Source organism: Zingiber officinale, chromosome 7A (assembly GCF_018446385.1).
Source record: "Zingiber officinale cultivar Zhangliang chromosome 7A, Zo_v1.1, whole genome shotgun sequence".
NCBI classification, from domain to species: domain Eukaryota; kingdom Viridiplantae; phylum Streptophyta; class Magnoliopsida; order Zingiberales; family Zingiberaceae; genus Zingiber; species Zingiber officinale.
In genome coordinates, this window is record NC_055998.1 from 134026612 (window position 1) to 134085158 (window position 58547).

Genomic DNA, 58547 nt, shown 5'->3' on the forward strand with positions numbered 1-58547 from the left:
CCTAATATAATAACAAGCACATATATTTAGTATTTATTTCTTTTGACTTATGGTGAGATTTAGCTCGATAAATCAATATGCCCGATAAGTTGGGAAATGATATTACTTATAGTGTGTGTTGTTGATTATAGAAGGAAACTGTGTCCTAGAAATCTAGGTTGATAATGCCCCTAAGAGGAGCTCATAAGGATTGTCATGTTAAACCCTGCAGGTGGACTTAGTCCGACACGACAATAAGGTTGAGTCTCTTGGACTTAAATATTAATTAAAATGAGTTGTCAGTAACTCAATTAATTAGTAAACATCCGACATCTTAAACACAGGGAGATTAACACACTCGTAATAAGAAGGAGCCCAAAATATAATTTGGGATTGGTGCGGTAGTTCAATAATAATTCTTTAGTGGTATGAATTATTATTGATGAAATTAAGTTGGGTGATGGAAACGTGGTGGTATTTCTTGTACTATACGTAGATGACATTTTTGATAGTTGGAAACAATATCAAAGTGTTGTCCGAAGTAAGGGTATGGTTGTCCAAGCAATTCGATATGAAGAACTTGGGAGAACGTGCACATATTTTAGGGATCAAGGGATCACAAGAAAAGAATATTGTGTTTATCCCGAGCTTCATACAATTCTAGCTCATTTTAGTATGCAAGACTCCAAGAAAGGTTTTATACTTTTTAGACATGAAGTAGCTTGATCTAAAGAGATGTCTCTAAAGACATCAAAGGAGATAAAGGACACTTATGCTTCGACTGTCGGAAGCCTAATGTATGTTATGTCATGAACGAGACCAAATATCTGCTTTGCCGTGGGCATGACAGCAAATATCAAAGTAATCCAGGACAGGACATTAAACTGTTGTAAATCATATATTGAAGTACCTTAGAGGGACTAGAGAATATATCCTAGTTTACAAGATAGATGATTTGATCCCTATGGGTTATACGGATTTTGACTTCCAATCAGATAGGGACAATAGTAAGATGACCTCGGGGTTTTGTGTTTACTTTAGGAGGTGAAGCCATAACCATGGAGGAGTGTTAAGCATAGGTGCTTTTCCGGACTCCACCATAGAAGCTGAGTATGTGGCAGCCTCTGAGGCAGCCATATAAGTTATATGGCTCAGAGATTTCATGATGGGCTTAGACATGATTTCTGGTTTGTCCAAATATTATTATAATTTTTGTAATAATAGTGGTGCAGTAGCAAACTTGAACGAACCATAAGTCCATAAGGCAAGTAAACACAATAGAGCGCAAGTACTACCCAATACGAGACATCGTATAACGAGGAGAAGTTGTTGCCGCCTAGATTGCATCAGATGATAGCTTGAGAGATCATTTCACTAATGCCCTTAAGGCAAGAGCTTTTGATGGTCATGATGAAGGGTTGAGAATCAGATGTATGACAATAGATATGACAGCTTAGTCTTTTAGTATAAATGGGAGATTATTAGAGTGTATATTAAAAGTCTAACTTTTTGTAAACAATTATATTTGAAATAAAAGAATCACATTGGTCAATATCTATATTTATATGCTAAGTGTAGTTGTTCAATTGATTTATATTGTAGATAACATGATGTATGGTGTCACACATAGAAGATCATATTATCAGTTCTTTATAAATTATAAACAATTGCTCACGACTAAGATGGAAAGGAACAAACCGTTGGAATAGTCATAGTATAATTAAGTATTAGTTTATCTTGACTAATAAATTACACTAGTACACTCTGAGTGTATTGAGTAGAAATATTTAAGGTAAGTTCTTTTTATATTGACTTAATAAAATAACTAGACTTTAGTTATTATGGAAGTGTGTGCTCTTAATCATAATATAATAACAAGCACATATATTTAGGTTAGTTGGAGAGAATCTAGTATCCGGGAAGAATAAGAAGCAATCTAAGGTTCACAATAACAACTAGTGAGATTATCTGTATAGAGGTTCAAGTTGATTGTCACTTCATTCATCATAAAGTTTAAGATAAAATCATAGTCGCCCCTCATGGCAAGAGTCATGAGCAACTCAATCATGTTTTTACCAAAAGGAACTACGGCTAGTCACATGCAAGACATTCTTGTTAAGTTAGGCTCCATAGACATCTACTCGCAGGGAGAGTGTTGAAGACTAATGGTTAGAAGGAACAAGACCGGCAGTTTCAATGGCTAGCTAGCTAATCTAAGTCATTGGGTTTCAAGAGCCAGCTAGTAAATGCAAATCGTTGGATTCCGACAGTTTTAGTCCCATATCTAAAAGTTACAAACAGGAAACCTATTGGAGCCATATAAAATAAGGTTTTCATTCTCCCATTTGCTTGCAACAATAAAAAAATTGTCGTCTTCTCCTCCAGCAAGAGAAACAATCATTTGCTTTCTTTGGCACAAGGTTAAAGACAGATCTAGCCTCCTTTTGTAAAGCCCTCTTTCTAATGTTTCATTCCTAAATATAAGTGAATCCCTTTTTGAACAGTCACTGGTTCCTCTTTTGTTTGTTTTGCGAATAGTTCGTCTTTATATGCGGATAAAGATTCCCCCAATTAGTATGACAACCAGAAGCTGCTAATTAATTTGCCTCGTGCAGTTTGAATTTGAGGCTCATCTGAAAAACATCCCTCGAACCAACAACCAATACTCTCCAGATATCAGAGGATACTTACTGATCGTGGACATGTTTAGAGGTCATTATTACAGATGCTTAATTAAAACACATTTGATTAACTAACTAAAGTAGTAACTAACAATATATAATTTCATCAGGAATCAAGCTATGGAGAACCTTCTCCTCCTCCTCGGCTTCGCCATCATCTCCATACCAATTACCTCTCTGTTCTCGATGCTGGAAGTATCTTTCGAACCAACTTGCTTAAAGGGATTGAGCTTTCCGAGAGTTCGTGAAACCGAGGAGAAGAATGAGTTCTTGCTCTCCATTTTCAGGCCGCTCATCCCTTGTTGCTGAATCTGCGAAACGTATATCTTCATCCTCGCAAGCTCCAACCGCAGATTCTCATTCTCTCTGATCAGTGACATGTCGTCGGCCGTCAGCCCTTGGTCTCGTCCCCACGCCGGCATCCTTGCCTCCTCCCCACCCTGAAGCTGCAGTTGGTCGTAGTACAACGCGTGGAGCACAATTTGAAGGGGTAGTCGCCTGTTCTGAGATGCATGTAGTCGGGCTTCGTATGACAACTTCAGTGGATCCATCACGCTGCACACTTTCTCCCTCTCGATCTCATCCAGAGAAGGATGGGCCTGCATTTGTGTTAAGGACGAGTTCGATCGTTCTACTGAGGCACATATATGGTTGATTTGAAAGCCATGGAGTTGGGAATCTGAACCTTGAGATAGATGTCGACGGCGCGGTATAGGTCGTCGTCGAAGCGTCGCGCCGACTTGGGGAGAGCCCCGGCGATGCCAGCGAACTTGGATACCGACAGCTCCTTGTCCGTGGCTATCTCCCCCAGGAAGCTGTCCACCGTTCGCGCCGCCTTATGCACCGCCGGCGAGGAGCATACGCCTTTGAAACCAGAACCATAGAGAACGCCGCCCCCGGCGGAGGCGCTCGCCTCTCTCTCCGCGAAACTGGCCACGATCCTCCTAGCGCTGTCGAGATCCACGACGCGCTCGCCGGAGTAGTCCAGACTGATCGTGAGGAGGTTGGCTACGGCCGCCTGGTCGAGGGAGGCAGAGGCTCGCCGCTCGAGCTCCCGCCGGCATGCCTCAGAAGCACCGAGGAATACCGCCGCCCGGAGCAGGCGGTAGATGAAGCCGACCGGGAGGGGGGCGTCACGGTCCGGTGGGAGGATGGAGACGAGGGAATCAAGGAGGCAGCGCTGGCGGGCGCGGGCAGCGTCGCTGCCGGTGACGAACGGCCGGGCGGCGCCTTCGGAAAGCAGGAGGTTGGGTAGGGATTTCTCAGCGTACGTCACGATGGCGACGGCGAGGGACTTGGGAGCGGCTCCGCGGGATTTCATACCGGTGAGTATCTTCTTGAACGAGGTGGGAAAGAGCAACGCGAGCTCAGCGGCCCACCAGTCCGCCGGCGAGCGTGTTGGAAAGTTAGCCTCGTTGCACGCCTTCAAGCTGATAACATCCACGGAGCGCTGCACGATCCGAACGTGTTCGCCGGGGCGAAGGAGATCAGGGGCGTCGTCGCAGGAGCGCAGCAAGGCAACGGCGCCGGGCAGCGTCTTGAGCGCGATTTGGTTGATGAACTCCTCCGTCCTCTGCACCAAGTTGCCGCGGCAGTAGTCTTCCGTCATCTGCAAGTACTCGGCGGCGCACCGCACCGCCGCCACGCTGTTGACAGATATCTCGAAGCTGACCCCGTAGCAAAACATTGCAGCCTTCTCAAACGCCGCCGCGCCGCCAGGCACCTCGGACAGATCTATGCGGCGGCCGAGGTCTGCCCTCTTCGATTCAATCACCTTCCGCCGGATCAAACCGCTCTTCGCCACCAGCATGAACTGAATCCAATATTATCACACATGCCAAGCTCATCAATACACAAATTCTGGAAAAAAAAAAAAAGACAGAGAAATCGTCGCAAAATACCTTGTGGAGCTGAAAGTCAACCTTTCCGACCTGAACGACGATGTCGCTTGGAAGATCTTGGGAAAAGATCCTGGATTTCAATATGATTAACAGAAGTAAACGTGCAGGATTAATTGAAAATAGTAGTTAATACCATTGGCTCGTTCTTTCCATGAGTGCAGAGAGACGAGAACGGGGCGTGGAAGAAGACGCCATTGCCGTGGGAAATACAGAGCCGAGCTCGCCGATGATCGTCTCCACTGGTGTTTATTATTCATAGTTACTTTTTTTTATTTTTCCCATCATAATTCACAATATCACATGTTGCCCCTACGTCAAGATTTGTGCGGGAGATTTTTTATTTTTGCCAACAAAATGTAAACTTTTTTAAATATCGGGCAAAATGGGGGAAAAAACAGTTTTTGTGTGTTTAATAGATATGAATAAAGCTTAAGGTAGTTTTTGACTATATTTGATAAATTGGCATTTATTTTAACACAGTGATCTTTTTCATATCTGACAAGATATGTCAGATATTAATTACTCTCAAAATCTATTAAAACAACCCTACGTACCCACTGCTCCAAACTCCGTGGGGCACTTAGCTTCTTCCTTCGAATTTGGATTACGTCGCTTTGTAGCTTTCTGATCTTGTCGGATTTGCTATAATTGAATTGAGGGCGGGGGACAGGGGACCACTGGACCTGGCAGTCTGCCGTTCACTCGCTCACGCTAGATTTGGTAATTAATATCTATCAATGAAGTGACGAGCTGGGAGAATGTTCCTCCGCCAAGAAACCGAATCTCCTGGTAGGCGGCATGCCACGTCCTTGGCCAAGCTAGCAATGGATAACGCGGCGGGGCCCGAGTCAATCAGGGTGGTACCCACCCGCCTCAGCGTTCCACGTCACAATCGTATGTAAAGAGATATACAAACAAATTGGGGCCATGAATTTATGAGATAACAAAAAATGATAATTCAATTTCAAATCACTATCCAAACAATTTCACTTGGATGAATTTTGTCCCGATCAATTCAGTATTTGACATGCATAAGTTGTACCCGCACACGCTAAGTACCTATGCGTAAGAAAAAGCTTCTCCCATGCATTTATTCACATTTTCAATACATATGAATCAATATAAACCAACTAATAAATCTTGAAACTCTCAATATAGAACTAAAATTTCATTAACAATGGAGTTTCTCTCTTTTTCACTTCTTCTCTATTCACATATTTAACATCTATCACTCTCTAATCAACTCATCACCACATGGAGACTTGATTCTAAATCTAAACTCATAATGAGGATGATATCAAAGTTGATGCATATAATATCCTCTAATTTGGTAGTGAAGGGGAAAAAAAATAAAAACATCCAAAGTATAAGTCTTATGACAGATAATAGCCATCACAAATACGCAATGAGTTTGTGACATCATGAATATAATGACAATCCATGCGACACAAATCTCTCATCTCATTCAAAATTATTGACGAGATTTTCTTTTCTGATAGAGCCGAACCTGCATATATTAACATGCATTAAAGACTCGCTGGGAGTTGTCTTAGCGAGGCATCTTCGATGCTTAAGTTGCCAAAATACTAAAATGAAAGGAGAGAATGTCTCAACAATGAGAGATTGACGGAACTCTTTCCCCAAAGCATTTACTTGAATATTTATAAACATGAGAGAATAGAAAAATCAATGGAGATCATGGAAAAGTAGGGAGCAGAACATGAGAAAGTGATCCATATCTACTTGTAGCTTGTTAAGCTCGACTAGATGGGTGGGCTCGGTCAACAGTGACTTCGGTTCAGATCAGTGGCAACTCAGACTAACTCGGCAGCTCGGACTGGCTTGGCTAGATTGGGATGGGATCACATAAGCGTGTCCATGTAGAGTGGGACTAATATCAACGGAAACAACGTAATAACAATAATTGATAATTCAATGGCAATATAATTTTATGACAAAACTATTTCTTTTCCACCATAAATATTTTTAGTGGAATATTATGACAAAATTATTTGTCGCAAGCCTTTGTGACATATTGTGATGTTATTGTACAATTGCAAACAGTAGAAGTCTATCTTTGTAAATAGTACAACTATTATCACAATAGTTGAAGTTATTTTTATTTTTTTAATATAGGATATAATTTTATGATTGAATCACAGACATCACAACTTGCTTTGCCATTCACTATAAGATGATATAATTTTCAGATAAAAGTACTGCTCTTACCTCTTATAGTAACTTTATTAATTCCTATCACTTGTTTGAATCTAAGCTAAGCTTTCGTCGTGATTATGTCTAAGTGCCGGGGTTTTGAACACTAACAACTTATTCGAGAATTTGTTTCTTAATGATTTTCTCAATTAGTTATAAGGGTTCTAGTAGATAAGAATGCACCATATGGTCCATTTTCAAATTTTTTTAAGAATGAAAGCCAATAATTGTGAAAGCATTTGCAAAGAGAATATTTCAATAGATTAGAAGATAACTTCTACTGTGTAGGTAAAAAACAAATAATTTAAACTATTTTTGGCATTATAATATAGAGAACTTTATAATGTCTGTAGATATTATTATTGGATTATGAAGGCTTAGTCAGACAGGGGAAGAATAGATGGCAAGCCTAAATTGGATTTCTTGTAAACAAAAAAATTGTAGCAGGAGTGCTCTGTGTATTTAATTAATTATGTTTAGAGTATATATAAAATGGGAATAAAATGAATACAACACTAACATAAGATATAACTATAAGATCAAAAGATTTTAGATACTCTGACTCGTGCTTCTTCCGGTGGTTAGTCCAATGAAGAATGATCTTATTTTGATATTAATTGTAAAACTAAAAGATTTTAGATACTTCCACAATAACATGATATTATCCACTTTGGACCTAAGCACTCATGGATTTGTTCTTGGGCTATATCCAAAAGACTTTATGTCAATGTAGATATCTTTATCTTATAAATTCATAATCTTTTTCATGTATTTCTAATATAGGATTTGTTGGACCCCGTGGTTATTTTGATGTGACCAACTAAGTTAGGTTAGGTCCTGCTTGTTATTTGATCTATGTGTCTAAGTGTGCAGGAGCTTAGAAGCACAGGAAGTCGAGCGGAAGACGCAGCTAGCGAGAAGGATGACGCGGAGAGAGCGCTGATGAGCTCGGTGTGTCTGAGGGACGAGGTGACCGCGGAAGAGTACACCGGTAGACGAGAAGAACGTACGCGACGTTCGAGGGATGAGAACCCAGGAAGGAAGCTGCTCGAGGAGAAGACCAGAAGTTGGGTTCGGGTGAGCCCTATTCCGGATAGCAGAGATCACCCAAGCAAACGGAGCCGGAGCAGAAGAGACCCGGACCTAGCCGAGTTGAAATGGAGCAGAAGGCCCGGACGAAAAGTCAACCTAGTCGACTTCATAGTCCGGGTGCCCGGAACCATTTCGAGCGCCCAGGATGCCTTCTTATCTTGATCGCGGTCAAACCACGATCTACTCGTTGGGGGATAAAATTTTATCCCCCCAGGGCGCTTGGAATCCTTCAGGACGCCCCGACCAAGGCTATAAATATAGCCTTGGTCCAGATCTAATTAGTCAATTAAGAAAATAACTTTGTATTCCTTTCTTGCAATAGTTTCGAGCTTCTACTGTGTAAAAGGCTTCTCCGCCTTCAGAGAAGGAGATTCTTCAGAGCTTTTTCTATTGCCTTGGATTAACAACCTTCTTGATTGTAACCAAGTAAATAGCTGAGTCTTTCTTTTTTCTTTATGTTAGTTTACTTTTATTACTATTGCATATTTTGGAGTTGAAAGAATCGTGGAGGGTGTACTTTTATTTTTAGTAGGCAATTCACCCCTCTCTTGTCGGCCCCAGCTGCGCCAACAATTGGTATCAGAGTCCGACAGCCTCAGAAGGACTAACCGCCGACTGAAACACAAAGATCAGGACGATGGCCAGCACGAACATTCATCCCCCGAATTTCGATGGAGACTTCGTTACTTGGAAGCGAAAAATGGAGGTATTTTTTAAAACTGAATTTCATATTCTTTTAATAATGAAGTATGGATATGCAGCGGCAAAAGATAAAGAAGAGTGCAACTGGACGAAGAAGGAGCAGGCCGATTGCGTGGCCAACGGAAAGACCGAATTTCACTTGCTCAGTGTGCTGCCGCCCCATGAGGTAAGTCGGATCGGAAGCTACGACTCCACCAAAGACCTCTGGGATAAATTCCTGGAGCTCCACAAGGTCACCTCAGAAGCAAAGCTAGCAAGGCGCTATGTCCTCCGGACACAACTAACAAATCTTCGGATGAATAACGGTGAGAAAGTTGCGCAACTCCAAGGAAGGATCAAGGAGCTGATAACACAACTGACCAATCTCGGTGAAACGGTAACAAATCGAGATTCCATTCGGTATGCACTTAACGCCTTCTTTAGAACTCCGGAATGGGCCTCCTTAGTAGATGCGTATACATCTCTAAGGACCTTGAGGTAAGTACTTTAGAAAACTTATTCTCTGTTGGTTGCTACTCGGAAAACCTAATGGTTCCACTGTACAAAAATTTTATACAAAGGTCTGAACCTTTTCCTAGCTACCATGTGTTCTTTTAAATTAATCTCGGATCGCCTGCGGAACTCAACACGTTTGATCCTAAGTTTAATTTATTTGTTCTTTTAGGTTTAGACTTGGATCTCCTGCGGAACTTAACACATTCGATCCAAATCACCTAGGTTATTAATTCCATTAAATATTAATTTCCAAAATTGGCTTCCAGGACTGCATGACGAGGCACATGGCCTTCTTGGATATGGGAACAACCACCACCGCCTAGACAAAGCCTTTTAAGGAAAGCTAATATTTAATTTCCTTAAATAACTTTAGGTCAACCAAAAGGAACAATCAAATCACAAGGAAAAGAAAAACAAAAGAACACAACATCGAAAACTAATTCGAAATACTAGAATTGCATGCCTCTTGTATTTGGTATTTTTACAAAGAAATAAAACTAGTATGATGCGGAAATTAAATACTAGTGTACCTTTTCTTTTGCAAGCAAAAAAAAACCTCTAGGTCTTCTACTGTATTCCTCTTCTAACCTCGAACGTTGTGTGGGCAACGATCTTCCGAGATGAGAAACCACCAAAGCACCTTCTTCTCCTCCTTGCAAGGTTCGGCCACAACAAGAGCACCTCCAAGGATGAAGAGATTCAACCACCACCAATGCTCCAAGGGATGCTAGAAAAGAGACTTCTTTTCTCTCCTTCTTAGATCTGGCCACCAAAGCTATCTCCACCAAGAGAAGGTTTCGACCACACAAAGGAGAGGAGAGGAAAAGGAGAGGCCGACCACACCCAAGGAGAAAAGAGAGGAAAAATAGAATAGAGTCGTTCACCCATGAAGGCACCTCTACCCCCTCTTTTATAATCCTTGGTCTTGGCAAATAAGGAAATTTTAATAAAAACTTCCTTAATTCTTTTGCCATGAAAAGGAAAATTTAATTAATTAAAAATCAATTTTCTTTTCTCAATTCATATGGCCGGCCACCACAAGCTATAAACAAGGAGAATTTTAATTAATTAAAACTTCCTAATTTGTCTCCAGAAATTTATAAAAATTTCTCCAATAATTTTAATCCCTTCATGGTTAGTAAAAAGAAAATTTTATAAATTGAAATCTTTCTTTTAAACATGTGGATAAAAAGAAAATTATTTCTAAAAATTAAAATCTCTTTTAATCTACAAATAAGGAAAGATATCAAATCTTTTCTTAATCTCTTGTAGAAACTTATAAAAGAGAATATTTAATTTTTAAACTCTCTTTTAAATCATGAACATGGTTAAAAAGGAAAGTTTTCTTAAAATTTAAAATCCACCTTTTAATCAACAAATAAGGAAAGATTTCAAATTTTAAACTCTCTTTTAAACATGTAGATGATTTACAAATAAGGAAAGTTTTAACCAAAAATTAAAACCATCCTTTTAATCTACAAATAAGGAAAGAGATTAATCTCTTCTCTTAATCTTTTGTAGAAAGCTATAAAAGGAAATTTTTAATTTTTAAACTCTCTTTTAAAACCATGATATCCAAAATAATTTTAATAAAAATCCTTTTTAATATTCTAGTGGTCGGCCACCTAAGCTTGGGACCCAAGCTTTGGCCGGCCACCAACTTGGCTCATCCACTTGGTCTTGGCTAGCCCTAACTTGGGTTCCAAGCTAGCTTGGCCGGCCCCATTGGATGGGTAAAAAGGTGGGTATGTGGTGGGTATAAATCTCTATATACAAAAGGCTACGATAGGGACTGAGAGGAGGAATTGGTTTTGGTCTCCCGATGAAATTAAGCTTCCCGTGTTCGCCCCGAACACACAACTTAATTTCAGCAATAATAATTCATTCTACTAAAGAACTATTATTGAACTACCGCACCAACCCCAAATTATATTTTGGGCTCCTTCTTATTATGAGTGTGTCAGTCTCCCTGTGTTTAAGATGTCGAATGTCCACTAATTAAATGAATTACGACAACTCACTTAATTAATATCTTAGTCCAAGAGTAGTACCACTCAACCTCATCGTTATGTCGGACTAAGTCCACCTGCAGGGTTTAACATAACAATCTTTATGAGCTTCTCTTAGGGACATTATCAACCTAGATTACTAGGACACAGTTTTTTTCTATAATCAACAACACACACTATAAGTGATATCATTTTTCAACTTATCGGGCTTATTGATTTATCGAACTAAATCTCACCGATTGATAAATTAAAGAAATAAATATCAAATATATGTGCTTGTTATTATATTAGGATTAAAAGCACGCACTTCCATAATAATTGAGGTCTTTGTCCCTTTATAAAGTCAGTATAAAAGAGACGACCTCTAATGGTCCTACTCAATACACTCTAAGTGTATTAGTGTAATTATATAGTTAAGACAAACTAATACCTAATTACATTACGATCTTCCAATGGTTTGTTCCTTTCCATCTTGATCGTGAGCTACTGTTTATCATTTATAAGGTACTGATAACATGATCTTCTGTGTGTGACACCACACACCATGTTATCTACAATATAAATTAATTGAACAACTACATTTGTCATAAATGTAGATATTTAACCAATGTGATTCTTATTTCTAGATAAATGTTTATACCAAAAGCTTAGGCTTTTAGTATACATCCTAACATTCTCTACATTTGAACTTCACGAGTCTCGAATCACAGAGCCTAAGCAAATGGAGAAGATGAACCTCAATATTGCCCTACAAGCCGAAAAGGACGATCCCGATTCTGAAGCATCAATCGATGAAACTGAAGCGGTGCTACTGGTAAGTTAAATAAATTTGTTAATACTAATAAATTTAAATCGCAGTCAAGGAAGCATCAACGCAACAGAAGGACGGTCCGATGCTACAACTGCAATGAGGAAGGGCACATCAAGGATGATTGCCCCAAGTTGAAGAAAAAACACAAGGAGAAGCCTCAGAGACTGACGTCCTCTACACACAAGAGTCTGAAGGCTACATGGAACGACTCTTCATCCTCCGAGTCAGAAGTCGAAGCCTTCTCAGGAATAGCACTGATGGCCAACCATCTCTTTGAAGATAACTATGACTCAGAGATGAGCATAGATGAAGGGGAAGGATCCTCAGAAGAAGAAGAAAGCTGCGACAAAGGGGGAGCGTCACCAAGTAAGGTATGTAAGGTACGTGATCTTACCCCTACTCAATCCTTTAATTTTATCAAATGCTTACGAAGGATCTAGCAATCTTAGAAAAAGAAAATACTAAATTGAAATTGAACTTAGCAAAAGCATACCCACTAGAAATGTATGATAATTTAAAATTAGAAAATAAAAAATTAAAAATTGAAATTGAGAATTTAAAAGATAATCATGCATGTTTGAATAAATTTCCAAAATCAAAACTAAGGATTGATAGAAAATTAAACTGGTATATTAGAAAACATCAGGGATAACTTAGGAAAGTTCCTAGAAACTATATACCCCCTAAGTTTCTGATTAATCAAGTAGGAAGGAATCTTTACTGGATTCCAAAATCATTGCTAGATTAAATTTAAAAGTAAAGACTTTCAGAGAAGAAAATTAAACAGTAAATTTTCTTATGAAGCTTTGACTAGAAAGTGATTGTTGCTCCAATAACCAAGAAGGCCTAGTGCCTCGCCACTGCCTGGAAGCCAAATATAGAAATGAAATATTTAATTAAACTTTCTTGAAAAGAAGAATTAAATAATGCTTGTAAAAGTTCTTCAAAATTTTTTTAGCTTAGAAAAATATTTCTAGCATAAAATTTTCACTTAGAAAAATTTTCAGAAGATATTTTTGTTTAAGTTAATTTTTTTTTTTTGAGAAGTTCTCTTGCAAAATTCTTTTAAAATTTTTTTAAGGTTAGATTTTTTTAGAATTCTTGCAAAATCACCTCTTAAATTCGATATTTTAATGTTTAACTTCGAAATTTTTTAAACCCCATTGTTTTTACTATGATCAAAGGGGGAGAGAGGTACAAGTTAAGGGGGAGTTAGATTTTAAAGTTTTTTTTGGTATTGCAACTCATTATTGCAATCTTTTATGCTTAAACTATTAGTGAGTAATTTTTTTAAAATTACTATTTGTCAGTTAGTAATTTTTTACTATTTATTTTTATACCCTAACTTGAACTTGAGTTGATGCATATCAAAAAGGGGAAGATTGTTGGACTCCGTGGTTGTTTTGATGTGATCAACCAAGTTAGGTTAGGTCCTGCTTGTTACTTGATCCTTGTGTTTAAGTGTGCAGGAGCTTAGGAGCGCAAGAAGTCGAGCGGAAGACGCGGCTAGCGAGAAGACGATACGGAGAGAGAGCTGACAAGCTCGGTGCGTCTGAGGGACGAGGTGACCGCGGAAGAGTACACCGGTGGACTAGAAGAACGTACGCGGCGTTTGAGGGACGAGAAACCGGGAAGGAAGGTTGCTCAAGGAGAAGACCGGAAGTTGGGTTCGGGTGAGCCCTATTCAGGATAACGGAGATCACACAAGCAAACGGAGCCGGAGTAGAAGAGACCCGGACCAAGCTGAGCTGAAATGGAGCAGAAGGCCTGGATAAAAAGTCAACCTGGTTGACTTTACAGTCCGGGCGCCCGGAACCATTCCGAGCTCCCAGGATGCCTTCTTATCTTGATCGCGGTCAAACCGCGATCTACTCGTTGGGGGCTAAAATTTTATCCCCCCAGGACGCCTGGAATCCTTCAGGGCGCCCCGACCAAGGCTATAAATATAGCCTTGGTCCAGATCTAATTAGTCAGTTAAGAAAACAACTTTGTATTCCTTTCTTGCAATAGTTTCGAGCTTCTAATGTGTAAAAGGTTTCTCCACCTTCAGAGAAGGAGATTTTTCAGAGTTTTTTCTACTGCCTTGAATTAACAACCTTCTTGGTTGTATCCAAGTAAATAGTTGAGTCTTTTTTTCTTTATGTTAGTTTACTTTTATTACTATTGCATATTTTGGAGTTGAAAGAATCGTGGAGGGTGAACTTTTATTTTTGGTAGACAATTCACCCCCCCCCCCCCCTCTTGCCGGCCCCAGCTGTGCCAGCAGGATTTTGATTGTATTCTCAACAATAGCATGATTCAAAAGTTCCACTCTATTTCAAGGCTCATGACGTGTATGATGCATTACACTCGAATATATTTTACTAAACCGCTCGTTCACAAAATGTAATAGGGTAAAGCTTTGCAAACAAGGATAACATCTTAATCTAAACTTTGAGATTTCACAAGATTGATCATAAACAAGGATTTCACTCAAATAAATCCTCCTCTCTTCTTAAAGATGCAAGTGAAAACCTAGGGAAGAGATAAATTATTAAGAGCTTTAAAATTTAAGTATTCCAATCCTTCTATAAGCTCTTGGATCTTTTATGTACTTGTTTTATTTGAGCACATGAGATTAAGAGATGTTTTCATGATTTCTAAGTGATCAAAGCTTACCATCTGCTTATATACAAACCCCTTTAATAGAACACTTTTGGTTGCCTTGGTCAAAGTGGAAATAACTTTTAATTGATTGGATGTTCAAATGTGACTATTGGATGGAGAAATAAAGAGCAGTAGAAAAGATATCTTTATTAACTTTTTAATGAAAGTTTAAATGACCAACTTAATTTAGATAATTTAAGTAAGTAAAATGAGTATAGATGTGTCTTTATCGTAGAATCCAAACTTCAGAAGTAGAGAAGACTTTAAATGAGATGTAAAATGAAAATTTCATTGAATCGGATAATATTCTGATAAAGGTATGAAAGTGCCTAGGTAAACAAGGTATTGAATGACTTACAAAATTATTCAACATGATATTAAAGACAAAATAATTGATCAATGAAGAGTAAGTACTCTAGTTCGCTTATATAAGAATAAGGGAGACATACAAAATTATACAAACTATTGGAGTATTAAACTAATGAGTCATACTATAAAACTTTGGGAAAGAGTAATAGAAAAAAAATTAATAAATGAAATTAATTTAGGTTCATGCTAGAGGTCGACAATAGAAGCTATACATATTCTCAGACAACTAATTGGAAAATATCAAGAGCAAAAGCAAGATTTATGCTTGGTAATCATTGACTTAGAAAAAATTTATGATAAAGTCCTAAGAGAAATTATATAGATAATTCTAAAAATAGATGTTAGCATAATATATATTAAACTAATTAAGGATATGTATGAAAATGTAACAATCAGAGAGAAGAATTTAGGAAAATTAATTAAAAAAATTTCCAATAAAGATAGAGTTATATTAAGGATCAACTTTAAGTCCTGATCTTTTTACACTGATCATGCACAAACTCACCAGACATATTCAAGAAATAGTACCATGGTGCGTATTATTTATAGATGATACATGTGAAGAAGTAAATGTAATGCCCCGGTCCAGGTGGGGCCCGCCCGGGCCGGGGAGTTACAGATGGTATCAGAGCCAAGTTACGACCGTGAGTGCGCATGTGGCAGGAGCACCCATGGCACCACCTATCGAGGGAGATTCTAAGATTTGTCTGTGGTATGATTCATGGTTACACAACGAGGACGTTGTGTCTTTAAGTAGGGGTGATTGTAATACCCTAGTTCTGAGATTCAGGTTAAGTATGACTTAAAAGGTTAGATGATACTATTCATATCACCAAGGTGCACCATCCTTTTCGAAAGCCCAAACTTAAGAACTCCAAAGTTAAGCGTGCTTGGCTTGGAGAAATCTGAGGAAGGGTGACCTCCTGGGAAGTTTTCCAGGGTGCATGCGAGTGAGGACAAAACACGCTGAAAGGACCTACGGTGGTCTGTGAAGCTAGTCGTCAACCCGATGGGTAATTCTGGTGACGTTCTCGGTTCGATCTGGGTGGGGTCAGGCCGGGGCGTTATATTAAATGCTAAACTAAAATCTTAGCAGGAAATAGTAGAAGTGAAAGGTTTTAGGTTTAGTAGAGTAAGACAGAATATATAAAATTTAAGTTTAGTAATATTAGACGTAATGAAAAAAATATTAAAATAGGAGATGACGACTTGTTAGGAATTGAGAGTTTTAAGTAATTAGAATCATTTTTACAAAATGATGGAGAGATTGAGAGATGCCTTATATACAATACAAGTAGGATGATTGAAATGGAGGAGAGTGTCGGGTGTTTTATGCGATCAAAAAGTATCTCTAAAACTTAAATGGAAGTTCTACAAATAATGGTTAGACGTACTATGTTATATTGCACTAAATGTGCTGGGAGATTGTTGGTGCAATCTGTTGGTGCGGGAAACATCCGACGATCGAACCTGAGTTTTGATAATGACAAAGGGTTCAAAGTTAAGGTTATTTGTGATCTAACGAGTTTGAATGAGAATGCAGGAAAGTCCTAAGTGCACTTAGGTAAAAGTCCTAGCTACAGTTAGGCAGATGGAAAATCCTAGGGGGCGGTAACCCTCAGTTCTAGGGGGTGATAACCCTAGACGGAAAGTCTTGGCGGGTCGAAGGCTTCAGATAAAAATCCTAGAGTCGGGGACTCTAGGTTGAAAGTCCTGGTATTGCGAACAGGGTGGAAGACTGCTCGGGTCGTGGAACAAACGTCCAGCAGAAAGTCCTGGAGATTCGGACGCTGAGCAAAAGTCTAGTTGATCTGAAGGATAAAACTGGCAAACAAGTAAACTCTCTTGAGTGGAGTAGGTGAGGACGCATTCCCCGGTGAGGGAACATAGGCATCAGTTCGACCTAGGATTTCCGGAGGTGAAATTCGAAGTCAGAATCGGACAGTCCGGAGACTGTCAAAATTACTTTTATTTGTCTTATTTTATTGTGTTAAACTTTATTTTGCAGGGTATACTTTGTTTGTAGACTAATATACCTTACAAGACAGAAATTGCACAAGAAAGCCTCGGATGAACAGTCCCAAGGCGCCCTCCAAGGAGCTTGGAGGCGCCTCAAGTGACTTGGTTGACAACCTCACAGCAAGGCGCGAGGGCACCCTGGACGCTGGATGGAGGGCGCCCTCCATGGAGCTTGGAGGCGCCCTTGAGCAGATAAGTAGCGGAAATGCAGGAGGTTATCAACGCTGCGGATTCAGCAGGATTAGAGGCACCCTCAACAGGCTATATAAACCTGATTCGACTAACAGCAAATACAACTCTCCAAATTGTGATCCTTCTTCCGTGTGCTATTCAAAGAACGATCTGATAAAGCTATAACTCGACTCCGACGACTAGAAGCTTCGAGTTTACTGATTTTTGTTGTCGATATAATTTCTTGTTATTACTTTAATCTTGTATTTCAAATTGTAATTTTTCGAATTGATAGTGATTGTCCAAAGTAAACACTCAACGAGTGTAAGCCTTAAAGTAGGAGTCACCACAGGCTCCGAACCAAGTAAAAATCTTTGGTGTTATCTACTTTTCCGCTACGTGTTTTACTCTAACGAATGAATTAGCCACGAGTGTTATTCACCCCCTCTAGCGCTTTCGATCCTACACAATCGTCCTTGTGGTCAAGGTTGACCAGTTTGACTAAACTCAAGTGGATTTGTTTGAACTTGACTTTCGATATTTGGACAATATGTGAGAAGAGGTCAAGTAGGTAAAGGTTGACTAGATACTTGGTGAGAGAGGAATCAAGTAGGCCAAGTAGCACCGCACGTTAGCAAAAGAAAATTCTAATTGCGGTTAGGCAAAGGAAAGCCCAAGTGGATCTAGAATGATCACATGTTGGCAAAGGAAAATTCAAGCGGATCAAGGAAGATCACACGTTGGCAAAGGGAAGTCTTAACTTTGATTAGGCAAAGAAAAGTGCAAGTGGGTCAAGGAGGACAACACATTGGCAAAGAACAGTCCAAGTGGGTCTGGAAGGACTGTACGTTGGCAAGAGGAAAGTCCTAACTACAGTTAGGCAAAAGAAAAATCTAAGTCGGTCAAGGAGAACCACACTTGGGGATCAGAAATTCAACGAAAAGTTAGCATGAGATGGAAAATCCAAGTGGGTCAAAGATTGACCAAACATTTGGTGGGTAAGTCCCAATAGGTCACGGTTGATCGGATATTGGGTAAGGGAACCCTAGACTTGAATTAAGAAAGTTAGGGTTGGGCAATCGATTGACCTTAAGCTAATCGATTAGGTAATAGATTAAGAGGTTCTTGCGAGAACACAAAAAAGACCCGAATAGATTGGGCGAGCCTAATCGATTGGACCAATCAATTAGGGCCAAGAGTTTCATGAAGAGGAGTTAGCGAAAATAAGACTGAATCGATTGACCCAATTGATTAAACCACTACTAATTAATTGGGTTAATTGATTAGGTAGTGTTTTGTTGCGTGGAGGGAAAATTGATTGAGGCAATCGATTAAGAAGTCTTAATCGATTGGGCTAATCGATTAAGCCCTTTTTAGGAAAGAATAGTGGGTTGTGGAATCTATTAGGTAATCGATTAAAGTTTTTTGAATCGATTGGGATGACTCACCAATCAATTAGGATTCCGAAAAAGAGTCATTCTGTAGGTATTCGAACGGTCAAAGACGTGACAATCAATTAGGGAAAAACTTAATCAATTGGGAGGCGTTGAGTGAACTCTAGAAAAGGATTTTCGTGAAAGTTTGAAGGCAACACTCAGTCACATTTTGATCACTAGTTCTTGGACGATTTAAAGTAAAGTGTTGTTGCATTTCTGAGTTAACAAGAGGCTCAATCAAAGCAAGAAAAGAGCAAGCAAAGCAAAGTTCCTCATTGTAATTATTTTCGATATTTTTTGTAACCTACTTTGCATTTCTTGTTACATTTCTTGTATTTGAGCTTGTGTGAGATTCCTCCACCTTCGGAATGTTTCTTAGAATGAGTGTTTTGTATAGTAGAGTGTGTGCACTATGTGGATCCTTTGATTAATCACTTCAAGAAGATGGATACCAAGTAAATCCGATTGCTAATAATTGCTTCGAGTTTTCCACTGCAACAAATCATCAACGAAATGATCGGAGCTAATCATCCCTCCTCTAGCTCCTGAAATGTTCTAACAGAATGTTGGGCTATGATTCAAGCATTTGAATAGAAGATGAAAGTAACAGAGATGAGAATGTTAAGGTAGATGTGTAGACATACGAGGATGGACAAAATAAGAAATAAAAGTATTAGAAAGAAAATTAGAGTTGCATCTATTTAGAGAAAACTCTGAAGACATGTTTAAGATGATATAGACATATACTTAGACAACCAATAATTACTTTAGTTAGACGCTATAAAATTATGACACATATATATATCAAACAGGGAAGAAAAAGATTAAAAAACACTTAGTTAACAATAATAAAATTAGATAAAGTTTATTTAAATATAGATGATGATATAATAGGGAATATAGCTCAATGACATAAAAAAAAATGTATATAGTCCATTTCATTTAGTAGAATAAAATTTAGTTGTTATTATTAATAATTGTATGACTTAAATTCTAAAATAAATAAATAAATATGGATAGTCTCGTGGACTCATAAGTGTAATACTGTCAATTTGATGTGATGTGAATTACATTAACTAAAGTCACTTTTAATCGACCAGTATATCTTTTAATTGAGTGTTTAATTGCCTGATCGATGGAGTAATTGAAGGATATTTTAGAAAACTATATATGCCTTTGGATAACTAAAACAATTTGATGTACTCTCTAAACAAATACTATAAATCTGAATGATAAAATGAGTTTATTATTATTATTATTATTATTATTATTATTATTAAATGAGTTTTGGGCCGAGCCTGCATCTGCCCAGAAGCCCATGTAGCATTGCTTAACGAACTGCTGGGCTCTCTCTCTATATAAATAAATAGTTACAGTTGAAAACCCTTATTTCATAAAGCCGGAAGCTTTGATCAAGACTACCCGAGAGGGTCAGTGAGCGGTGCCTGGTGGCGGCGCCTTCTTCTGATCTAGAATTTGTTTTTCTCTTTGATTCTACTTTGCATCTCTCCGATCTAGTATTTGTTTTTCTCTTACTTTGCCATCTCTCCGATCTTTTACGACAGTCCATGGCTAACTTCACCCCTCGTTAAGCTTGGACGTTAGCTGCTCGTTTTTTTTTTTACTCATGTTGTCTCTGGCAGCCTTTTCTGCTTGGGCCTGGGAGATAAGTAGAATCATCCTATTGTCGATGATCATATCGTTTCTTAAATACAGAATCATCCCGTCAAGAGCATCACGTTCTAAATCAATTATTTTTCTTGCTTTTAGCTACTATTTTGTTTTTTCAGTTGTTCAAAAAAGGGGATAGAAAGTGAGACATCTGATATCACATAAGTTGCATCAGGTGCAGTCACATGATATTTCGATTGCTTTCCCCATAACAAAATAGAATTATAATGCTTGCTTGCCTCAAATCATAATGGTTTGTGAGTTTAGCTGTTCTATTACATTCGATGCTAGTTGAGCAGAGAGCTTGTTCTAGAGGATGCTTATTATTATTATTATTATTTTTTGTGATTTGTTATTTGCTAGACTATTTGATACTTGTTGCAATTGCCTAGCTGTTGTTTTTGTTCTACCTTGCAAAGAAGGGTAAGAAAGTGAACAATCTGACCTTTGGTAAGGTGTGTCAGATGTATTCACATAATGTTTTGATATCTCTCCTTCTGGGAATCAGAATTTTAACGTTTGCTTGCCTGATATCATAGTGGTTTCTGAGTTTAACTGTTCTGGAATATGCAATGCCCTTGTTCTTGAATATCACTCCTGTCTGTTTCTTTACTGTAGCTTTTGTTTTCCTTGATAGATAATAGAATTGTTACTGTCTTATCTGGTAATGTGCCTTGTACTTTCTCCATGTTGGATTTATCTTTGAAATTCACAAGTATGGCATTGAGGTAGGCCTTCATTAATCCCAGATAAGCTCACATTTAGCTACTTGTCTGATTCATAGGAGGCCGATACCAAAAGTTGGCAGTTTCGCTGATAGCACCTTCCCATTCCCATGAAGGTGTTTCATTAGTAACGTGCCATACACGATGGTTCTATCATATTTCCTATCAGCTTCCTGCAAAAAGTGATCTTTCTCTGTTATTCGACTTATTTTTTTTCGAGGTTTAGAAAAATATATAGGATTTTACATATGAATTTATATAATCTTCATTATTCTTCTTTTTTCCTTTGTGATTTAGAACTTGGAGTTTACTCTTAGATGAAGACTGAATAGGGGTTGATCTATATATTAAATTCTTGACCTGTAAAATGCTTTGTTCTGTTGTTTATGTGAAAAATTCATAGTGGTTTGATCAACTGTATGCCATTTTTTTTTCTTTGCCAAAAAGAATGGGTCTTTGACACCAGAATTTTGAAAGAAATTTTCTTCTGAAGCCTTCAATCATTGTCAACATAGTGGTAGGTTAAACACACATAGTCCATGCCTAAAATAGATTTTCACATTTCGTGCAACCTGAGCCTCATTTTCATACATCTTCATACAATCTGCATTCACAACTTCAGTAGCTAGCCATTTGAAGCAGGGGCTGAAGGCTCCAGACAAAAGTTCTGAAACCAACATGATGAACAATATTGAACGAGTAACCATGCAGAATGACCGTGCGAGCAAGGTCTTTCTGGCTCAGTTTCTGATCAAATTGGGAATGTTCATAACTCATGCCGCTCTCATTTTTTGGCACCATTAACCACCTATCGTAAGATAAAAATTTGTGGCTTTACACCACGCTCAACAAGGGAAAAGAGCAGAAATGATCTTGGCATCATTTGACTACTTATTGAAAGATAAAATTTGTGGCTTTTAGTCAACTGTCAAATGGTTAGGGGAGAGCTGAGTTTGTATGCGTTCATTCAACCCTATTCAAAATTTAATGCATGGGGTGGAGATAATAATATTGTACAATCAATTTTAGAATAGTAATTGATTAGATTGGATATTCTTTTCATAAAAAAATTAGATTAAAAAAAACTTTTTAAATTTTGCTATGAGGAAAATATCAAGCTAATTGTGATTATATTTAATATTTATTTAAGCACCGCTTGATCCTCATACCCACCGTTCATTATTTGTGATTTCAATTTTTTGTCTTTGTATTTCCTATTTAATATTTTAATCTTTGAGCGAGTAGGAAACTTTTTAAAATAAGAAATAGATATTTTATGACAACTAATGACAATTAGTCATAGGATACATGCGCTGTATATGTAATATAACTAAGAGCGTGATGTTTGACAACTTAGTAGTAAACTATTTTAATATACTCTTTTTTTATAAAAAATTGATATAATTTTTTATATTAGATATTTAATTAATAAAAATAAATATTATATCCAATGTATTTATAGATATAAAAAATTAGGATAGTATATTTTTTATATAAAAGTAATAAGAGAATTAATAATATATATTAAAATTATTTTTAGTGTGAAATATAAAAAAATATATTAATGTAATTTTATTTTAGATTTTATTAAAATTAATTATTAAAGACTTAGATTCTTAATTGCATTCTTAATTACAAAGTAGGATTTTTTTTTAAATCTATTATATGAATCATAAATATACACCAATGATTAAGAGAAGATGACTTCAAGGGGGAACTGCGCTAGTGCCGTTGGCGCGTCCTCCTGACCTCCTTCCTGATCTACATCGGTGCTGATCCAATAGCATTAGTCTCATCGTATTTCTTAAGATGTATGCCAAATTTAAATTATGATGGAAAATTTTAAGATAATTTACCGTTCATCTTTTCTCTTATTAGCGATCCTTCAAATAAATAAAGCGTTAGTCTTATCGTGGATACTGATTAGTTCAAATCAAATACCACATCTTCTCTCTTAATTATGATCTTGTATATTACTTTAAGTTTGTGTACTTAAACATAATTTTTTTTTATAAAGTAGTTAAACATAATTATATTTATGCATGTAGTGGTTAGAATATGAGATTGCTAGTTACATACATATTTATAAATATTCATACACAAGTAATTGTATATTATATTTAACTATCATTTTATTTCCAAAATACGATTTAAAAAATTAATATATTTCCTTTTTTCTTACCATATAACAGATACAATCAACAAATATGGGCTTAAGCAAAATAAAAAATTATCTTTCTATAATTTTGGTTTTTTTGTATTTATTTCCTTTTGATGACGTGGGATAGCCGAGGAGTTGTGAAGTTATGAATTTCACTTTTGTAAAATTTACAGATGGTAAGAAATAGGATAAATTTTCCAAAATAAAAAATTTACCCCTTGCGATGGTAAAAAATAGGACGATACAAGGATTCAAGTCTCTTGGAATCATACGGCTGTGATATTCGAATCAGTCCAGAATTTACTTGATAGTGTCTGGAAAATTTGGGAGGACAGGTAGGGCTGTAAATAAGCTGAGTCGAGTCGAACTTTGGAGTATTTAAGCTTGTTTGATAAGATAATCGAGTCGAGCCGAGCCGAGCTTAAAATGAACCAAGCTTTTGAAATGAGTGTTCAAGCTTGGCTTGGTTTATTTTTTATGAGCTTGAGCTTGTTTGAAGCTTGGCACGAACATTGTTCACGAACATTGTTCACGAACGTTGTTCACGAACATTAACGAGCTGAACATATATGTGTTCAAGCTTGTTTGTTTAGCTTAACGAATTGTTCAAGCTTGTTTGTTTAATTAATCTAATGTATATTGAACGAACATAAACAAGTTCTTACCAAGCCGAATACCAAGTTTGTTCATGAACGCTTGGTTCATTTACAGCCCTAAGGACAGGATCGGTCAAGTCCAGATTAGTCACTTTTAGTGGCAAAAGTAAATACATTTGTCCCCAGCGTAAATTCATTCCAGAATAAATATGGAAAAATAAATTATGAATAATTATTAATTTTTGAAATAATAATTAGTATGTAAAAAAAATATTTATTTTAATTTTATTTAGATTCGAATCTTAAATTTGATGATGATAATATTTTATATGCTAATCACTATAACTTTTCCGAAGACCAGATTAATCACTTTTAAAGCCAGGAACGGGGGACTATCAGGTGCATTCTTTGCCTGTCATTAGCAACTATACAAAGGCCAGCTCAGCTCACTAAAATAATTGGAGAGAAAACTCTCTGTGTATATATGATCCATGGCAGCCGAGGAAGAACAAGAAGAGGAGGAGGAGGAAGAAGAAGAGGAGGAGGAGGAGGAGTGATGGGAAACAGCCTGCGGTGTTGCTTGGCTTGCGTGCTCCCCTGCGGCGCCCTCGACGTCGTCCGCATCGTCCACCTCGACGGCAACGTCGAAGAGTACAGCCGGCCAGTTCACGCTGGCAAGATCCTCTCCGCCAACCCTCACCACGTCCTGACCACGCCCTGCTCGCCAGGCGTGGCCTCTCGCAAGATCCTGATCGTGTCGCCGGAAACCGAACTAAAACGGGGTCGACTCTACTTCCTCATCCCGGGGACATCGCTGCCGACGCCGGGGGAGAAGAAGAAGAGGAAGGTATCGCGGAGGAAGCAGAAGCTGGAGAAGGAAGCGGAGGGAGAGACGCACCTGGAGTCGAAGGCGGCGTGCCACCTCCGCCGGCGGAACGGCCGCGTCGGCCTGTGGCGGCCGAACCTCGAGAGCATATCGGAGGACTGAAAAAAGATTATGGCCTCTGTTTCTTTGACATGGCTCAAAAAGCTGATCAATTTCCAACCCATGCGCATTCATTCATTCATCCATGGTTTCTCACAAGATACAAAGAAGAGTGAAGAGTAATTCGACAATACGAAGGCAGATCCTGCGTTTAGTTTTCAGGTTCATCTTGTCAAGTAAAATTAACAGTGAGAAGTGAAAGAAAACAAGAGACCACTTTTGATTCTTCAACTGTACATTTCAGAAGCTTTAAAGAACTGTAAATTTCAATATCCAAATTTGTCATTTAATGCAGCTAATTTGGATCCTTCCTGGTCGATCCAAGTGATATTATAATTCTGAAGGTATCTGTCAGTTGATTACAACCTAAATTCTCAGTATCATGGAGTGCCTACACTGTAAGCTGACACTAGTAATCTTGTGTTTAGATTAGATAGAACATAGGGAGACTTTACAGCAGGAACAGGAATCAGAGGAGTCATGTTAGTTTATTAGTTTGCTACTGTAGTAATAAAGAATAGGGTCAATTGCTACTACATTTCTCACAGCCTATACCACTTGTGACAAATTTGTTACGAGCTTTTGAAAAAAATCAGTTTATGGTGGACTATAAAATCATTTTATCAGACAAGAATTTTATTAACTGGAGATGTGTGGCTATGCCTCCTAATCATCTTTTAATCAGCCTCATCTTTTACTTAGTTGCTCAGTTGTTTTCTCATTGGAAAGGGGAAGTTGATCAAGATGGTGGTGGTGGAAGCATTTTTGACAAATGATACATGGCATAACGTGGTGTTGGATTGATGGTGAAGCAAGGGAATAAATACTTGTTCACTGAAATCGCTTCCTTAAATCTATAACTTGTTGGAATATATAAAAGAAAACACAAGCAATATTGGCACTTGTCATTTTAGGTGCTTTGGAACCTTCGGTTTATCGATGAATCACTCTTATAATCTCTCTATTTTTTTCTTAAAACCTTTTAGAGGTGGAGAAATTTATTATAACCTTACAAGATAAGAACAAGAAGATAATAAGAATACTATAAGAAAATAATACAATCTTAAAGCTCTCTTTTGTCCTGCTTTCATTCGCATGCATTGCCTTTGTAGTGCTTATCTTGGTTGCCAAAACCTCCTCTTGTTTTCCTTCTTATAGTCTTCAAATTCTATTAGTCTGCTATTCTGTGCTCCATCAGTCAATTGAACACTTCCGAAATTGACTGATTTTCGCTTGCTAAAAGGCCTTGCTGCTATAACTTCCTCGTCTACTTAGTCTCGGTCAACTTGACCTACAACGACTTTCGCTTGTCAAACATCCAACAAACCACGAATTGTCAGGACTTCCACTTGCTAAGCATGCGCTGAACATTGACTAGTCGAGACTTGCAATTGTCCAACATTTGATCAATCTTGATTTGTTGGAACTTCCACTTGCAAACACTCATCAATCTTGACCCGTTCAGATTTCTACTTAGCAAACATCCAATCAACTTTGACATGTCAGGACTTTCACTTACTAAGCATTTGATCAATCTTGATATGTTAAAACTTCTACTAAGCATTCAATCAATTGTCAGAACTTTCATTATGCCAACACCTATTGAACTCTCTAATGTCAACACTATTCGACTTCTCTAATACCAATACCTATTGAATTTTATTCATTGACACTTGTTGAACTCATCCATTATCAACACTTGTTGAACTTCTTCCATGCCAATATTTATCACACTTCTCCAATATCACTTAAACCAAATATGTCTTCCACCAAACATCAAATTACTTTGATCTAACGAAATCAAGCTAGAGTATTATTGCACCAACACCTGATAGATAAATGAAGAGGTTAAAAATATTGTTGAAAGCACACCCATATAATAATTCTTAAATAATGAAATATAATTTTTTTTGAGTGAACAAGTATATTACAACTAATTGGGATATAAAGCTAACAGATGAGAAAGATAAAGAAGATGATTAGGCATATGGACACGCTATCATAATATATCTATAGGAATCTAACCATCATAGACAAGGGAACAAAAACTGGAATATAGGAATCTAACCATCACTCTCTAGATCTGCTCTTAGCACAAACCATGTGAAAATAGGACACGTGTGTCCAGTTCTTGATAGCCACGTGTGCCCCATCATAAGCCAAAAATAATTTTAGTAGAACAAACAGCTGGCAAGTGTGGGCTTCAATTCATAATAGCACATGCCATGAATGTATATAGCTGGGAGAATAATCAATGCAGAAATAAATGTATATATGGACCACATTTAAGAGTTCATATCCGTAGCATGCTTCAGCCAGTACCGACTGTACTGATTGTAAGATATTGCCGAGAGGAATAACAAAATACTTAATATCTTCATTCGCCTTGGCTCATTGTCCTTTGCTACTTCTTCTTAGTTGGCACAATGTATATCGCCAGCACTTATGTTTGTTTAGTTGGAGTGTTAGTACATAGATAAAAGACAGGGTATTGGATATTAGTAGATAATAAAGGAAGTGTCCTATAGTAGAAGAGATAATAAAGGAAGAACCACAGCTTGCTCGTACCTTCCAGACTGAGCAGAGCAAAGTCCCACCTCAAATGAGTCCTAAAGGTCCTAAACCACCTCGACCCATGTAACTTCCACCTCAGGCGTCGAACTCAATGATCCAGTTTAAACTGAACTACTATAGCATAGATTGTAGATTACTGAACATCACCAACCTCCAAAGTTAGACTTGTACTCATCCAATTACGAGCAAACATTGCAGTAGATAGGAAAGAAATTGTTCATTCTTTTATACTTCAACTGTGGTGAGCAAACAATACCTAGACACCATGTGGTCAGGAATTAGAAAAACTGCAGTAGATAGATCAGAGGGGCAAACTTTACTAACAAGAGTTGCCAGCTACAGCTATTTTGACTAGTTTCTAGTTAATTTAAAATTTATAACTCAGAAGCTACGACTTGGTGCAGAATCTTATTACCAACAGACAATAATTACTTGATTATGATATAAAACTCCAATTAGCTGTCACACTAAATTCTTTGTATGTGAACTAATAAAGAATACATGCCGACTAAAGCCAAGTTTATGCTGACAGTACTAAATATCAATTAGTCTCGAAAGAATATAGTTAAGCATTATAGTAATATTTTACCAAAAAGATGACTCAGCTGGTAGGTACCATTTCCGTACTTGACGAGTGGGCTGAATCTTTTCCTCTTCCTCTTCTTCTAAATGAATCATCTTAATATTGTGGGCTAATCTTGTGAGAATCCTTTATTAGAAGAGAACCCATACAAGTACTTAATATCCATCCATAACATCTGCAGAAGTAGAAGATTGCATGAAGGTAGCATAGGAGACACAGAACTGAACTGCAAACATCAAGTGATTCCTCAAAAATTCAATTTCAGTGAGTGGGATTAGTAGAAGGCTTCAACTTCAAATAGCTAGACTTTGGCAAGAAAATAAAAGGCTATTAATATCATCATCTATGCTACTTGATAAAATAGTTTAATTGGTGATGCATGATAAATTCATTAATGGAAGTCTGACAAGAAAATAACTCCGCCCATGACGAATCAGTCATGGCCGGTCTCAAGTCCAGAAAAAGGAGGAGGGCTGCGTTAGATTGCCGGCCCGCATTAAAGCTATGGCAAATGTTCAATGAATGGAAGTCTGACAAACCTTCATACAACTGCCACCACCTTTCAATCTTGAGCTGGACATGTTCTGGTTTATTAAACTTTCAGATTTTTGCCACATAATAAACATATTAGTTTCTAATCCTCAGTGAAACTATGTAGCACAAGTTATGTTTAGTGATATATGGAGTCTCAACATTGGAACAATTTCAGGAAATTTAAGAATGTGGAGAAACTAGTTAAGACTTATCAAAGGAACAGTATCTGAAGAGTAGCATTCACATGAAAGAACTGGGTAAAGATGCTAAAAAGAACATGGTGAAGAAACTATTAATTAGTTTGAACTTTTACATTCCAATAAACAATAGATGTGTGCTTCATAAACCAATTCACTTGAAAGAAATCATTCATTCTATTATGCTACATCTTTTGTGAACAAAAAATCCCGTGAAAGTGAAGCTAGGGTCAATGTGGTCCGAATATATATAAACCACAATAAGAAAATTTGATTTAAGGTATCATTTATTAAAGAATGAGGGGACCTCACAAAAGAAATAATACATTATCATAACTTTTTCTAGAGTAGATACATAGAAGAAGACGCAATCACCTGACTACTGAACACAGTTTATTTTCATATTGTGCTCAACCTAATATGTTTTTTGAAGAATCAATCGAGCTGTAATAGCTGCACCCTCTTTTTTAAAAAAAATAATAAAGTAACTTCATCTGTTCAGGTACATCAATCAACAAGGAAAGAAAACAAGAAATTGGTTGACATCATGATTTATAGTAGCTCAGTAATTTCGATCTTTTTAACCCCTTGTCTTAAATATCAATAAGATTATGTTATTTCACCAATAATCATTACAAGAACAGAAACCATCTTTAAAACAGTGGAATCTGTTATTGTCTCGAATTACTATCTCACGTTTGGTGACATCTGATATGAGTTTTATTGCCGCATGACAATCGTTGCATATGCGAAGGTTTTTCACCACTCTGATTGTGTCTTCAGTTTCAGTACTGATTAGACAAAAAGCAATTGCCAACTTTTCACTATGATGTCCAACTGAAAGCTCTTTCTCTTCCTCTTCTATGTCAAAGAGAACTACTTCTGTTGTTGGCATGAACCCCTTTTCTTTTAACTTCTTATCCAACTCATCAAGCTTAAAATAAATTTCTTTGGCCAGTGGATGTGATGTATCCCCTACATGGAACTCATGTATGATGCCTTTCAACTCAACCCAACTACAACCAGGTGTCTTTTGTATTCCTTTTTCTTTCATGAGCAACCTCAACTTTGCAGAGTTATCCCATCTCCCATTTGCCGAATAGATATTGGATAGCAGAACATAGTTCCCAGAGTTTTCAGGCTCTAAGTAAATGAGTTTCTTCAACACATGCTCAGCCATTTTAGTGTCACGATGCAGCTTGCAGCCACCAAGCATTGCACCCCAGACAACAGCGTTAGCCTCCATAGGCATTTCATTGATCAACTGATATGCCGCCTCTAGCAAACCTGCACGACAAAACAGATCAACCATACAACCATAGTGCTCAACTCTGGGTTTCAAAGAGTAGATGCTGCTTATGCTATTGAAAAATCGCTTGCCATCGTCCACTAGCCCAGTATGTGAACAGCTGCAAAGAAGTCCAATGAAAGTGTTCTCATCAGGTTGAATTCCCATCTTCTCAAGTTGAGTGAAAAGACCAAATGACAGCTTCCCATAGCCAGTCATAGCAAGGCCAGAAATCATTGCATTCCAAACTATAAGGTCTTTTTCCACCATCCACTTAAAGATACTCCAGGCTTGAGTAACACTTCCACATTTTGTATACATATCGATTAATGCTGTCCCTAATACAGGGTTCATAAGGAAGTCTTTTGCATCCATTAATTGACTTACTTGTCTGCCTAATTCAAGAGCTCCCAATCTGGCACAAGCTGAAAGCACTCCGACCATGGTATAGCAATCAGGTACGAGGTTGGCAGTTTGCATTTTTAAAAACAGGTCTAAGGCCTCTCGAGGAAGCCCATTAGATGAATACCCACATATCATCGCACTCCAGCACACAACATCTTTTTCCACCATCTCATCAAATACAACTTGAGCCTTGTTCATGCTTCCAAATTTAGCATACATGTTCACCAGTGAAGTGGCAACGAACAAATTCCTGTTCAATCCATGGTCTTCCACGAATCTATGTATCCATTCCCCAGTCTTTGAGTCCCCTAACTGTGAACAAGCAGTCACTATCCTGACCAAAGTAAAACTATCCGGTGCTAAACCCGCAGACAACAACCTTCTGAACATGTTGATGGCCTCCTCTAGCCTCCCATCAGTAAGATACACGCTAATAATCGAAGTCCAAGAAACAACATTTCTAACAGGCATTTCCTCGAACAGCCTCTCGGCGTAATCCAGGAAGCCACATCTTCCGTAAAAGGAGATCAAACTCGTCTTGACGAAAACATCTTCCTCAAGCGCCGCTTTTAGAATATGGGCATGTATCTGCATTCCAAGTCCAGCGTGCAGAAGCCTCGCGCAGGCCTTGAGGACTAAAGGCACCGTGAAGTTGTCGGGCGATGGACCTTCCAGCCTCATGAGGGTGAAGGAACGGACGGCGTCTTCCATTTGTTGGACGGAGACGAGGCCTCTAATAACGGTGTTCCAGAGAAAGATGTTGTCCGATTGATGGGCAGCGCGGAAGAGGAGGAGAGCGTGGGAGGATTGACCAACATCGAAGTAGGAGGCGAGGAGAAGACAGAGGAGGTGTGAGTTATGGGCGAGGCCGAGGCGGAAGGCGTGGGCATGGATGGGCTTGGGCAGTTTGCGTCGTCGAGTTAGGAGGAGGAGACGCTCAAGGTAGGACGCGGAGGAGGCGAAAGATTCTGGGCCGGAGACGGCGGGGACGGCGACGGCCATTTCCCGCCAAAGTATTGATGACTTCAGCGTCATATATGAATACGTTTCGTCTACGTTTGCTGCCTAATTTTGGAATTTATGGATCTCATTTTCTCAACTGGTTATAGATTTTTCGGCAATTTAATGCTTAATCACATTTTCATGATACCTAAGATAATACTTAAAATGTTCTCGAGGTTATAGTATTGTAGTAGGATATGTTTGCCATATGTAGTAGGATATGTAGATTTATATTCTAAATGCACGATAGATGAATAAAATAAAAGTGGTAAAAATTTACAACGATTTTTCGCAGATCCGGAATCGGTAATGGCGAAAACTCGCTTTCGGAAGAGCAATCACATAATCGGAAAGCCCTCCACGATTCCACGATTCCATGAACCAAATCCCACCATCTCAGATGTTCTCCTCTTACTCTCGTCTCCAACCCACCAATGATCCTTGGACGCACCCCCTTTATATAGGGAAATAAATCAGGGGCATAATGGACTTTTCCATTATGAGTAGTGGGGAACGTGGGTCATGTTCCCACATCCCTACTATCCCCATTTCCAACATCTCCCACTCGTCCAAGGTAAGTCATTAAGACTAGTTCATTTAGGTAAGTCACAAAGACTTAATAAGTCACATAGACTATTAGAGAGTTTGGTCACATAGACCATATGAGAACATCCAATCCATACTTAGAGAAAATGGTTCGTGCGACAGCAAGCACACTGAGCGATAGTTGCTAAGAAGATTGTTACACCTTGACTTAGCCGCTCTTTGAGCAATCAATACTAATAAAGTTGTTACACTTTACTTAGCTGCTTAAATAAATTAGAGACACATTCTTTATGGCACATAGCCACTTTCCTGATGGCACATAGCCTTTATCCAGGATCCATCCAATCTTCAAGTGACACATAGCCATTATCTTGGAGATATCCATGTCTTGCTATTTACCAAGATTAAATAATTTTCATTTACATCGATATGAACATCTCTAATCCCTTATAATGACCATTATGTCAAGAGCATGTTTCATATCCTATATTCACATTCATTTCCGTACATAACAGAAATGGGTCGACCAGTGAATAACAACAAAAGATGTAAATATATTTAATATTCCTTTTTAGCTAGAATCTATTCATTTTAATCAGTCGTTTTCCTAGTTATGCTCTATAGACCGAATCACCCATAGCCATAGGATACACGCTAAAGTAGCAGACACTGATTAAAACTTCAAGTAAACAGCCAAATAGTCACTAAGGCAAAAAATTGAGATTAACATATAATCTCAAAGGTCTCACATAGTAGAGAAATATGGATTCATTCTCCTACTACCTTTATTGTCACAATTACACATGTGGTATGAATCACATGCTACGATGTTATTCTCTTTACTAAAAAGAGTACATGTTGTCTTCAAATTTAACATCGTAAAAATTTTGATCTAGACATACCTAATGTCTAATCCTGAATTCAACATATGAATTCTAATCTAGCTTTCAACAGGTTCAGTAAATGGTGGGTTCATTTACTTCGATCATTATTAACACATAAATGATCTCATCTTGACACAATTATCAAGGCGACCTCAACTTATGGATCTGTCTCTAATTTCAGCTACATAAGCTATTCCATAAGTAACGGTCTTACCCCTATTTGTACTTAACAAACAGAGATAATTGTCCATGTAAGTGGACCAATCTCCACCTGCCAACATGCTCACCAAGATCTTATATGAATGTAACAAATACAACATATATACTGAATAAATTATGGCAAATTACACAATCATAACACAAAGTCTGATTGTTATTTCAATATTGTTACATTTTACGAAGTCCCAAAGACTTTACATGTTCTTTAAATGACTCTTTAGTCATTGGCTTAGTAAAAGGATCTGCAAGCATAACACGTGTAGGGACATACTCAAGGATGACTTTTCTTTTAGCCACAATATCCCTTACAAAATTATATTTAATTTCTATATGCTTGCCTTTGCTATGATATTTGGGATTCTTGGAAAAAGCTATTGCAGCTTGACTGTCACAGTAGACAATTATTGGACTCGCACTATCCTCAACAATTTTAAGATGCTTCAGAAACCTTCTTAACCAGACTGCTTCTTACACAGCCGCTGAACATGCCACATATTTAGCTTCCATAGTCAACAAAGCTACACAAGCTTGTTTCTTACTGTTCCAGGAGATGGCGCCACCATTCAGCAAGAATGCATAGCCTGATGTGGATTTTCTATTATCCAGGTCTCCAACCCAATCTGTATCTGAATAACCTTTCAGACTCATATCTGATCCTTGAAAATAGAGACAATAATCTATTGTCGCCTTCAGATATCTGAATATCCTTTTTACTGTCTTCCAGTGTCTCGGTCCTGAATTTGACTAGAAACGACTGACCAAACCCACAACATAGCTGATATCGGGATGTGTACACAACATAGTGTACATCAAACTACCAATAGCACTGGCATATGATTTTTTATTCATCTCAGCTATTTCTTTTGGAATTTTAGGACACATACTCTTGCTCAACACAGTACCTTTCACAATAGGTGTATGTTCTATGTTGCAATTAGACATGCTGAAATGATGTAACATCTTATTTATATAAGACTCTTGTGACAGACCCAAAAGTCTTTTAGGACGATCTCTTATGATCTTCACTCCTAAGATGTATTCAGCTTCTCCCATATCTGTTGTATCAAACTGTGATGACAGCCACTTCTTGACTTCATTCACATATCTTATGTCATTTCCAGCTATCAGCATATCATCAACATATAATGATAAAATGACATACTTTCCTTTTTCTCTTTTCAGGAAAACACAATGATCCTCCTTGATCATCTCAAAACCATAAGATAAAACGACTTCGTTAAATCTTATGTTCCATTGTCTTGACGCTTGCTTTAACCCATATATAGACTTTCTAAGTCTACATACTTTTTGCTCTTGGCCTTCAGCAATGAAACCTTCTAGTTGGACCATATAGATTTCTTCGTCAAGATCACCGTTAAAGAAAACAGTTTTTACATCCATTTGATATAATTCTAAGTCATAATGTGCCACAAAAGCCAAAATAATTCTTATTGATACAAATTTTACTATGGGAGAAAATGTCTCTTCAAAGTCAATACCCTCCAATTGAGTATATCCTTTTACAACTAAACGAGCTTTGTATCTGTTAATCGATCCATCTGCTTTCCTCTTTATTTTGAGAATCCACTTATTCCCAATAGCCCTTCGGCCCGGAGGAAGATCGACTAAGTCCCAAACATGATTTCGCCCGGCCGATCGGCACGGATAATATACGCCCGGTCAATCGGCACGGGGTCTTCGGCATCGAGCCGGTGGCTCGGATAATATACGCCCGACCGATCGACACGGGGTCTTCGACATCGAGCCGGGGGCTCGGATAATATATGCCCGACCGATCGACACTGGGTCTTTGGCATCGAGCCGGTGGCTCGGATAATGTACACCCGGCCGATCGGCACGGAGTCTTCGACATCGAGCCCGTGGCTCGGATATGCTGGAAACCCGACCGACCGGCACGGGAGTCCTTGCTCTAGAAACTATGATAAATTCTATGACCGAAAGAGAATGTAACTAAAAAATTGACCTGCTGACCAGCAGAGGATCCGACTCAATTTCTCAACTTAAGTTTTTTTCGAAAAATGAAAAAGTGAGGTATTCGTTTTACTGTAATTGGACCCCTCTCTAGCACGTTTTACTACCCTTCAGGTTTGATGCGAGGAGAGGTCCTTTAGTGTTGGTGCTGTAATTCGAGATCATGAAGGATTTGTCCGAGCTGCATTTGCTTCTGGTATTCGTTACCCAGACAGTATCTCGTCGGCTGAGATTTTTGCTATTCTTCATGATCTCCAGTTTGTGATGCATGCAGGTTTTGACAAGGTTTTGGTTTCATCGGATTCTTCTTTGGGCGTCCAAGCAATGACTTATATTTTGGAGAATCGTCATCCTGATAGCATCATTTTGGCAGAGATTCGATCTCTTCTTGTTTCTTCTCTATCTTCATTTCTATTAATCATGTTAACCGAGCAGCTAATAAGCTAGCTCATAGTATCGCTCGTTTTGCTCTTGCTAATCCTTGTCCAAAATCTTGGTTTGTACTTGATAGATAATTAAGATTATTGAAAATAATTCGAAACAAATTTCCATGTATAAATCACTAAATATTCATTATTCGACGCAATAATTGAAAATAGATAAGACTATTTATCTAACGATCCCCGCTGACAAATTTGATGTTCCAACTAGAGAAAGCCACCCGCCCTGTCGGCGACAACCTCGATTTTGAGCTGATAACGACCAAAATTGGCCCCCCACCAAACCAAAAATGCGTCGAGCAATCAGAACTCAACTCGACTGGGAATCAGTTCGAGTGTGGCCAACCAACTCCATGATTGGACTGCTCGAAGCAGCTCGCATGTCAAGTCAAACCCAACTCCATGATTCTGTGAGTACGCGTAGATGCCTGCACTCTCTCCTCCTCCTCTTCTCTTCTCCATACGTTGGTAATTGGGTTTATGGATGGTGCAACGTTTCTGTGAGTTGGAAGGTAGTAGTGATGGCGATGTGCTTGGCCTCACACTTTCCTCTTCTTTTTTCTTTATTTTTTATCCTCTTCTCTAGGTTGGAGAGTCCCTTTCAAACCTTTAGCCCAATCATTCATTCATTCAATTCATTCTCCCCCAACTCCATTAATTAATTGTGCATATTTTTCATTGTCCATTCGAAACTCATGGCAGTTGCTGCTGCTCTACGCCAACCAGATGTTACTGTATAAATCAATCGAGGCAGCAAAGTGGGGTGATGGATTTCGTGAAGGAGGAAGGAGCTAGAGATTGAGAGGAGTTGAAGATGGATTGCTGCATTTGTAGCCCGACGGTGTCGGTTTACAGGCCGCCCAGGAACAGCATCTGCGCCTCCTGCTACGACGGCGCCAGGAGCATGATCGCTTTCCTCAATGAACTCGACGGCGGTGGCTCTAAGTGCCTGCCGGCCAAGGCAAGCGGGTGGAGACGTGGAGATGGATTTTCTTTTCTTTCGGACGAAATGAGTAGGTAGATGATGAATCGTGATCGTTGTGAGTTAATTTTCGCAGGGGATTTTGCATGGGTTCGAGAAGATGAAGGAGATGCAACAGAGGGAGGAGGAGATGAAGGAGAAGGTCGGTTTCCTCGATGGGTTGGTGGCGCTGCGGGAAGGGATGCACGCCGACATCCTGGTGAAGGCCGGCGACGGCCGACCGATTCCGGCGCATCGAGCTGTGCTGGTGCGATGGATTTGTTAATGGATTTACTCTGTGTGTTTGTTCGTCGCTAGCTAGCTCTCTCTTTTCCGGTTCCGAGTTCTGATGCAAAAATGATCATCGCTGCATGCAGGCGTCTAAATCCGAAATCTTCAAGACCATGCTGCTCGCCGACGACTGCAAGGCCGCGCCCGCCGGCGACACCATCTCTCTCCCTGAGCTCACGCAGCACGAGCTGCAGAGCCTGCTCGAGTTCCTCTACTCCGGCCAGCTGCCGCAGCCGGAGCAGGAGGCCAGCTCGACCGTGCGCTCCCTGCTCGTCGCCGCAGACAAGTACGACATCCCCTTCCTCCGGCAGCGCTGCGAGCAGAGGATTCTAACCGACCTTCGCGCCGCCAACGCGCTCGACGCTCTGGACGTCGCGCAGCGATGCTCCGACGGGATGCTGAAGGAGCGGGCGATGCGGGTGGTGGTGGACAAGGCGGAGGAGGTGGTGTTCTCGGAGGGATTCGAGGAGTTCGCGCGCCGGAATGCGGAGCTGTGCGTGGAGATCACGAGGGCGCTGGTGAGCAACAAGATGACGGTGACGAACAAAGCAGAGCATGATGGCGGCTGCGAAATGCATTAATTAATTTGAGATTTTTAGTTTCTGCAAAGGCAGAGAAAAAGAATACCAATTGGTTAATGAACTATACAGTTTCTTTTCTTCCATTAAATTTTTATGTAGCTAAAAATATAAACAACACAATTGCAAATGAACTTGTTGATATCTGATGTTGGATCAGGAATGAAGTATGATTTTAAACATTGAGGCCATATACATACATTAAAAGAAACCATAATAAATTGGCAGCCATCACAATAGGTGAATCTAATATTCATTTTAATTCAACATAGACTTCAAGCAAGCCCCACAACAAAGTAATCTGAGGATCTGAATTGTACTAATCAGAACCAATTTGATACATGGAAGTCTCGGAGCTTTCGGAGGTGATTCTCCATTTCTTGCCGCGTTTTCGACCACTCTTCTCTCTCTATAACAGCGGTGGGATCATCTCTTTCACTCTGAAATGAACATCGGCATCAGTACTTTCGAAATATGAAAGTCAACAAACAGATAGAGATTCATTTAGATCCACACTGGTCGAGATAGTTTTACAATTTCTTGAAATCATTTGTTTTAGAATTTCTTATATGATTAGATTGAACTACCATTGCTATCAATTCGGTACCGAGTTAGGTCAGTGTTTGGTCTTGATTTAGTCACTTAGATCACATGAGGATTGGTTACATACACACCTTGTCAATGATTTTGAATGAGTTTCCACCATCGCGAATGATTAGCAGATCCTTCCTCCTATCTCTGCTTCTCCCCCCAGGAACAGTTACCTGAGATAAGGGATGTGCACGAGTAATACATGTTATCGCAAAATGTTACTGTCTGCACACGTTATGTCATCTTGTAGCCTAAACATCAAGACATGTGGCAAAAGGAAGTGACCAAGGCATGGGGAGGGCATGCTCGAACACATCGAGTTTCGATCTCAAGACCTCAAGACATGAACCATATTGTTCATGTTAAAGTATATTAATGTGTTTATATGTCTTAAGATCAAAGTTGGGGAACCCAGATAAGAAAACTTTGCTACATAACCCATTTGAATTGAAGCCTGAAGGATCCTCCGGTCGATCCAAAACTCAAGAAACCAACTTCAAAAGAACTACTATATAAGTATAAACAGATACCTTTTGTTATTTGGAGGTTAATAAAACCAAAGAAAAACACTAGACCACTGATTGACTTGAAAAAATGAATGAATATTATGCGACTAAAATATATTAACATATAAAAAGTGCTAATATTAATGTACATCTAACCAGTTGGATCATTGGAAATGTTATCAGTAAAATCATCGACCTCAATGCATCTTAGGGTAACAATTTCATCATGGTTTGCTTTTCCCAAATGTAAATATAGATTTAGGTCGACTTCACTAAATCTATAAATAGTCTCATCAAATAATTTCACAATGTGCTTCTACCCAGAAAGAGGTGCATATGGTACCCAGATTAAATGCCAGATTTGTGAATTGAGTACAAGTTCGGAAAACTTTTGGTTACTATTAAAGATTGTTTTTACAATTTGGAGCTCAGATCCTACTTCTAGAAAAGAACCTCATTTTATGATAGATGTTAACAATGGTTGAAAAATCAGTAGCTAGCTATGAAAATAACAATACAATGCAAAAACATCTTACCAGGACTTTAGCTCTAGTGATTGATTTTGTTTTAGAATCAATGACATAGATTTCTTCAAAATCCAGAACAAACTCTGAATCACGGAGTCGTCGGTTTCTATAGTGCTTTGTTAGAAAAACCTACAAAGGTAAGAAATATAGTTGATATCTCAGGAATGAGATGAAATATCAAACTGCCACAACTGCAGATAAAGCATTTCACAGGTTGCATCAGAAAACAGACCTTGTATTCAACTGATCTTTTAACATGATAGTAAACTTTCGGCAGTTGTCAGAACAATAGTTGTTTAAATTGTTCGAGACACAAAATTATTTCTCATATTACATGAATCAAAAATTAAAAAACCAAGCTGATTTGAATTGATGTATACCATTCTAATAGGTTAATTATTTTATTTATATTCCTTTTATCTTGAGGGTAAAATATTGGTTTTAAATTTATTATTATTCTAAAGTATTTTCCTACAATTAAAGATTTACATTTATTCTATTTAAACTCCTATCAATTAGCACAATATCATTAACAAATAATATTCAGCAAGTAAGTTTATATCTCAGGAATTAGCACAATCTCATTTGCAAATAAGATTTAGCAAGGAAACTTATTTTAAATATGATTGTTTGGTTTATCTAATACTGATATTGCTAATATAAAAAGACAAAAGACTTGAGACACCAAATCATGGGTTATTTCAAATGGCATCAAGCTACATTTGTGATAATGCATGATGGTGGAAAGGAAGCCATGTGATGTGCTGAATTGAGTACATAATGTCGTAGGATCTCTACTAATCATTCCATCATCAACTTCCTATCCATTACATCTATAGCAGCTCATCTCCAAGATTACTGTTAGTGCTCCACCCTCGCCCATAGCCCACTAAGACTGATGCCCAACTTTTGGGCATGGTGCTCAGATGTTTGGTGTTCTGATTGGGTAGAATGGATATATTTTATCATTATTTCCCTTTGTGATGCTGACTTTTTTCTTCGTTGATCTCAGGCTCTTTTTCCTCAATTATCATTATATTTGCTTGGAGGTCAAATACCACAAAATAAGGGGGAAATATATAATAGAGACTTTTAGGAAAAATCCATTAATTATAATCAAGAGTACAAAAAATCATTTTTTTTTTTTTTTGAAAAGGAAGAAATCTGTTGAGAAATTGTTAGAATTTTTTTTCACATAAGTATTTTGTTCAAGAAATCCAAAAAACTGCAATACATGTTTGAATTGGTTGAAAAATAAAAATTGGGTTTGAGCCTCCTAATCATAAGCCTATGTTTCCGAACAAAAAAAATAAAGCATACATTTGACATGCTAGGTGGGAAAAAAATGACTGGAAGAAGACAAAAGCAAAAGTCTAAGCAAAAAAATTATTTGAAGTAATCGTTGATAATGTTTTAGATTGTAAAGCTGGCAGCCACTTAGTCTCGGGTGCTTGGATGTTTACCATGTGAACAACCTTGATTGCGGTCATGTAAGTACCAAATAACAATGAAAAAGGAAAGCCCAATTAGAGGAAGACACCTACCATAAGGGCATTAGACAATGCTCATTAACATGGCCTATAAATAGGCATCTTTAGTAGCTTTTTCAAATGGCCATAGTGCCCACTAGAATAGAGACAGAGCCCCTATTGACTTGCAGAGAGAGCAATGCACAAGCCTTGCACCTCGATCGAGCAAGAGAAACAAAAGGAGCCAAAATCTCCCCAATGCAAGCCAAGCACCTCCATCAAGCCACATCCACCTCGGGCTAATTCAACTTTAACTCAACTTCAATTCCCACCTTAGTTTAAAATAAATCCACCTCAACCGACTCAAACTAGTCCTTGAGCACCCATTACTACCTTAGCAAAAGTGCATGCACCTTGCCTAAACTCAATAGCTTTATAAGACACCTTATGCTCGACTGAATCACAGTTACCACAGTGGAATCATATAAGCCCTCCATTCGGCCTCGACTGAAATCAACTTACCCAAATTATATTCCTATATCGTGGTCTCAGCCTAACTAACAAATTGGCAAACTACTTTTAGTGTGTGCATTCTAGCTATAACAATAAGTCAAAGAGTTTATTTGTGATTGCTTGAATATATATAAACCATAGTAATTCCGCCCATGGTGAACCAATCATGGCCGGTCCCAAACCCGAATAAAGGAGGAGGGCTACATTAGGTTGTCAGCTAGCGTTAAATTATGACAAATGTTCAATGAATGGATTCATTAAACTATTATGCTAATACTAGGTTGTTCCTTGAAAGGAGCACGTTGCAGGGTCTGACTGTAACGTCTCGGCAAGGACTGCTACATCTCTAGAACTCGGGTGTAGTGCTAAATATGCAAGAGTTCACGTTGCAGGTCCGACTGTAACGTATTGGCAAGGACCGTTACATCTCCATAAAAACTTAGGTGTAATGTTAAATAGGCAAAAGTTCTCACACCATAAGTTGGATAAAAACAAATATTATAGGAAAACTAATAGTCTAATATTTAGAACATGGAACATAGGAACTCTCACTGGTAAATCAATAGAGGTAGTAGATGTGATGATTAGGAGAAGAATTAGTATTTTGTGTGTATCAAAGACAAAATGGATAAGCGAGAAGACGAAGATAATAGAGAACTCGGGTTTTAAGTTATGATACACAAGAAAGAGTAAAACAAGAAAAGAGTGGTATTGTTGTAAATAATTCGTTAAAGAGTAGTTAAAAAAGGAGATATTATTATAGCATTTAAGATAATAGTGGTGAAAGAAACTATGAACGTAATTAGTATATATGCACCACAAGTAGGATTAGATAAAGCTATCAAATCAAGATTTTGGGACGACCTAAATGAAGTATTACAAAACATTCCGCCAAATGAAATGATTTTAATAAGATGTGATCTAAATGGGTATGTAGGAGTGAAAAATAAGAAATATAAGAGAGTATATGGGGGTTTTGGGTTTAGAATGAGAAATGAAGAAGAAACAATTATATTGGATGTTGCAATATGATATGACCTTATATTAACTAATACATTTTTTAAGAAAAACGAAGAACACTTGGTTTCAAAAGTGAGAATAATAAATCGCAAATTGACTTTATTATGGTTAGAAAGATGGATAGAAAGATTTATAAAGATTGCAAAATCATCCCTCAAGAAAGATTAACTACCCAACATAGGTTAGTAGTTGGATATACGCCTTAAACATAGTATCAATAGAAAGAAAATATATACAACTCATAGAATTAAGTGGTGGAAATTAAAAGATGGGACGTAAAATATATTTAAAAAGAAGATAAAAGTAAAACATTAGGTGAAATATACGATGACTCTAATATGACATAGGATAAGATGGTATCAAATTAAAAATAGTAGCTAACAATATACTCGAGTTAAAGGGACATGCACCACTAAGTAAGGAATCTTGGTGGTGGAATGAGAAAGTACAACAGAAAGTGAAGAAAAAACGAACAACTTATAAGGAATTATATATTTATAAGAATGAAAAAGATTTCAGAAAACATACAATAGCCAAGAAAGAGACTAAGAAAATAGTGAATGAAGCAAAAAATGAAACTTTTGAATGATTATATGAAAATTGGATATAAAAGAAGGAGAAAGAGACATTTATAGAATAGCTAAAGTGAGAGAAAGGAAAACAAGATATCTTATCCAAATAAAATAAATTAAAGAGGAATGCAATAGGGTATTAACGATGGAGAAATAAAAGAGCGATGGAAGAGATATTTTTATCAACTTTTTAATGAAGATTTAGGTGAACAACTAAACTTAAGTAATTTAAGTAAATGAAATGAGTATCGAAATTTAAATTTTTATCGTAGGATTCAAACTCTAGAAGTAGAACAAACTTTAAATAGGATGCACAATGGAAAAGTCATTGGATCATATGATATTCCATTCGAGGTATGAAAGTGTCTAGGGAAATAAGGTATGAAATGACTTATAAAATTATTTAACATAATATTGAAAACAAAAAAATATTAGATCAATGGAGGCAAGTGCTCTAGTTCCCTTATATAAGAACAAGGGAGACATATAAAATTGTGCAAACTATAGGGGTAAACTAACGAGTCATACCATGAAACTTTGGAAAAGAGTAATAGAAAAAAGATTAAGGAGACCATGGTGACCAAAAATTAATTTGGGTTCTTACCTAGAAGGTCAAAAATAGAAACTATACATCTAATTAGACGACTAATTGAAAAATATCGGAAACAAAAATAAAATCTACACATGGTATTCATTGACTTAGAAAAAGTATGATAGAGTCCAAAAAAAAAATATATATGGAAAATTCTAGAAAATAAAGGTATTAGTATAACATATATTGAACTAATTAAGTATATGTATGAGAATGTAACGAAAAACTTCAAGCAGAGTAATTAAAGCATTTCCAATAAAGATAGGGTTACATCAAGGATAAGCTCTAAGTCTCTATCTTTTTACACTAATTATGGACGAACTCACTGCACACATTCAAGACACAGTACCGTGTATGTTGTTTGTCGATAATATTATTTTGGTAGATAAAACTAGGGATGTAATTGAGCCGAGCTGAGCCGAACTCTTGAATGTTTGAGCTTGGATCGTTTATAATCGAGCCAAGCTCGAGCTTTATTTAACGAATATATTCATGGCTCACGAGCTTATTCGAGCTTTTATCGAGCCTAAACGAGTTAAATAAATAAAAATCATAAATTTAAATATTCATTAAAAACTAAATTATATATTTAGAGAAAATTATAATATTATTATTAAATTTTATAATTTTATTCTAATAAATAAATTTAATATATTTATCTATATTTTTCATAAGTAGAGTATAAAATTTATAAATTCAATATTAAAACTACTATTTTTTTATTTAAAAGTTGCTTAATGAACTTAACGAACGTGTTCACGAGCTAACGAGCCGAATATTGCGAAGCTTGAACTTGGTTTGTTTATCTTAACGAGCCTCATTAAACGAGCTTTTATCGTATCGAGTTTCGAATAGCTCGCGAGCGGCTTGGTTCATTTACACCCCTAGATAAAACACGTGAATGAGTAAATGCTAAACTAGAATCTCGGCGAGAAATACTAGAAAAGAAAGGTTTTAGACTTAGTAGAATAAAGAGAGAATATATAGAATTTAAGTTTAGAAATATTAGACGTAATGAGATATTGTTAAGATAGAAGATGACGAGTTGTATAGAAGTGAGAGCTTTAAATATTTAGTATCTTTTTTACAAAACAATAGAGGGATTGAGAGAGATATCTTATATATGGTGGCAAAAGACGATTCGTTGCCTCCGCCAGCCAATCCCCAAGCCAACACAGAAGAGGTAAATCACGGGTGGATACTAGCCTTGAGCAGTTGAATAGCGCATGGGGGAGGGCAGTCACCCGGCTACTAACCGAGATTTTACCCCCAAATCTCATGGTGACAACATCACTATACGCTAGCTAACTGTCTGTCCTGAGGAGACAAAGATGTCTTATATAGAAGGATGATTGAAATGGAGAAGAGCGTTGGGTATTTTATGTGATCATAAAGTACCTCTAAAATTTAAAGAAAAGTTTTACAAAATCGTAGTTAGACTTACAATGTTATATGAAGCTAAATATTGAGTTATGACTCGAGAACATGAGCAGAAGATGAGAGTTGCAGAGATGAGGATGTTAAGGTGAATGTGTGGATATATGAGGACGGACAAAATTAGAAATGAAAACATTAAAAAGAAAGCCAGAATTGTATCTATTGAGGGAAAACTCTAAGAGACGCGTTTAAGATGGCACAGGCATGTACTTAGACGACCAATAAATACTTCAATTAAGCGATGTGAAACTATGACAAACACGTACACCAAATGAGGAAGAGGAAGACAAAAAAAGACCTAGTTAGCAATAATAAAATAAGATAAAATTTATTTAAGTATAGATGATGATATAGTATGGGATAGAGTCTAATGGCGTAAAAGGATCCATATAACCGACCTTACCTAGTAGAATAAGGTTTGATTGTTGTTGTTGTTATATATATAAACCATAGTAATTTTAATGCTCAAGAGATGCCCCTAGGGCGTAGCACAAACGGTGGGTGCATGACATCTCTGCGTAATAGCCAGAGGTCAATTCTCAGGAACTGACGACCTAGAATTTATCCCACCATATGCCTAATGTCTGTGTTCCTGCATTTACTTCCTTCCATATCCGTGGGACGACACTAGTAGAACCGTTAAGATAGCGGATCTATCTTTTTTTTATGCTTTTGAGATTCATAAAAAGAAAAGATTTGATTAGGATGACTATTAATTAACTTATTATTTCTCATTTGATATTAATCTCTCCTAGTGAACAAAAAGACTCATCAACCTCAACAATAGGGGGAAAAAAATACTACTACATTCTTGCATAATTTCAGAGCAGTTATGTGCCATGCATGGTAGATTCAGAAGATGGAAGATGGAAGATGGACTACTGAACTTTAATAATGTTTAAAATATTTTTAATTATTAATCTAATAATTAAAACTTTATTTTCTCAATAATTAAAATTCAGCTATTGTCAAATATTTTATAGGCAGATTCAATTTTGAAATGGTTCATGGAAATTTATGCTTTGATCTGGCCATCCCAATCTATTTGCGACGATCAAAGAAAACACAAATCTTTGACATTCAACAGAAAATGGGAATGTTAAAGATGACGATTAAATGTATACATGAGTTCCAATTTAGGTCAATAACAGCCATGTACAACTACAATAATTTATCTTTTTTTTTATTACTAATTACAATTTTATTATTATTTTATGCAGATACAAGCCTATTGAAAAATAATTATTGAAGATGTGGATCTTTATAAATGGTTACATATAATGAGTTTTCTTTGGAATTCTCAACTCCACAATAGTTCTACTTTCATGATTGATTCTGAAGTTAAATAAGGAAAATACACATGATGAGAATACTGTCTAACTACGAGATAGATTACAGATTAAAAACCTAAAGTAGCTAAAATTATTTGGAATTGAATGTTACAAGAGATACAAAACTTCTAACGTCCCTAGATTCTTTTGGAGATGATTGTTGTGAGTTGCAAGGATTTCTGATTCACATAAGTTTAACTGTATTTATTCCAGAAAATGAACAAAATTGGATTTCATTTGAACAAGTTCTTGTTTGTTTATTTAATTCTATACCATAGAAGGTGATTTTTTTTGTCCAATTTATCCATTTGGGTTCAGAAATTATTGTTGTCATCAAAAGATGATCTTTTTCATGCAAAATTCAAAATTGGATGGTTAAAAAACTAGCATGCAAACATTTACTGGCATTGCATTTGAAGAGTAATCTTAAAATAATGAACTAATAATTGAGGGTGAATTGATGAAATAAATAGTTCGAATAAAGAGTGGTTAGGTGTTCTAATGACAATAACGATGATGATTAACAAAGTCAATCATCCTTGATCAAAACAAGGAGACTCTCTCCTGATCAAGGAGCTTCTTTAAATCAGGGATGAGATACTTGCAGCCGAAGGCACTGCTATAGCAACATCAGACTTACTGAGAGGGTGGTATACACTAGAGGGTAAAGGAGTATGTAGAGCATGACTTCTTCAGGAGGCATGGGAGCAGGAAAGTTTCGTTTGGTGCGCTATGGAAAACCTATATCCAACCTAGTCATGCTTTCACTCTGGCTCTTGGCACTATCATTTGTGGGAAATAAAATTTGTGTTCTATGTGGAGGAGGGATACAAATCCAGGAGCTCCTGTTCTTCCAATTCCCTATTTGCAATAGGCTATGGGCATGCCACGAGATGAGCACATACAAGAGGATGCTTCGGGTTTTTGGAACCAACATCGAAGCACGCAGATTCTGACTAGAGTGAGACAACTGGCCATGTCTTGTTTGATTCATCACTTATGGATAACGAGAGATAGGAAGCTTTTTGATAATGAGAGGATAGATATAGAGGGTATCTTTAGAAAGACACAAATAAATGTGTATAGGATCCTCAACATACAATCACCTGACACATGGTTAAGACTAATGTATGTTCAAACATAAGGATGCCCATCATTTTTGATATTACACATACTATACAAATGATGTTGATTAAATAAAGATAAAGATGTAGTTGTTGGTGCAATTATGCCTCAAGTGGTCGAGTCTAACCAATGATTTTCGGAGTTTCATTTATAACTAGAACGATACGATTTCAATACTATATTATGTCATGCCGATAAAGTTTTAATATTTTTTAAATATAAAATATATTAATTAAAATAAAAAATTTAATCTAAATATCTAAAATATAAAAAATCGAAAATAAAATATTTTTTTAAAATATAGGATCATGACACCTTCATATGACAAATAAATAAAGAAATAAATATTTTATTATATGTTTCTTAAATATATATATATATATATATATAATTAATATGATAGTTTTATTATGCTTTGATTAAATCTATTTAGATTATTCTATTATAGGTAGGAGTTGATTGAAATTATTAATCTAAGTTTTTATTTTTTTTCCTAAGATTTTGCACCCCGTGTCCACGCACATCCCCCGTTGTGACATACTGGAGGTGCAACGGCCTCACTACAACCAATCGGAGGCACTATGACCCACGAAGCTCACAAAGGCCTCGCCGCGACTAGCGGAGGTCCCCTCCACGGTGCTAGTGGTGTTGGGCGGCCAACGGAATAATGAATTTCGTCTGTTTCGCTCGGCATTATATGAAATTTTAAATCATGGTCTGACCATATGATTTTGATGTGTGTGTCAAAGATTTAAGTTGGATTCATATTGTGTTACTTGTTAGTGCAATCGACTTTTAGAGTTTTGAATATTCGTTTGAACAATATGTTTAAAGGGATTTGATCAAGGGTGACCAAATAACTTGATCATGGTTGATTAAGTGAAGAGTCCAAGTAAAGTCAAGGTTGACTTAAAGTTTGGAGATAAGTAAGAAGTCCAAGTAGGACCAGAAACTTGGCAGATTGGTGAAAAGATCTAGTGGGACTAGGCAAAAGGAAGTCTTAGTTGGGAACCAAGCAATAGAAATCCTAGCGAGGTAGTGGAAGTCTTAGTTGGGAACCAGGCAATGGAAGTCCTAATTGGGAACTAGGTGAAACAAGTCCAAGTGGAGTCAACTGGGAGCTAATTTCTTGGCAAAGAGAGAAGTCTTGGACCTAGTAGGTTTAGGTAAACTAAGGACTAGGGTTTGCTTGTTGTTTGCTTGTTTGTTTTGCAAGAAACAATAGTTGAACGAAGGCTCGGGCGGGACTAGTTTGGAACTGGTCCAGGCCACCGGACTCGGGATCCGATCGATCGGAAGGCAGTTCAATCAATTGAAAAGTCCAGTTAACCGGAAGATGACTTGATCCAGTCTAAACGAGTCGGGTCTCAGATAAGTTTTGGCTGAGCTCGTGGCGACCGGAGGGCGTCTGGTCGATCAGGATATCAAAAACTTATATCGAAGAGGATAGAGTTTGTAGCCACGTTAGCAACATCCAAGCGACCGGAGGTCCTCCAATCAACCGGGGAAGTGTCGATCGAGTTGTATAAAAGGGAGTCGAGGCAACGTCTTCTAACAACTCTTGCAAACGTCCATCTTCGTGCTACTGCTCTAAAGTCCTGCTCGTGTGTTCCGAGAAGCGCTAGGAGGAATGTCACAGCACTCAGAGTTCCAGCCAGCTCACGACGAGTTTGTTTTTCATTTATGCTTATTATTATATCATTTATCTATTTTTCATATATATGATTGTCCTTATAACTTGTAAGAGGTTTCTTTGCCTCCGGAAGAGTCCAGAAAGAAGAAAGATACTAGTGGACTACCGCTTCATGCATAGCCTTGGATGTACTAATCCTGGGGGTTGAGAACCAAGTAAATTTGGTGTTCTTTGTGTTTCTTGCTTTTGTTCGTTAAGTCACTTTATTCCATTATGCTACTAACGACTCTGATAGAAAAGAATGAAGAAATTTCAATTCCAACTCTAGCATCAAACAAGATCCTACAATTTGATATTCGAGCTAGGAGGCTCTTCGATGGACAAACCGCCTGAAGAGCAGGCTAAAGGTATATTTTATTTAAATTCTCTTTTCTTTTATTTGTTAATAACTCCGCCCATGACGACCGGTCATGGCCGGTCCTAAGCTCGGATAAAGGAGGAGGGTTGCGTTAGGTTGCCAGCCAGCGGCAAACTATGACAAATATTCAATGAATGAATTCATTAAACTATTGTGATAATACTAGGTTGTTCCTCGAAAGGAACGCGTTGCAAGGTCCGACTGTAACATCTCGGCAAGGACCGCTACATCTCCAGAATTCGAGTGTAGTGATAAATATACAAGAGTTCGCGTTACAGGGTCCGACCGTAATGTCTCAGCAAGGATCGCTACATCTCCATGAGAACTTGGTTGTAGTGTTAAATAGGCAAGAGTTCTCACACCATAAGTTAGATAAGAACAAATATGATAGGAAAACTAATAATCTAAGATTTGGAACATGGAACATAGGAACTCTCACTGGTAAATTAATGGAGGTAGTAGATATGATGATTAGGAGAAAAATTAGTATTTTGTGTGTACAAGAGACAAAATGGGCAGGCGAGAAGGCAAAGATGATAGAGAACTCGAGTTTTAAGTTATGGTACACTAGAAAGAGTAAAGCAAGAAATGGAGTGGGTATTATTGTAGATAGTTTGTTAAAGAATGAAGTTATAGGAGTAGTTAGAAAAGGAGATAGAATTATAGCCCTTAAGATAATAGTGGCGAAAGAAACTATGAACATAATTAGCGTATATGCATCATAAGTAGGATTAGATGAATCTACCAAATCAAGGTTTTAGGAGGACTTAGATGAAATATTACAAAATATTCCACCAAATGAAATGATTTTAATAGGAGGAGATCTAAATGAGCATGTCGGAGTGAAAATGAGGAATATGAGAGAGTACATGGGAGTTATGGGATGAGGAATGAGGAAAGGAAAACTATATTAGATTTTGCGATAGCATATGAACTTATATTAGCTAATACGTTTTTTAAGAAAAGAGAAGAACACTTAGTCACATTCAAAAGTGGGAATAATAAATCGCAAATTGACTTTCTTCTGATTAGGAAGAAGGATAGAAAGATTTGTAAAGATTACAAAGTCATCCTTGAAGAAAGCTTAACTACCCAACATAGAGTAGTAGTGTTGGATATACGCCTCAAACATAATATCAATAGAAAGAAAATATATATAATTCCTAGAATTAAGTGGTGGAAGTTAAAGGATGGGAAGCAAAATATATTTAAGGAGAAGGTAAAAGTACAAGCATTAGGTGAAATATACGATGACTCTAATACAACATGGGATAAGATGGTATCAAAATTGAAAATAGTAGCTAAGAGTGTACTCGGTGAGTCAAAGGGACATGCACCCCTAACTAAAGAATCTTGGTGGTGGAATGAGAAAGTACAAGAGAAAGTAAAGGAAAAACGAATAGCTTATAAGGAATTATATATTTGTAAGAACGAGGAAAACTTAAAAAAATATACAATAACCAAGAAAGAAGCTAAGAAAGTAGTGCGTGAAGCAAAAAAATGAAACTTTTGAATGGTTATATCAAAAATTGGATACAAAAGAAGGGAAAAGAGACATTTATACAATAGATAAAGTAAGAGAAAATCCCATTTTAGCTATGCATACTAGTAATAATTTAAATATTTTCGATTATGATAGCAATTTGGATATGCATTATAAATCTTCCGTTGTTGGTTCTACCAATTCACCTAATTCAAATTTAATTATCAAAAATAAATTAATGAATAAAAAATCAATTAATTTGAAATTAATTAAAAATAAATTGATTAATTTAAATGATAATCTAAAACTTAATCAAACCTTGATCTAAGTCAATAAAGACTAAGATCAGGTTGACACAAACCTTGGTCAGATCAATCAAAATCTTAATCTGACTAATCAAAAAATTAATTTTAAAGATAAATCAATTAATTCAGATTTAATTAATAATTTGTTTAATAAAGATAACCATGAATTAATCAATCCAAATCTAATTAATAATCCAACTATAAATAATTTAAATATAAATAATTCGAATTTAATCTATAAGAATTTTTAAAAATCAAATAAACCATTTTCAAAATTCACAAAAATAGGAAAACAGTTTTTAAAATCTAAAAATCAGAAATTGAATTTTAAAATTAAAGAAAACAAATCTTTGAATTTTGAAAAGCATAATGTTAATTTTAAAATTTAAAATTCGGATAAAAATTAATTTTCAAATCTAAATTCAAAGTTTAAAAATTTGAAAAATCAACTTTTAAATTAAAAAAATGATAAAGTTCAAAGTTAAGACATTTAAATAATAAAAATCAGCTTTCAACTTCAAAAATTCAAGTTTTGAAATGTAAAAATTCAAAAGAAAAGTTTTTTAAATTTAAAATTTAGAAAACAAAAGTTCTATAAAATTGGAAAAACAAAATGTTGTTTTGAAACATAAAATTAAGGATCTCAAAAAGAAAATTAATATATTATCTAAATCTTAAAATATAGACTAGTTACAAGTCTAAGTTAAATTCAAATCAACAACTTAAAACTCATAAACAAAGTTACAATCACGCACCATTTAATTATGCAACAATCAATAAAATTTCACTTGATAAAACTAGAAACCTTAATAATTAAAATGTGTCAAAGTGGGTTGACACATTCAAGGTTAACACAAAATGTATCAAATCGAGAACTTGATATATAATTAGAAACTAATATCTTAAGTGTTTGATTGTTTTTACTTGATTGATGGCATGTTCAAATTGACATGCTCATACATATCTTAATTAATTGCATTATGCACATGCCATATATTTTATCCATGATTTTAATTGCTTATCTTAGAATAGATAGATAGGGAAAATATTGGACAAAAGATATAGGCTTGATTGATACTCGCACAACATAGTACCAAGGTGGGGTGAGACGATAGTATGTTAAGAAAACTTAGTCCAGATAGTCAGGTGGAGTAAGCAGTACCATACTTGATCTGCTTCGCTAAGTGGAACTAACTGAAGCTACCTACCACATCCTATACTAGTTAAACCATTAGTTAAGTGTTCAATTTCTCGAATCAGCTTTGTCTAAGGAAGTGGTCATTGCTCTGATACCCAAAAAGGTCAGTGTGCCTCGCCATGACCTGGAAGTCTAAAATGTGCACTTAATTGATCGACGATTAAACCTGAATCTAACACAAAGTCAAACAATCCTTAGAACTCAAACTAAATCAATAAAAATAAAATTAGAATACTCATCTCACAAAACATATAAGGCTACCGTGTTTGTGTATCCTGAGACACATAGAATGGGTGAGATATTAAGACAACTTAAATTGAAAATATTTTTGAAAAGGTTTTCGAAAATTTATAGGAATATTTTATTAAAAATATTTTCAAAATAGTGATTCATATAATGATGTTGAATGATATTTCATGTTTGATTGGATGTAAATATATATATTTTTTCAAAATTCTATATATCTTTGAAATGATTATTGTTGATCGACACTTCTAGATCCTTAGGTCAACCATAGCACACCCAAACCTATAAGATATATAGGATTCCTTATTGCTAACAAGAATGTCCTAAGGGGTGTCAAGTTAAGGGGAGACTCTTTTGAAAGATCAATATTTAAAAAGAATCTTGTTTCTTAAAAAAAAAAATATTGACACCTTTTTTTAACAAAAAAGGCTTATTTTCAAAATCTCTTCTTACAAAATTTTCAAAGATATTTTCATACTTCAAAATTATTTCTTCTTTGAAAATATGCTTCAAATTTTTTTAAAGCATTTTTGAAAAGATGCTTTCAAATTATGTTCTCTTAATTTTTTTTCAAAATATTTTTCAAATCACCCTTCTCTTTCAAAATTTTCTAAGCATAATCAAATTTTAAAATTCCTTTCTTGTTGGGAAATTTCTGATTTCAAGAAGGGTAAGGGTTAAGTTTTTTACTAAGGAAATATCCTATTGTTGATACAACACCAAAGGATATCCTTGGGTGTTTAACTATTTTTTATATGTGTCAAAGAGGGAGAAAAATAGTATTAATCTATAATTCTTAATTTGGCATAAACCCTATATGTTAGGCTAACTAATTTGGTCTAGCTTAAACTTATTGTCAAACAAAAAAAAGGGAGAGATTGTTGGTACAATCGACCTCTAAAGTTTTGAATGTTTATTTAAACAAAATGTTTAAGGGAATTTGGTCAAAGGTGACAAAAAAATTTGACCATAGTTGATCAAGTTAAGTGAAGAGTCCAAGCAAAGTCAAGGTTGACTTAAAACTTGGAAATGAGTGAGAAGTCCATCTAGGACTAGATACTTGGCAGGTTGGTGAAAATACCTAGTGGGACTAGGCAAAGGGAAGTCTTGGTTGGGAACCAGGCAGAAACTGTCCTAGCGAGGCTAACTAGTGGAAATCCTAGTTGGGAATCAGATAATGAACGTCATGGCGAGTGCAGGCAGTGGAAGTCATTGTTGGGAACCAAACAGTGAAAATACGAGTTGGGAATTAGATAAAACAAGTTCCAAGTGGAGTTAGCTGGGAGATGATTGCTTGACAAAGAAAAAAGTCTTGAAGGAATGAACTCCAAGCAATTGAACCTATTAGGTTTAGGTGAACTAAGTACTAGGTTTTGCTTGTTATTTGCTTATTTGTTTTGCATGAAACAACATTTGGACGAACGAGTCAGGGTCATTGGACTCTGGTAGACCGGAAGGCAGTCCAATCGACCGAAAAGTCGGGTCTCAGACAAGTTTGGGTTGAGCTCGGGACAAGGTGTCCAGTCGACTGAGAGCTCAAAAATTTATCTCGAAGAGGATTGAGTTTCCAGCCACGTTAGCAACGTCCAGGCAACCAAAGGGCCTCCAGTCGACCGGAGAAGTGTTGATCATGTTGTATAAAAGCGGGGTCAAGGCAGCATTTTCTAACAACTCTTGAAAACGTCCATCTTCATGCTAGTGCTCAGAAAGTGCTCTAAAGTTATGCTCGTGTGTTTCGGGAAGCGCGAGGAGTATCGCGACACTCAGGCTTTCCAGCCGGCTCACGACAAGTTTATTTTTCTTTTATGCTTGTTATTATATCATTTATTTGTTTTTCATATTTGTGATTGTCCTTACAACATGTAAGAGGTTTCTCTGCCTCTAGAAGAGTACTAAAAGGAGAAAGATACTAGTAGATGACCGCTTCGTGCATAGCCTTGGATATACTAACCCTGAGGGTTGGGAACCAAGTAACCTTGGTGTTCTTTGTATTTCTTGCTTTTGTTCTTTAAGTTTCTTTATTTCGTTGTGCTACCAATGACTCTAATAGAAAAAGAACGAAGAAATTTCAATTATGCTATTCACCCCCTCTAGCATCGAACAAGATCCTACGTTACTAGTGTAATATATCTGATCATTTGATCTTGCAAGTGCAATAGAGCTATTAATTTGGGTTGAGCCTATTGGATTGGCTCAATCCGCCAAACAATTTAAGCAGATTAGGTTGAAATTTTATCAACTCATTTAAAAGCGGGTCTAAACAGGCTAGTCCACACAAGTTGCAAGTCCAAGAGGGTCGGGCAGGCTCAGGTTGACCCGCAAGTTGAGAAGGAAAAAAAATTGAAAAACTTGAAATAGAAATAAGCCTTCAAGTCAAAGTTTATTTATGAAATGATTAAATTCAATAAATTGTAGGGATTTTTCTATCAAATTTGTTAATTTTTTGATGGGCTAGCCCGCCTAATCCACAACCCACCTTGGGTTGGGTTGGGGATTTCCCATTCCGCCAAGATGGTGAGTCAGCCCATGCCCTGCCAAATGACTGATTTTAGATGGGACGACCTATCTGACAGCTCTAAGTGCAATTGTTAAAATCCAAAGTGGATCAAGTTCAAACATATGACAAAGGAAAAGTTTAGCAAGTGTTGGTAGATAAAAAAAGTCCTAGGTCAAGGATGGCATACTTGGCAAATAAGAAAGTCCTAGTAAATTAAGAATGACCAAATACCTAACATATAAGAAGGTTGTCGAGGACAGCTGAATACCTAATAGATAAGAAATCCCAATAGATCAAGAACTACCGAAAACGTGATAGATGAGAAGTCTTGGTAGGCCAAGGACGACCACATACACAATAAACGAGAAGTCTTGGAGGTAAAATCTCTTAGCATATAAGTTGTGAGAGACTATAAGTGACCTATATTTTAGACGTTGGTAGTGCTCTTAGTAGAGGCTAAACCAAGAAATGGTTATTTTGGGGTCAAAGTCAATGATTCAGTCAATTAGTGGTCATATATACTGAACCAATATGGTTAGTCGAGATTGGTGACAAATAGAAAGCTTTGTTCAAGTTGAGTTGACTTTCAATCAATTGATGCCTAAGTAGTCGACTAGGCACTTGCCAAAAATGTATTTCTTATGAACAGAAAGGTTTTGTTCCCAGATGAGTCAACCAAACCTTAGATGAGTTGATTAAGAAATAGGTGTTTTAAGGTCAAAGTCGATAATTCAGTCGATTGATATGGTTAGTCAACCAAGAAGTCAGTTGAAGCCAAACTGCCCACAAACAGAAAGGTTTTGTTTTGAGTTGAGTAAAGTAGATGGCAATTCAGTATTCGAATACTTGACTTATCAACTAGGCAGTCGAGATGTATTTCTTGAGAACAAAAAAGTATTGTTTCGAGATGAGTAAACTGAAAGATATTTTATTCCAAGAAAACAAAAGAATGTTTTTGTTCAAATCAAAATCGACTCAACATTTGATAGAAACTAAGTTAGTCGAATTAATTTTTAAATTTGAAATATTATACAGCATTGATTAAGAACTTATAAAAAAAGTCAGCTCATCTTGTGTGGAGTTGATAGAGAATAAATTGAGTTGACTAATGAGTTTGAAAGAATTGACTACATTAAAATGGCTCGAGAGTCAAACCTAAGAGCTTATCCAAAATAGTCGATTGATAGTTGTCAAAGTCAACTGGCATGGACAACAATCAACTGAAAAGGTATTAAGCCAATTGAGAAGGTGTAAAGTCGACTGATGACAACAGCTAAAGAGACCATGCACAGATCAAGCTCCAATCAATTGATGGTTTAAAAGAGTGACGAACATTAATGCAAAGCGGAGTTTATCCACTAGGTTATATAGGAGAGACAAAGGGAACTCTATATAAAACCCTTTTGACAACAATTCTACTACGACAACTTTTTATTATGTTATTTTTATTTACAAGCTTAAGGTCTTTAACTCTGAGCTCCATAGTTTACAAATTCTTTTATTGCACATAATTTTCATATTTATTGTAAAAGGTTTCTCTGTCTTTAGAAGTTTTCTAAGAGGGAGAAAGTTTCCATAGGTCGCGGAGTAAGAACTCGAAACCAGGGTCCCAAATCATATGATTTTTTAGTTCTTTTCTTTCTTAGTTATTGCATTACCTCCATCTCTAGAGCCATACTTTGTCACAGTAGGAACTATGCTTCATGATATACCCGCTGAAGGGAAAGATAAAAGAGAGATACGAGACATAAGATTTCCAAAAATTTGAAATTGGACTCAATATGAGGATTTACATAACCAACAAGAGAAAAGAAATGGATACAAGTAATGATGCTTCCAAATCATAGATAAGCATCATGTCAATAAGAACCATCCAGGAGAGAATGTCTTTTTCTTTCTAGAAGTTCCTTATCTGGAAGAGATTTTAGTGACCTATCTTTCCAAACGATTTAGACAACTAACTCTTATGAGCATTCGGTTAATGGTACCACAAGAAGATGAATTTCAATCAAAAGGCTAAGCTCAGGATTCAAGGCAAAAATATGTAGAATTGGATTGCTGTTGGACAAACATTACTTGTTTATGTTCATCTCCTATAAGTTTTAACTAACAAGATTGTATAAAAAGGACTTTATCACTCCCCTGACCATTTCAAGTTTCAACAATTCCAAATCACATGAGACATTTGTACTGATAGAGAAACACTGAATAAAGAAATTCATCAGATACATACCTTCATAATTTCCCTCTCAGTTTTGTACAGTGGATCTCTAGGTGCGTCTATGGGTGGCTCCGTGACATTGTAGCTTCCAAAGTTTGATTTTGCACACCGAATGTACTAACAAACCCAAGAAATAAGTTATTAGTTGCGTAAGCAGTAAGCTCCAGTTTACACATGCTATTCGTAATGAATCATAGTTATGTTCCACACAGCGTTACAAAATTTGCAACTTTTTTATGCATACCTTCTGAGGCATGGGAGCTAAAACCTTCGGAATTGAGTAGACATCCGTGTCAGGAGGAGTAACATACATCTGCTTGTTGAAAAGCCACAAAGAAAATTGCGTCAGAAAGGGGAGGAACGCATCATGACCTACCAGAGAAATAAAGATAGAAGAGACGATGCCTCTCGGAAGTCGTAGACGTTGTCATCGGGGTCGGGCGGCTTCCGAATAAAGAAGTCGCAGTGAAAGAGGCGGATCTTGTGGAACTCCTCCTCGTTGATACGGTAGTCAACGACGGTCTCGGACTCCCACCCTTGCGTGGACACGAAGCTCTCGACGGCGACCATCTCGATGTCGTCTGGCGAGTCGGCGGCGGAGGAAACGGGCGCGACGCCGAGTATCTTGTCGTACTCGATGTCATAGTCCTTCTTGTTATCCAGCTCCTCGACATCCTCCTCATCCATGTCGTAGTCGGTGGCGCCGGCCTCCGCATCGTCGTCGTCAGCCGCAGAGAGGGCAGGGGGGATTCTCCGGTGCTTGGGTAACGGGAATGAGGAGAAAGAGAGGGAAAGCGAAAGAGTGGGGAGCGTGGATGGGAGGCGGAGAGCGGAAGGTGAGAGGAAGGAAGAGAGGGAAGAGGAGGGCGGTTCGAAAGCAGATGCAGAGAGAAGGGACCTGGTGATAGCAATCCTCGTCACCGACGCCATTTGGCGTCCTTTTTTCGCTTCGTCGGAAGATGACCGGAGAGGAGATAGAGGGTTTTAGTAGGTGTTAGGGAAATGATATCTATTTTCGGAATCCAAGTCTCAGGCTTATCCATTTGAACTAGAACAGAATTCTCCTCCGGAGAGGATACTGCTTGCCCCACTTTCGGTTCAACCGGTAAATCAGTAAACACGATTACACGAGTGGTTCTCGAGTTGACGACAACATGCATAAGATGTCTGATCACGGTGATAAAAAAAAATTGATTCATTCGCCCCTAATATCTAGTCTGTTCTCATATTAACATGATGAGAGGCACATGCATAAGAAGTCTGCTTAATGAATCTATAATATTTTATTTAATTATTCATAGATTGAACTTAAATGAAACTTTGATTATTTTTTATACAATTTTAATTAAAATATATTAAACTAAAGTTAAATAATTTGAATCGAACTTAAATTTAAGTCATTTCAAACTATAATTTAAATCGAGATTCCAACAAGTAAAACTAATTCAAATTTTATTTCAAACCAAGCTCAAACTAAATTTATTTATATTTTCTAACTTAAAATAAAATTCAAATATCACATATATTTTATAATAGGATTGTATCTATCTATAGTTCTTAAATAAATATTTGAACTATCTATAATTCTTAAATAAATATCTTCATGCACTGATGGAGTTCTAGGAACTCCTTAAAGTTCATTGCATATTCTATTTTTTCTCTAATGAGCTCATGATTATGTTTATTAATTAGTTTTTTTAATTGCA

The 58547-nt window shown here is 37.1% G+C and overlaps 5 protein-coding genes, 1 long non-coding RNA gene and 1 other non-coding gene across 8 annotated transcripts; 4 read left to right on the plus strand and 3 right to left on the minus strand.

Annotated features, from left to right (window-relative positions):
- Positions 1–2692: 2692 nt before the first annotated feature.
- Positions 2693–4681, minus strand: LOC121999739 (root phototropism protein 2-like; the record flags this gene model as incomplete). The annotated part of the gene is made up of 3 exons (XM_042554379.1): positions 2693–3259; positions 3346–4473; positions 4562–4681. Coding segments are annotated over 3 exons (1734 nt in total), but the record flags the coding sequence as incomplete, so codon positions are not given.
- A 15244-nt stretch (positions 4682–19925) lies between these two features.
- LOC122002682 lies at positions 19926–21336 on the plus strand. The gene is made up of 2 exons (XR_006117702.1): positions 19926–19955; positions 20981–21336. It is a non-coding gene; the product is annotated as an uncharacterized LOC122002682 (long non-coding RNA).
- LOC122003312 lies at positions 20939–21066 on the plus strand. The gene has a single exon (XR_006117947.1). It is a non-coding gene; the product is annotated as a small nucleolar RNA snoR83 (small nucleolar RNA).
- Positions 21337–24204: 2868 nt separating the features above from the next.
- LOC122000519 lies at positions 24205–24948 on the plus strand. Its single transcript, XM_042554901.1, has one exon. The coding sequence runs from the start codon at positions 24235–24237 to the stop codon at positions 24664–24666; it is 432 nt and encodes a 143-aa protein (XP_042410835.1). The 5' UTR covers positions 24205–24234; the 3' UTR covers positions 24667–24948.
- A 4065-nt stretch (positions 24949–29013) lies between these two features.
- LOC122002683 (putative pentatricopeptide repeat-containing protein At3g08820) lies at positions 29014–31321 on the minus strand. The gene has a single exon (XM_042557957.1). The coding sequence runs from the start codon at positions 31277–31279 to the stop codon at positions 29171–29173; it is 2109 nt and encodes a 702-aa protein (XP_042413891.1). The 5' UTR covers positions 31280–31321; the 3' UTR covers positions 29014–29170.
- Positions 31322–35821: 4500 nt separating this feature from the next.
- LOC122002686 (BTB/POZ domain-containing protein At3g56230-like) lies at positions 35822–37241 on the plus strand. Of its 2 annotated transcripts, XM_042557960.1 has the most exons (4): positions 35822–35839; positions 36030–36288; positions 36386–36556; positions 36666–37241. In XM_042557960.1, exons 2-4 carry the CDS (start codon positions 36142–36144, stop codon positions 37158–37160), a joined length of 813 nt encoding a protein of 270 aa, XP_042413894.1. In that variant the 5' UTR covers positions 35822–35839; positions 36030–36141; the 3' UTR covers positions 37161–37241. The 2 variants fall into 2 exon arrangements, with proteins under 2 accessions (XP_042413894.1, XP_042413893.1); XM_042557959.1 differs by lacking the exon at positions 35822–35839 and having other exon boundaries at positions 35915–36288.
- Positions 37242–37280: 39 nt separating this feature from the next.
- Positions 37281–57901, minus strand: LOC122002684 (PLASTID TRANSCRIPTIONALLY ACTIVE protein 6, chloroplastic-like). The gene is made up of 6 exons (XM_042557958.1): positions 57247–57901; positions 57086–57154; positions 56854–56958; positions 38791–38910; positions 37832–37921; positions 37281–37597 (listed from the first exon to the last, which is right to left on the minus strand). Exons 1-6 carry the CDS (start codon positions 57769–57771, stop codon positions 37481–37483), a joined length of 1026 nt encoding a protein of 341 aa, XP_042413892.1. The 5' UTR covers positions 57772–57901; the 3' UTR covers positions 37281–37480.
- Positions 57902–58547: the final 646 nt, after the last annotated feature.

Excerpts from the sequence above, each read along its gene's own strand:
- LOC122000519 (XM_042554901.1), top strand. The coding sequence starts at position 24,235 with ATGGGAAACAGCCTGCGGTGTTGCTTGGCTTGCGTGCTCCCCTGCGGC.
- LOC122002683 (XM_042557957.1), bottom strand. The coding sequence starts at position 31,279 with ATGACGCTGAAGTCATCAATACTTTGGCGGGAAATGGCCGTCGCCGTC.
- LOC122002686 (XM_042557960.1), top strand. The coding sequence starts at position 36,142 with ATGGATTGCTGCATTTGTAGCCCGACGGTGTCGGTTTACAGGCCGCCC. Across the intron at positions 36,289-36,385 it reads CTAAGTGCCTGCCGGCCAAG|GGGATTTTGCATGGGTTCGA; the intron begins GCAAGCGGGTGG and ends TAATTTTCGCAG. Across the intron at positions 36,557-36,665 it reads CGGCGCATCGAGCTGTGCTG|GCGTCTAAATCCGAAATCTT; the intron begins GTGCGATGGATT and ends CGCTGCATGCAG.
- LOC122002684 (XM_042557958.1), bottom strand. The coding sequence starts at position 57,771 with ATGGCGTCGGTGACGAGGATTGCTATCACCAGGTCCCTTCTCTCTGCA. Across the intron at positions 37,922-38,790 it reads TCACTAGAGCTAAAGTCCTG|GTAACTGTTCCTGGGGGGAG; the intron begins GTAAGATGTTTT and ends CCCTTATCTCAG. Across the intron at positions 37,598-37,831 it reads CATTCAAAATCATTGACAAG|AGTGAAAGAGATGATCCCAC; the intron begins GTGTGTATGTAA and ends TGTTCATTTCAG.